Source organism: Fringilla coelebs (assembly GCF_963513975.1).
Source record: "Fringilla coelebs genome assembly, chromosome: 1".
Taxonomy (NCBI): Eukaryota; Metazoa; Chordata; class Aves; order Passeriformes; family Fringillidae; genus Fringilla; species Fringilla coelebs.
The window spans coordinates 49146048-49206995 of NC_140028.1; the positions used below are offsets into that span (position 1 = coordinate 49146048).

The following is a 60948-nucleotide window of genomic DNA, read 5'->3' on the forward strand; positions in this document are numbered from 1 at the left end:
TACAATACTGTGGGGTGTGTGTGTTGGGAAAAAAATGCTGCTTTAACATTTCTTTGTAAGTCACTTTGATTCTCTTTTGTTATGCCAGAGATTTACTGTTTCTTTTGACATCACAGTGGCTGTTTTTGCAAGGACTGCTTGGGACAGCAGCAAAGCAATCCTTCTCACTTCCATCCCCATGTACAGAATAAAAAGCTGAGACACACCAAGTAGTTTTCACAATTGTTTGGTGAATAACAAGGAATTAGCAAAATCATACAAAATTCTCAGGAAGGTATTAAAAAAAAAAAAAAAAAAGAAGGAGCAAAGTTATCCAGGAAAAACACCACTTAGTTTGTGACCAAACCTAACAGCAGCATCTCAGATTTCTTTGGGAGACCAGTTCCTGGGATCAGGTACTCCTACAGGATGTACTCTGCAAGCCAAGTCTTCTCCCCAAGGCTTGTCAGTGGGACTGTTTGCTTTACTCGGTGGAAATACCACCCAAATCATCCAAAAACAGACTGAACTTACCACATCTGATTTTTCCTAGGATCCCTTAGTGGGCAGAAGTACTATCTCCCCTAGCAAAGCAGGTTATCTGTCAGCAGGTGAGCCATCACTCTGCAAACACCTGCCCTTTTACAGCAGGGCTACTTTTGTGCAATTCTATGGTTTCAGACAAATCCCACAGAAATCTCCATCAGGAGATGCCCCAGACTCTGAACTAATAACATTCATTGCTCAATATATTGAAATCCAAGCCTGAGCCTGGAGAATGGGTACTTTCCATCTCTAAATACTCCCTTTTGTACAACCAGGTACAAAGCACTAGGATTAAAGTCCCTGAGACTTCCCTAAGAGGTTGCTCTAGTTAATGAGATATATGCTGAAAAAATGGAAAAGCAGATCCTAGTTTTTCTAAAGCAGCCCAAAAGCTTTCAGAAAACATATATTAAACATATATTAAGCATGATCTAAATAGATGGAAAGAGAGCACATTCAGAAAACATGATGAGGAAAGCAGTGAAGCAGGTGGTCTTAGACTTGGAGTTATGGAAAACATAACAATGAGCAGAAATACCTTTATTTCTGGCATGTTAGGCAGTGTAAATTTTCCTGTCCTGACTAACTGGGAAGAAGTTAAAATTAAGTGTGAGCTGGGTGTACCAAGCAGTTGTTGCTGCATTAGAGCCAATATTCCAGGGAAAGCAGAGCAGGCCTCATCTCTGCAAATATTCTGGGTTACTTGAAGAAGAAACTAGAAAATGCAGTGAATGTCTCTGTTCTTCTCCAGTTCAGGCTTGCCATGTCATCAGATAGGAGGAGACATTTATTTAGAATAGGCACTTGCAGGTCAGGTAAATTCCTCTAGTCCTTTCTCAGATTTGTTCTGCTTCGTGTTTTGATGGTGTAGGATTAAATAAAATTAAAATGCAAGATAATGCACCATATACCAAGTGCTCTCAAGGAATAAAAAGCAGCTACCTTATTGTGATTGCATTGGCAATATGCAGACATTGACTGCAGTTTGCTATTATCAACACAAAAGAATTTAGAGACAGGATGGTGAACAAAACACACTGTTTTTGTGAAAGAAACCCAAAGAGCTAGGCAAGAGGGATAGATTTACCTCTGTAATGGCATGTGGGCAAAACTCTTTGCCCTGTGTGAAGACAGAGTGCTCCTTGAGGGGCCACCTTGACCCAAAGCATTCCAAAAGAGATAGAAAAGGTAGAAAATCCCATGAACATTTCTCCCAGCCCTAGGATTTCCCCAGGGAAGTCTTCCTCCCTGGGCAGTTCCATCTTTGCCATACAGACAGGGCCAACACAGCTTCCTTTGGCATGGAGGGGTCAGGGGTGAATCATCCTGCCAGTGAAACTGCAAGATGGTTTAGAGAAAACATTTGTGAAAAGCTTTTGACTAGAGGGGCTCTGGGGATATCTTGGAAAACTTGGAGTGAAAAAAGCAGCCACATAACTGGGTTCCTAATATAAATGCCCTCAGCTGCATATGCAAATAGGGTTTTCATATAATCACAAAATGGAAGCTGTCTGGCAATAATTCTCTTTCATTTTACTGTCAGTTTCTTGGCTACTTGGAACACAATGAATAAGAAATGGAAGAGCAAGACCTTGGAAGATCCAGTCACAAAGTAAGAAATAAAAAAATTATGTGCTAAGGATATAGACTTGGTATTTCTGACAAATGTCCTAATTTAAGTGGACTTTTCACATGATATGAATAAATGTTGTAAGTTGTTGACAAAAGTAATTTTTTCCTCTTTTAGCCCTGATATGAAAAATCCCTTTTCCATTTCTGCAGTAAGTCCAAACACAAAGGACAGCAGATGCTCTTTAACCACAAGGAAACAATACAAACATTGAGTAAAGTATACTGCTTTGTTTGTTTGGGGTTTCTTTGTGCAAAGAGCTACAACCTTAAGTGCACATGACAGAGTGAATACAACTCCTTGGTTGCTTCCATTTGGAAGACTTGCTATTTGTTTCTCTTTAATATTGACTAGTGTTGAAATAAGTAGATTGTAAGGCTTTATTCTCTAAACTGCTTCCTGCTCTGACAACAGGTGTAAGTCAAGATGTATGAAGGATAAGAGAGCACTTTCCATGGCTATTTCAGTCCTTGGTAATGTTTGCTGGATTGCCAGAAGAGGATGCTGCTGCTGAGGTTACACATGTGAAGATTCTTCTGGCAACCACTCATATTGGTTCCTCACAGCAGAAGTGAAAGCATTCCATTGAAGAAGTTTCAGTTGAATTGTATCTGTACTCACGTCTCTGAACAAAAAAAGGATTATCATGTATTAGCTCTGAAGCTAGAACAGGAAGGAAGCACTTCCTTGAGCTGAAAGGAATGGAAAGAGTACTTCCCCATGTGAAACTACAAGGAGGGAATAAAGACAGTAGCTATCAGCAAAATTAAGCACATATCGTTCATTTGCAAACCCACTTCCGTTCTTCAAGAAAACTGGAAGTGGGTTTTGGACACAATCTGACAATTAAAACAACCACTATTTTCTAATGCTGCTGTGTCACAGAACAGGACTTTTTATCACCATTTCTTTGGAAGCTGTTCCATTCTGAATTACATGGGAGTGTGTGCACTGGAAATATGCACACTGCTTGCATATGTGAGAACTGACACCTGACTTAGACACCACAATCCTTGTCATGTGTAGCAAGAACAGAGATTAGCTGTGATTGCAGCAGTGTAAGCCCTTTGTTAACACAACGACCTGTAAGAAAAGTAGGGAGCCCCTGCTACTTACATACATGAGACCATCTTATTCATCTGTTGTGCCCTTTTACATGCAGCTCTTTTAATACACACATTTCAGGCAGATGGGGAATTGCAGAGTATTATTTTTCTCATTAATGCCCCCATAAATTATGGGACAGATTTGATTTTCTCCAGGTCTCAAGTCATGGCTATTTACACCTGTAAGAAACCATTGCAGTAGAAGATTACACTTCTAATGAGAAAGTATGGATGCCATGAAATGGCAACAAAGGACTGTGGCAACTCTATTGAATTATTTTATTGAAACAGTGAGATCTGAGTGCTCTATAGCTCCACAGCATTATGACAATTGCGGAGGAAATAGGGATCATTTGTCCATTTGCTGCTTCCACATTCCTAACATGAGAAAAATGTTTCAGTGATATTGTTAATATTTTGGAGGTATGCAAGCTAAACCACGGGCTTTTCTCTTAGACCCTTGTACTCTGGGTGGCTCACACAGCTCTTATCTAAAATCCAGATACTTGGAACCTTGGGAATGCTTCTCTTAGTTGCTTATCTGTATGGTTCCAGCAGGATACAGATAGCAGCTTTCAGCTGCAGTTTGTTGCTTTGCCTGATGGCTAAAAGCAATGTCTGAAATAAATGTTAGGCCTTTCCTCTTAGGTAAAGATTTTGTTGCATATTTGTTTGGACTAAAGATTCAGAGATGGAAACAGGTTCTTAGGAGAGCTCAGAGATAGAAACTCCTGCTTGGGAAGTTTTCATGAATAAGTGACTGGATTTCTCAGTACTGCTGACTATCACCTGGAGAAAGTATATACAGAAATATTAAACTGACTCCCTCTTGGAGCCATTGATGCCTTGTGAAGGCTGACCTGGTACAGAGGATAGGCAGAGTTAAAGAATAAAGTAGGTATTTATTAAAAGGCCTCAATGGATACACCTTGGGCAGCACAAGAGCCCAGCCAGGGCTACACCCAAGATGAACCCAAAATGGTCACAGAATGGATGACTGGTCACAGGGTCCATCACTTTTACAAGTTCTGCTCCATTTGCATATTGGAGTTAATTGTCCAGTTATAGCTTTAGATTATGAAGTCCCATCCTTCTTGTTTTTCTCTCTTCAGTCCAATTGTTTATGTTCTTGGGGCTGAAATTTGGGTCAGTTGTCCTTGGTGTGAAGCTAGAAAAGTAATTTTTTTTAATACCTTCTCTGTGAGGAGAGCTCACTATCCCCTAATATGAAGCTCAGAACTACAAACTAAAGCAGTATAGAATTTGAAAAATATAAAAGCTAAAACTTAAGGCATCACCATAGACAAACATCCATTAGAACTACAGAGGAATCCATCACAAAAAAAGAAAATTATATTCAAATGCTGTCAGGGGATGCCTCAAGTGGATTTAGCTTCTTTACACAAGGCACTGTAAGATTAAGAGACTCACGTTATGGTTGTAGGAAATGGTGAATAATGGCAAAGTGTGAGTTCCCATCAATCATGGTTTGGATGAGGCTGATAAATTTGCATTTAGTTAACCTATGTTAATGTAACACCTGATTCTACCTCTTTTGCAATTTTATATCCTACCACAGGACTGACAGAAATCAAAAGTGCATCTGTGCTTCCCAGTAATCTTAATTGCATCAGATTGCATTTAATGTCTCCACTGGCAGATAGTTTAAGTACATTTGTGGCCATATTCCATGAGAATGGCCATATTCCACAAGAATGGCCATATTCCACCTAATCAATCCATAATGAAGTTTTCTGAAAAAGTCTCAATTTCATTGATCCTTACTTTTTTAAACCAGGCACAACACTCCTACCCAGACTGAAGAAATAGAGAGTAAATTACCATTTCTGTATTTTCATTATGGAAAAATTATTCTGATTTAATGTCTTCTGAATGGATATATGTACCTGCCCCAATATTCCAGACAAAATTTAATGGAATAATGATGCCACTTTGGCTATTAATAGAATGAGTTCAGCTGATTAGTCAAGCTTAATCTACTTATTTTGACAAGGTCTTTGAGTTTACTTCTGTTTAAACAAGCATAGAAAGCTTCTAACTGATGTTTATTAGGTATAAACCCATATCTTTTCTGTAATAGCAGTGAAAAGAAATAAATAGTTCAAAGGAGCAAAATAAACATTTTAAAGTATACTTTGCAAAGCAGGTGACCCCTGTTTGGTTTGTTTCCTCAGATGCTGTGAAAATATTCAACCCATTTAATAACAGAAGACAATCCAGCATCAAATTCCTTTGTTGCAAGTGAGCAAGAAATACTATTTTATATATTTATAGGTAAAAGGATGGGGGTTATTTAGTCTTAAAAATGCAATTTAATGGAAGGAGCTGCATTACTACTAGGAAACTATGAGTTGCAACTCTATATAGTAAATTAAATTCTAGATAGTAAATTCAATTAAATTGATCTTGAAGAAACTGAAAGTCTAAATGTTAGCCCAGGTCAGATGCACAGAAGGCATTTAAGAAATCCAATCTTACTGAATTTACCTACTGAATTTAATGTGCTGGCTTGTTTTCCACCAGTTTTCCTGGGACTGTTTCTCTGCTATATTCCCCTCCCTCGGACAGTGTCAGCCAAGGAGACAATTAAGCCCTAAGGAATGTCACTGAGGCAGGAGACTTCAGGAGCCCTTTTATTTGGTAGTGCATAACAGTGGCGGGCAGAACAACAGTTCCCCTGGAGCTATGGCTCTTAAAAAGCTGCAGATGAGTTCCTCTACAGCTCCTACAGCTGTTCTTCATCTCTCTTGGTCTCATCACCCACTTAGTGAAAGATACATCAAGTCATGCTTCCCCATGTGTGTTTGAGGCTGCCCCTGTGCCTGGATCCTCAGAGCCAGTACCTTGGCTGTGTAGGCTGAGTGGGTTGTGCAGGCATGTCAGGGTTGGGTGGACAGGGGAGATGGCTGGCTGATGCACATCTGTGCCTAACATCAGTCTGGAAAGAGAGCAGAGCCTGGACACAGAAACTGGAGGTGAAGACAGCTCTGATAACTTACACATTGCCTAAGCATCCTCATCTGCAAAGAAATCATTAGCTATGAGGCTGAAAGGCACACAGCTCCTTAATGATCCCATTCTCTTTCAGCCACAGTTCTGAACCGTCAGACTGAATCTTACCTGTCCTGGCTTGTAAAAACAACCAGCCCTGAGAGGTGGCTCAGAGGAGCAGGGGGTGGCACTGACCAGCTTTCAGGTCTGGGGGTACGGGGAGGAGGGCAGAGGAGGAGATGTCTGTGCAATCACCCACAGGCAGCTCAGCTCCTGGGAGAAGCTTGCTGGAGGCAGTTTCTAACATCTGGATCTAGAAACAGCTGTGATTTGCTGATCTACATAATTGAGATGCCTCCCTGGAACTAACTGTCTCCAGAGGAAACTCAGCATCCGAGCAAATAAGACAACCAGGAAGGATGTGGTATTGAGATGTATGGAAGTCAGGTCTCCCATCTCTCTGTCCATGTGCTAAACATCTTTCTCATCTTTCTTGCTCCTTTTTCTCATCTCATCTAGCTCCTTACCAGGGGATTTATAACAGGCAGTGTGAGTGCTGCAGCCTCGTGCTATCACCATGTGGAAGCTGCTAGCTCAAGACCAGTCCTGTGTCTCTGGTTGTGGTATTGGAGCTGATGGACATGCATCCATTTCTCTGTCACTGCAGTGTTCTTGCCCAGGAAGCATTTCAGATTCTGTGTCCAATCTCTGTCTTCAAACACCATACTTGCCCTTTGGACTCTGTTCCAGTACAACAGTGTGAGGATATTATATTTAGGCTAATTTTTTGTTATTTTGACCTCTTTTTGGTACCCCACACTGTTCTGTTCTCTCCTGGGTTGCCAGCCCCTAAGGCAATGGTCCAGAATTTCTCTCCACACTCCTGTATCAAATGCTCAATATCCCCTCCTAAGCCTGTTCTTGAAAAAGCCTGTTCCCCCCTCCTCTAATCAATATCTATTTTCTGTGAAACTCCATGGGAATGCTTGCAAATTCCTGATAAATGTCTCTCCCCTCCCAAATGTTACTTTGAGTGGTGAAGGGGAAAGGAGACACAGAGGAGGCAGGGATAAGGAGAAAAACAAGAAATGATAATGGAAATATTTTACATTCCTCCAAATGCATGAAACTGTGCATATCATTTCACAATTAAAAATGAGATTCAGCTGTTTTTCCCCAGAGTGTTGTGAAATGACAGGCAACATTTTTGTCGTTTAGAGAATTCTAAGACATTTCTAAAAAATACCATATAACAAAGGCAGCCTTCACTGGATTTTTTTTTTTTTGCCAAGATAATTTTCATCTGTATGTGCCAAAGTTATAACTTTTCAGGAAAATGCAACAATTACAAATAATAGAATTGAAAACAAATGCAAATAAAGCATAACTCACAAACAAGCAGAGGAAAAAAATTGCTGTCTAAAAATCGCTCCAGGTTGTTTTATCAGCCACAAATAAATTTTCCAGGTTAGTCACCTCTCTCAAACACACACAGTCCTGACCTGCTACCACATTTTTTTCTCATATGTACATAATTAGTGCTTCATGTTTTCTAATGCTTCTCTATCCCACCCAGTGTCCAGAAATGCTGTCTCCTCTGCTTGACAGTGCTTGAGGCTGAGCCAGATCTTGGGCTCTCACCTGTGCTCTGCAAGGGGTCTTTGTTATCACACCTGGCTAACCATCTACCTCCCTAATTTAATATACCCACTTTGAGAAAACACACCCTAATCTTTATACTCTTTGAAAAATTTTTGGTCTCATGTGGGAATTTTGAATTGCCAAGTAGAACAGGGTTATGTCTCAAATTACCTTTGCCTCATAAAGTCCTGAGCTTTTATATTCCACAGATGGAAGGTGTAGAAGGCAAATCTACCCACAAAGACACAAATTCACCACATGCAAATCTCCCTTACTGTGACTATACATAAAGATAATAATAATGCCAAGCTGAAGAGGTGTGTTATTGCAACTTGTACAAAGTAAAATATTCCTTATTACCCAACTAACATTCCTAAATATCTTATTATATAAGTGAGCTTATTTCAATGGCACACAAATAACTGCTTTATAAACACCTCTCCTAAGACAATTATGACTTCCATTTATCTGCAAAGATGCATCTATCTCTCAGCGGTTCGCTATCACTGCATGAAGAAGAACAGGAAAATCACAGCTCAGTATTTAACAAAAAGCCCAACATTTAAACTGGGATCACCTCTCTGCCATGAGAGACGTAGGCATATTTAACTTTGGTATTTAGGGTAAAAGTGCACAGTTAATTGCTCCCAGCACTCTGCCATGTCTTAGGTCTAAAGCTAAGAGCTTTCATAGTGAAACCTGCAGAAGCTCTGGCTTAAAGCGGCAGAAAAATATTACTGCTATGAAGTAGATCCTTAGGGCTATACCAGATGTGCTTCTGGCCCAAAACATGAGTCTTCTCTCATTTAGAACCCTTTAAATTATGTGGGCTGATGTCGGTTTCATTTTGGGAAATGGACAAACAGTGGTGAAACAGCTTTTTCCCAGTGGCTGAATCCTGTAGGGTCCTATAGTCCATCCTAAATTTTTGCCCCATAAGTAACTATAAATACTTTTAACTTCAGCAGGCCTTTTATACAGAAAGCTGAGAAGACTATCTCCTGCTGATATCTATAGCTAATTGAGCTTTCACCCATGAAATTTCTTTGAGGATGCTGTTACTAGTCCTTTCTGAATAGTTCTGCTTGTGGTCATTTAGGTGTATGTATTTACTGCAAGCTGAGCCACATTCTTTTCGGACCCCTGTTGACTCGGGGATAGTCTGTACATTGAGTTGAAGTCTTGTTCATGCAGAGTGAAGTCAATACAAGTATTACCAGGGGCTCAGATGGGCTTTGATGGGCCCTCGCCCAGGACAAGAGTTTACAGCATTTGGAGCCAGAAAAAACTGAGTGAGGTCATCTGGTCTGGTCTCTACTAACCACAGGATATGCAAGTTTAATCCAGATATGACAGTATTGAAATAACATTTTTTTTCCTTAGGAGATTAGAAAGCCTGTGCCATGGAGAGGAGAAATGGAGGTGCCTCTGTCCCAGTGTGGCACCCTGGCTGCTGGGACTTGCTCAGGAGAGAAGCTCCCAGATGACTCCAGCTCCACTGACGGCCACCGAGTCACAGATGGCTGTGCAGCACAGCACTCACTTCCTTCCCAAATCCTGAAGGAAGCTCAGGATTGTCAAACGGTGCCAGGAAATTTAATCAATGCTGTTTCCTATCAAACTCATGAACAAAGGGGGTAAGCACAAGTCAGGCTGACTTACTATAGGGCCAGAAAAGACTGCAAATACCAGCCAGCTTAATCCTCTCATGATGTGTGTGTATGAATAGTACAGTATTGAAAAGAAATGTGGTTGTACTAGGTTAAATCAGAAATATGTCCAGCCAAGTAGTACTTCCAAAAGCAGCAGATGCTTACAAGAGATACAAAAAGCAGAGCAATATAAAATCATCTGTCTCATAATCAGTGGTTTAGGAATCTTTTGGGCTGGAGGTTGGATGTGGACCAGTATGCTGCAATAAACTGGTGGAGGTGTCTCTTCTCCAGGAACTGCGCAGTTTAATTTTTTTTTTTAACTCGCTGAGTTTACTCTCAGAATCTGGATTAATCCCCTTTTTCTTTTAATATGTTTAACCCCATCATAAAAACTCTGTGTGAGGGTAAATCCACTCCCTTCTCGTAAGCTGTCTCAATATTTTCCTCACAGCTACGAGGAAATGTCTTATTTCAAGGCTGGATTTTTCCAACTCTAACTTCCTAGATCTTATCATGCCTTTGTCAGTACACTTGAAACTGAGGATGGAAAAGAGATTTTTCTCCTTCCCTTCCTCTGTTGTACTGTAATTTTTAAGTAACAGCCATGCAGATTTTTAAAATCCCGATTCACTGAACCACTTAATCACATGATTTACTTAAGCACAGAAGTAATCCCATTGACTTCCATGGGACTGCTCTCAGGTTAAAAGTTAAATGCATGGTTAAGTGCTTTGCTTGAATAGTACTTAAGTTCTTTCTAATTTCTCCTTTACTTTCTTTCCTTGCTCATGCTACTTGATCTGCACAGTGTTGGAAGCACAGTGTTTCCAGTAAATTGTTCAGTATGGGATCACATAGGTTACAACACAGCAATTTCCATTGCAGCTTTTGTCTAGCACTGAAGGAATTCTGACTGATGGATACCAAGGGCTTCTCTTGATGTTATTTTCTCTGAGGATCTAATGCTCTTCATTCCTGCTAATTCCCTCTGCTGCCTAGTTTATTTGTTCAGCAGTGCCCTAAACAAGAAAGGTTTCCTTCAAACAATAGGCTGCTTTGCACTCTGCGTGTGTGTGGTTTACTGAATCCAGACCTAGTGAAAATGTACTGGTCTTCAGCTGGTATGAATCAGAGCTGTCTGCAGAGACAAGGGAGCTTTGCTTATTTACATCAGCTAACTATCTGACCTGTTGTCTACTGTTTAAAATGTATAAATGTGTCTATGTGTGCAGTTAAATATGCCCAGGCAGAAGAACAGGACTTCAAACATCTGCTCCTGGAATATGAGATATAATATTGGAGGCATAAGGGCAAAGGCTGAAATGAAAGTTTGTTTCTTCCTAAGATCAGGTATGGAAATGCATAATGTGGTATTGTCCCCCAGTACCAATAGCAAAATACTTCTTAATAATATTTGCAACATAATTATGCCAGTACCATGGGCATTTGAAAGTTTTCTAGCACCCTAAGGTGTTTCAAATGCAACTGCATTATTGATGAATTTTTAGTAATAGTCACTGACCATTCCTGTGCCCTACATGCATGTGACCAGGGGTTCTGTCTGCTTTTGCAAACATTGTGAAGCAGCTATTTCAGATCAGTCAGGCTTGGAAGTTAAGTATTACCCAGCTCATGGTTACAATTACTTTCAGAAGATTTCTATATCTGGTCTGTTGACAAGATTCAGGGCCAAACCCCTGCCTAAGGTGGTGAGAATACACAGTGAGATTACTCCTTAAAATACAGTACTACCCCAATACTCCAGATTTGCATACCCCAAATATCCTTCCAGCAGGTGAAATTTCATGGATTTCATCATTTGGAGAGAATATTTTGTCCATTGTGCTAAATATTCACAATGCACCTATCTTCTAGGATTTTTTAAAACATACTTTGTCTGCAGGAACAAAATAAAAACATAAGGAATAAGGAACCAGGAATCCCTACAAACCACTGTCCACAAAGTAGGATGTGTGATACTGTGCTGGACACTGTAATCTAGCTGACCCAAAACCTAAGTGAAAATCTAGCATGACTTTGAAGTGTTAAGAGCCTAATGCTAAGTATATTATTGTGCTCTGTAGGAGTTTGCTTTCATCTTTTATGAGTTTAACACTTTGATTTAAGTTTTCAGAAAGATGATGATTTAAACGTGGTAGCTGCCATCTCAGCTGACTGCAAGTTGTGCTGGAAAATTGCAGACTGGGTTTTTTGCGACTTGAAATAATTTCTATATCTGTTGTGCTGTAAGTCTGAAGGATCAGACCCTGCCAGCTTCCATGCATGAGAGATGTTGCACAAATCCATATTCAGCAGGATATCCAAGTCTCCCATTTTGGCCTGTATCATACATGTCACAGAATCATAGAATCACAGAACGGTTTGGGCTGGAAGGGACCCTACAAAATCAGCTAATCGAACCTCCCTGTCACAGGTAGGGGATATCTTCCTAAAGATCAGGTTGCTTCCTGCTAGCTGAGGGGCACACACTCCCCGTGCACACAAATCTGGACTGGTGAATTCCACAATTCTTGTCTTGGTGTTTAGCACCATACCTGAAAATGTGTTGAAGCGTGGGCAAGTCCCCCCATCTTTCCCAGAATGGCTTCATACCAGCACCAAGGGAAATATGAGGAGCAATAAAAGATCTCAAGAGTTATCCTGTTCTGCCACATGTGTGTCTTCATGGGATTCCTACATTATTTTTGCGTGCAATAACGATTTGGCTGTTGGTAGAGGACATGGATATGAATTCATCTACTTCCAATTGGAAACATTATTCTTGTCTGTGTCTCCCCTGACATTTTGTACTTTGTGGTCTTTCCTATTTCACCTTCCTTTTCCTTTCTGCTTTTTTACTTCATTCATAATTGTCATTTGCTCTGAACTCAATTTTTCTTTTTTTTTTTTTTTTTTAATTCCTCTCCCATTTGTCAGGTCTCTGTAACTACTGGGGTTTTTTTTCACAGTTCTTTAAAAAGCTTTGAGTATTGAGGCAGATGCACAGGGCAGGGTACCAGTTATATAAAAGGACAGCTGTAAAAACATGTGCAACAGCAATTAAGCAAGAACTCTTAGAAGCATGAGGTCATTAATCGTAATTGCAATAAGGGTCTTCTTAGAAATTGTCCTTAATATTTGAAATGGAGAAAATGTCAGCTTCAGGCAGCATTCCAGCTTTGCTGGAGTCCACTTCTGTGCTACTGCAAGCAAGGAGACTGTGTGTGTCTGATTATCAACTACATGAGGAAGCTTTACATTCAGACTTCCTTCCTTGGGCTTGCTGTCCCATAGGCACTGGAGCACGGTCCCCTTTAAATGCAGCAGAAAAAAGAGGCCAAGCTACCAGGCAGAGGGTTATTTCCCAACAAAGCAATTTCCAGTTTCTTCATTGAACATTACCAAGGCCTGTCCTGAGTGCCTTCAATCCCTTTCCTGCAGGTTAGGGCAGCTACCATCTTCAGGAGTTGTTCTGCACCTCACAAACTGGTAACTCAGTCCTCTCAATTTCAATAAATTCTGGAGTTGTTTTCAATAATCAGTCATTCTTTTAACTAGGTGATACAAGCTGAATGACAAAAATATGCTTAAACAAACCAGATGAATACACAGAAGGAACCCTGTTCCTTTCAGTTGCAGGCTGAAAGCTGATATATTACATGTCTGCATGCAATAAAACGTTTTTGTTTTAATGTTCCTAGGGAAGCTTGAAACTAAACCCTTGCAAAACATCTGGTTCAAAACTTCAGAATTTTAATATTAAATGCTTCCTGCAATCTGTTTGTGTAACTGTGCTGTGCAGGTTTGCTTCATACCTTTCTAATAAATTTTTTTCTAGCTTATTTTGTTATCCTTGCACTGACTTTGATATCTCCTGCTGATAATATAACATCAGTAATAGTGCTTCTCCAAGTTTAATAGTTAGCTGATATCCTCAGCACAGATTCTGAAGATAACTGCAAAGTTTTTAGCTTTCAGCTTCATATTGTCTTTCATTCAACCCTAAGGTTTTAACTTTTTGCTTGGTAAAGCGAATTAAATTTTTGTTGCAGTTTTGTCTTCCCACACATGGTCTTCAGTATCACAAGATACTGCCTCTGGATAAGGTGGGGAAAAACTTTGCATGGCCCTGTGAAACAACAGTTGTCATGTTACTGCTGGGATTGGTATTCAGAACTTTGTGTCAAAGCCCTGAAGGACTTGGAAAACAAAAACTTTCAGCAGTGAACTGGAAGATTTTTTTTCCACACCGAATTACCATCCTTATCACCCAGGGATAGACGAGCAAAAGGAAATCAGAAAAGGCTCATGCATTTTAAAGCACACTAAGCCTTGGTAAGTTGGTCTTGCCGACCCCAAAAGCTGGAGCTTAATAATTCCAGCTAAAGCCACATTAACTCTCAGTGTGATGCCAAAGTTTCACAGGCTGATTTCTGCCTTTTGCTGGTTTCGTGTTTGTGCTGAGCACAGCGCAGCATCCTGCCCTGGCATTGCCTGACCCTCCTCCAGACAGGGCAATTGTGTCAGCCTGACTGAGCTTCAGGGCTTGTGAACTCTGGGATCCTGTCATGCTAACACAGCTGCGCTACGCTGGGGGGCTGAGCCCGTATTTTTGCAAGATGTGTAGCTTAGACTGACTGTAGCTGTTCAGCTTAATGCAGCCTCAGCTCCTCTGCCTGACCGAGAGCTCCTCGGGAGCATGCTTCTCCCTCGGGGCTAAAGAGGGAGCCTTGGTTCCTAACTTCAGGTAACAAGGTAGAGATCAAAGATTGAACACAGAACTTTAGGAGGCCTTTGAGAGCCTTTGAAACACAGGAGAAAGCAGAAGCCACTCAGGGGCTTCTGAAGCACTGGGAAGAACCAAACCAAACCAAACTTTTATAGCACAAAAGTTCAATTCTGTACCGTTAAAACCTGTACCAACTTTTAGCAAAGCTTTGTGCATGCTTTAGATTAGCCATGTAATTACACCAAAAATCTCCACAAGGATTTAATTTCAATTGAAAGCAGTAGAACTAATAGTGTGCTTACAAATAAAGCTAATTAAGATTTCATAGAACTAGGGACTATTTCATACAAGTACCAAGAGATTTAATGTCAGTATATAGCACTTTCCATGACTCATATAGTCTTTAAATATGTGCAGGTATTTTCAGCCTGACCGTTATATGCCTGGCTGGCCTTGCTCAGAAAGAAATGCTTAGGAAATGTGTAGCATAGTAGGAAACAACTCTCACAAACAGAAAATAATTGTGTTAGTACCTAACTGAAACAATATCCTATAGCTGATGTACAACACAGGAAATTCCATTGCAACATATTTCTTGATGCTTAATCCTGCCAGGTGGAATGGATCAACAAAAAGGGAGAAGTCACAGTACATGGTGAAAAAATGTTACACATTTGTGGAGGTCATCCAACGGGACCTAAGAAAAATCCAGAAAGCAGCTACAACTCTCATTGCTCAAGTTCAGCTTGGTTCAAGCTCAATGTCTATATATCTTGTTACAATTATTTACTTTTCAATTTATCAGTATCTTACAAAAAAACATCTATTTTAACTGAAACTCCTTTTCAAGCTATTTTCCATTTTTTTTTCAATAGATAAATATTATTTCAATTAAAATAGAGTCATAATGGAATAACAGGGGTAGGAAGCTGGGGCAGGAAAGAAGACACTTTCTACAATTAGCTCCCAACAGCTCCTTCAGACTGTCTCTAATATGATTCAATATTAGAAGAGTACCTTATTAATTTCAGCAGCATTGAATCATCTGCTTGTATAAGAGTGGGAAAAATTGAAAATGTCATGACATGACATGCTATACTATAGCTGATCAAAGCACTCAAATTCAGAGGAAAAGAAAATATTACGAGGAAACTGTTGAACATGGCAGCTGAGATGAAAAATGGTCACTGCAAATCAGATTCAGAATGCTAAAAGAAAAGAGAGTGGATATTTCACATGAAACCTGAAGGTATTATTGATGAGATTTTTGTTTAATTAAATTCAAAACAGAAATGAGAGAGGAAAAACTTTTCAAAGTAAGCACGATTAAGAGCTGCCCTTCAGGAAGAGGTTGTTGGTTTCTTAAGTGCACTTCTAGGGTTAAGTTTAAGCCCAATATTAAATTTAACAGACATACTAGCTCTATCACTTGGGTTCCTTACACCTCCTCTTATATAGCCATTAGCTATATATGAAATATCATGAGAGCAAAGAACTAGGATTTTGTGGTTTTGTAAAAAGAAATAGATAGATACAGTAGTGCCTATTTCCATGTGCTTACATAATGGTTACAATAAAGTATGAGTAGCACCAAAGATGATGCAAGACACTTTGCAATGTTCAAAATCAACTGAAGTGAGAACAGGAACTCAACACACACGAGGACTCTCTGTCTCAGCATCAGCTTAAGGACTGACTTTGCAAGGTGCAAGTGTGTTCTTGACCAGAGACTCCCCAGGAGACCTTCAGAAAGCAGACAATTCTGGGAGTAAGTGGTGGGATCTGTGCCAGAGGCATTCTCCAGCCTCTTTCCCTGGGGCAGGAGTGCAGCTCTCCCTCCCCACAGGGCTGGGGCTGCCTGCTTTCTCACAAACTCCTGTGAACTATGAGTGATGAGTTGAAACCACCCTTTTTAATCTAGGTTGAGTGCAGCTTTCTCTATACAGAGTCAGATTCAGAAAGACCAGAAAATGAATGCTGCTAGCAAATGAATATTAGCAAAGAGAAATGTCAAAAATGACTGGACAAACCCTTGCAGTGAAAGATTGAAGTCTTTATTAGGATTCATTATATGTGTAGGATAGTAGCACACATTTCCCAAGTGTCTGTAATAGATTGTCTTCCTTTGCAAATGTATTTTCCAGTTTCACTCTCTCCTGAATTGAGTGTGAGGTTCAGAGGGGGGGAGAGAGAGGGGGAGAGCCCCTTCTGCTTCAGCCCAAGACCCAGGGATCCTTAACAAACAATCATGAGGGCGTTGCTAGGTCTGCAAGGGTGCCTGCTTGGTTTTTCCACAGAAAAGAACTTGAAATGTTTTGGGTAGTGATGAGTCTTGGTCAAGGAGTAAGCAGAAATTCAATGAGACAGCCATTCATATAGATTACAACAAAATACACATTCCATCCATAATTTTCAGAAAAAAGTGGAGTTATCCTAATTTTTCATGCAAACTGGGACTTGCAGTTCCCATTAGAGCCAATAGAGTCTCCACTTTTTCTGATAATGTGTTTAAAACTTAATCCCTGAAATCTCTTGCCAAAGCAGCATTAATCATGCTAGATCTTAGCCATCAATCATCAATTGGCTTTTATGAATGATTAGGTAAACAAAACAGAACAGAATGTCTTAAAGTTGCTGTTACATACCGTGGGCTAAAACCACCCACTCTCCCCATCTCTTCTTTGACTACAAGGGAGAAATATTGCAGAATATCACAAGGTGGGATATGATTTGCTAACAGTACCTGTCCATATTTTATATTAAGCACCTGCTAGTATTTAAATATCTCATTTCAAAGTATCCAAAACTTTGTACAAGTCAGGTCTCTGACATATTTCACGGACATGGAGAAACTGAAGGAAACAGCATTAAGTGGGCAACCCCCCAAAACATTGGCAAGTACAATGATGTACAAAATGCCAAAAAATTGCTTATCTCGTTCCAGAATCTGCTCATATGCCAGCCTCCATCTGGGTTCCTGATATTTTTTCAACTCCCATACCTTCAGAAGGTGTACAAAGAAGGCCTTTACATAATGAAGTGGTTTTTATAGCAAGCTAAAACCATGCTGAGGAGATTAAATGTTGAAAGCTATTTTTAGCCAAACTAATGGTATCAATTTCACTAATAACATAAGCTGCAGGTGTCTCCTAAAGTAAGAAGTAAGACGATGGAAGGCCGAACATGACAAAAGGCTACCGACTGCAGAAAAGTAGCAGTTCCAAATTACATTAAATCAGGCAATTCTGCCCAACGCTCCCCCTGGTGGTTTTGCCCACAGAGATGAGCGTGAAGTCGCACACATGCAAAATCCTCCAGCCTAGTGACTAAACGTCCCGTTAATAGGATTAAGTACCCTCTCATCAGATAAGTAGAACATGGCAAAATCCCTGACACTCCCAGAAATAAGTTCAGAACACAGCCCAGGCCATTCCTGACGCAGGGAGCAATTTTGCAGAAGAGGTGCAAAATATTAATGGTAAATATACTTGTTTTATTTTACTTTTCTTTGGTTGTGTGTTTGTATTTCTCTGCAGTTAATTGGTCTTTTGCTGTAAACGTAAGGGTACAATATGCAAATAACTGTAGAAGTAAATCCAGGCTATAGACAAATCCAGGCTTTTAAGTTACATATGCTCTTGGGGCTGATAATTGCGTCTCCAAAAAGGCTACATTGGCAAACTACAAGACATCTGAACACTGTGTTCACTTAATCAGATGAGAACCATGAAGTGCAGTTGCATGGTTTCTGAAAAATAAATCTTTTGCCTCTGGTCTTAAGAGGGAAATAAAGCAAATGGCTTTTCTTTCCCTTATTTTGTAGGGATTTCTTTCATTTGCTGATCTGTTTGTTTGCAAAATTGATCTGATTGCTGATTTTTTGGCATACCTATTGCTGAGTCTCATATTAAATCTTATTCTGAAGGACACTGAGAGAATTGCATGTTTACAAGAAAGTGAACAACATTCCAGAAACTTCCCTCTTCAAAACTGGCAATAATGTTCAGCATGGATGTATTTATAATATGAACTAAGGCCACGATATGAGATCAGCAATTGGCGTGTTTCACAAAGTAGAAAAGGGACAGACTGAACAGCATAAGCTTTTGATTTTAGAGATACATGTCCCGATTCTGTTAACCACGATGCAAACTCAGTGGAACTCATCTAATTAATCTAAATAGGTAATTACAAAGGAGGTCAAGCTTCTTACTCATGTATTTTCACCAAGAGTAGCACCTAGACGCATGCTATACATACCAGAAACCATAGTTAGAGACAAAATTACCGGGACCTTTAAGATACTTCGTATTACAGTCAGTATTTATATTTACTTCATATACCTAGACATCTGAGCTTCCTGACAATGTTTACATGTAACTGCACCGAACTTCTCCTTGAACAGAAAGAACATGAGGTCTTCCTGGATATTTATGATACATGTGCTGTGTCTGAGCGGCCACCAGTGCGCACCGACCAAGCAGGAGGAGATGAACCTCCGGGACAACCTCAAGCGTACGTACGCTTTTCCTGCCAGGGTGTGTGGAAGCCCCCGGGCCCAGCTGGGTAGGGCATCTTGACTTCCACACTCCCTGGTATCAACAAGTTCCACTTGCATGTGTGGAGCTTAGAAACCATAATAAAGTTCATTTCATGGCTACACACACCCAACAGGAAGAAAAGAACAAGCTGGACGAGAAAGTAAAGGGATTAACAGATAAGCATCACCTGCCAAAAGAAAAAAGTATTTACAGGATTTTTCTGGGTTGTTTGGTTCCTCGTAGATCATCAGAATAGAAACCAAACCCAAAATTCAGTTCAACAGATTTTGAACTATTTTGTTTTTTCAAATAATCTTTGAAAATATTTCCTCTACACTTACATGCTTCACTGAAAAAGGCGGCTTTTACAAACAACTGAAAAAAAGTTACTTAATTTAGAAAATAGCAACTATTCTACACACACACACACACACACACACACACACACACACACGCACACTCACTTCTAAGCATGGCTTTGTTTTGTGGAGAGAAAGAGGATCAGCTATTTTAAAAATCCTGTGCTTCAGTCTATGTTGACAGGATTTCTCTAATAAACAAATAAAAAGTTAGGGGTGAGGAAGAAAGATATAAAGGAAGAAGTGATTGATGTGCTTTTGGCAGTCTCAAAGTGAGATGGTTTTACTGTTTTCTATAGTTTCAGTGATATTCAGGGTATTTCCACAAAGAAAACAAATGCAGATAAAGGACAGGCAGTCACGCAGAGCTTCAAGGTGCAATGCATGGGCCAGCCCAGGTTTTCACTCTACACTCATTACTTCACAGGAAGTCTAGACATTGTATTTTTATGAAAACAGGTTGAAGGCATTTGTATTCTAAGTTTTCAAAATGTAGAGGGAAGCTGTCACAGGCTTCTACAAGAGGAAAGATAAATATAAAGGTTATGTCATTAGAAAACTGATGAGTGATCCTTGGAGATATTCAAAACCCAGGATGATGTCCTGTGCAACCTGAAAGGGGAGGGGGGGCAGACTCAATGATCTCCAAAGGTAGCAGCCTCAGTTGTTCTGGGATTCAGTATTCAGCAGTGGGACAGTTGAAGATATCTTTTGAGCTGATCCTTGCAAAAGCTCTGGGCCAAATTCTTCTCTGATGGAAATTGTCTTGGCTCAGCGTCACCCAGCATTCGCTATCTCGGATTTGGCTCTGCCACTGTAGGGAAACATAGAGCTATTTCATTCTCCCTCATCAGTGCATGACAATTTGCAATAGTGTTAAAATCTGATTAAGTCACTGTATAATTTGGCTTTTTTTAGAATTATCTGAAGTTGGAGAGAAGTATGTAGATGAAGAGGTAAAGAAAGCTTTGATTGGTATTAAGCAGATGAAAATTATGATGGAAAGAAATGAAGATAAGCACATAGATCTGATGAAAACCTTGAAGAAGAGCAGTGAAGAAAAACAGGTAACATAAATGCATCTGTAGGGGTTTTATATTTATTCTGGGAAGAATGTAAACCAAACCAAAGCAGTGTACATATTGTCATGCAGTTATGGGATTGAGAGAAAATCTGCTTCTGGTCCTTTGCTTCACTAGCAGAGGAAAAATGCACATAGTGCTTGTTTCTAAAAACCCCTGCTTCACTGAATTCACACCAAGGCAACTGCAGGCCACTGTAGAACAGTGTTCTGTGCAGAAGGTCCAGCAGTTCTGCCCTCCATGTCTCTATACTCCTGGGGCCACAAGATGTTTTCCAGCTTGCTTTGCAAACTTCAGACCTGCAGGAGAGTATGAAAGCCACAAATGATAATGTGCTCTAAAGAAAGTACAGTGAATCAGGGAGATTTCCAATGTCTTAGTGCAATGCCTAGGCTCAAAACCATGTGCCCAGATGATCTGAAGAAACAGAGGTTTACTATATATTTAAAAATCACAAATATCCTAACTTTATTTCAACAAAGTTCAAGGAAAATTCCCTCCTGGCCCAACACCTGGTAGTTAGTTTAAACTAAAAAAGTACCTGATAGCTTTCTAACATCTTAAGGAACACCAGTGCACTCCCACAGTCAACACTCTTGTTAGATCTTACTGGATGATTTAATTTACATCCACAGTGAGAATTCATAAAACACTGAATAAATGTATTAGAAAGATCAGAAAATAACTAAACACAGATTATGAAAACTGCAGTTATTTTCTCCATCAAGCATATTCTGACGGAAGTTTTCTTTTATGTGAGTCTCTTCCCTATTGCAATTCTGACAAAAAGAAATAAGCCCCATCAATTAAAAGGTTTCTGTCATACTTAGAGATAACTTGGAACATTGTTTGGAAAGCAAAACTATTGAAATGTGTCACAATTGGAGAAAATGATGATGTGTAATCCACTTTATTAATTTTTAATAGGAAGAAATTTTCTTTCCATTGTCAAGTCTATTCCAAAAAATGCTGCTTCTGATCTGTTAAGCTTTGTGCCCTAACTGATGAAGCAAATAGAAACAGCATTGTGAAATGTATCTTGTTGCCCTTCAGTACGGAAGGAGTGCCTCACAATTCCACAAGAGCAGGAAAAAAATCCACTTACTACAGCCTTTTGATAAGTACCCTCACAAACAGCAGAGATGCTATATTTTATATTTTTCTGCATTAGACAGACTTTATGGCAAGGACCTACCCTCATGAAATATCAATCCCTTAAAGGTAGAGAAAGGCAACAGAAAATAACTATTTGTGGGTCAGATGAATACTGTTCAGATGATATGGAGCAAAAATAACACAAGTTGAACACATGACCATGGGGGAGGCTGAATTCTTACACAGAATGATGTGTGAATTTTTTTATCAACATTAAAAATCCTGGTAGACTGTAGAGATCAATTTGTTTCTGTAGGCTGTGTCCCCTGAGAGAACAACATCAGAAAAATCCGACGAGGAAAAGGTTTTCAATTTTCAGTTCCCTACATATGTGACTGCAGCTGAGAAGGCAACCTAGCCTAGTGGTTAGGGATTAGCAAAAAAAGGAGTCAAAAATAGCCAAAATGAGGGACAAACACTGGGGTAAGTACTTGGAATACAAATCTGAAAATTGCCCTCAAAATTGCCAATCTTTTTCCCTACTTAGCAAGCCTTGCGACTTATGGATGAAGTAAAGGCAAGACTGGAAGAAGAGGAAAGACAATGTCAAGTATCCTTGAAAACTCTATGGGATGAATGTGAATCTTGTTTAGAAAGTACCTGCATGAGATATTATACAACTTGCAAACATGGTGTGTCAACCTTTAAGAGAAAGGTAGGAAGAAAGTTTGCCTCTGGAGAATTCTCTTGAGTTCACCCAGAGACAGCACATCTTATTTTCTCAATACCTAGGTCTGCCAGTTATATCAGCTTACTGAAATTAATTTCATTTGGAGAGTCTGGAAATATGAAGTTATATGGTAGAGATTACATGTGATTGTGGGTCATGGAATGCTGAGCCAAAATGAGTTCAATTGCACCCTGGCAAGATTCCATGGAAACTGATGACTCCCCTAACTCCAACAGACTCATTCCAGATATAAAATGTTTTCTCTCACTTGCATCAAGATGCTCGATAACTGTTTGTCAAAAATATCACATGGATTCTTTATGGTCTGCCTGAAAATCAGCAAAGTTAAAAGTGTAGATGTAGTTAGCAAAATTACATGGGGGGGGGAAATCACCTCATTATTACACCATTCTTTCCTATATTTATCTTAAATAAACTCTTTAAGTAACAACAAAACTTTAAAATGCTTGACCTCTTATAATAAAGGAATCTGTCAGTACAGGAAATTCCCCTAATTCTACCAGAAAGAAAATATGGTTTCCTGACTGGCCCATTATTACTACAAAATTTAACAATTGTAATCACATTTTTTGTTTGAGCATATGCTTTAAGTGCAACAAACTTCTGAAGCAAAACTGTAATTGCTGTTCCTAAAATGTTAGCCAGATTCTCTAGCTTTCACCCCTCCCATGTACTAAAAAATACAATAACTTAAACTTTAAATGTGGTATTTCAGGCAGGGTTTAGAGCACAGGTGTTTAATATTTGTGCATATTCTTAAAATAATTCAGGTTAAAATGTCAGAGATAATAAATTTAAAACTATTTGTGATACTTTTAGCTTTCTAGGTATCACTCATGGGTAGCTCATATAAATGTTTTGGATTTTCAAGAGTCTAGATGCTGCAATTACTGCAGTAAAAGTTATCAAACTGCATTGTCCCTGTCTTTGACCCTCTTGGTAATGTCCCCCATCACTTATTAGGTTTACTTGAAGCATCCAGAGTAAGAGCTGTGTTATCACCCAAGTTATTAAAAAAAAAAAACAAAGAAAGAAAGAAAAGAAAAGATGATAGCTGTAGCTGAGGACACACAGACAGCTGGAGTAATACTTGCTTAAGCTGTTCCTGCAGTGCTGTTTCACACTTCATCTACCCTCTAAGCTGCACTTGTGGTCAGATCAAGCTGATGATTTGTTTTTTGGTTTTTTAAATTAATATATTTAACTCTCTTTATCTATATGTATATCTGTCTATAGATATCTATCTATCTATATCTATATATCTGTGTTTTAGCAAGGTGCTTCTTAACCCTTACCCATTTTCTAATGCCATGGAGTGTGGCTCAAAAAGCCCCTCCATTGGCTCAGGCCAAAGTGGTGCCTTAGAGTGGGGAGCAGGGAAGCAGTGGCTGAGACCCAGGAACTGGAACCCTGTGACAGCAGAATTGACACTTGGCCTCTCACATGCTAAAACCATGGACTCAGAGCCACTGCTTTATTGATTTTGCTGGTTTTCATTCACACAAGGATGTGAGGATTTGCCCAATGGTGAGAGAGGGCAGGCTTTTTACAAATCAAGGTGAGAACAATCACCTTCTGCTTGCTACGCCGCACATAAGCAGACAGAAATGCATCTCACACCTTTACAACATAAAGTCCAAGCCGTCTGTTGGAAGAAACTCAAATGCTGACATTAACTTTGAGCCCCCAGAGATTAAAGGGCAACTGGCAGGGTTTTTACTCCAGATCTGATTTGGAACTAATGATTTAGATTGAATGCACTTCTCCTCTTTGGGGTCTAGTGTTTTAAATCATTTCAGAGAATACGCTGTGTTGGCAGTTATTAAGAGGGCATTGCTTCTTTGAGTATTTGAAAAAGAAAAATTAGAGACACTTACCTGAGAGATGAGAAATTGATAACTTGTCTGCCTCCTGATCTGTCTCCTTCTTATACACAGGTTGAAGATTTTTTGAGGAAAATACCTCCACTCATATTTACTTTTCATGAGGAGCAAGGAAGAGACATCCAGTCTAATGAAAAGCCTGAGAAAGAGGATACCCAGCTAGTAAAGATGGAAGATTTATTTAGCCAGCTATTATCAGATGTGGGCTCAATATTTGACAGAAGTTTCATTTTTTTCAAGCACATGCAAAAAGAGTTTGACCAGTCTTTTCAGACTTACTTCATGTCTGACCTGGAGTTGAGTGAGTCCCCCAGCATGCCAGCTCTACCTGAGGTCACCACCAGAATTGAAGGCTCCCAGAGAGGCTGGGGCGTGCCCGGCTTCTTGCAGACAGTTTTTGATTTCAGTAGGACGGTGTTCGAAGGTGTCAGCGAGGTGATCACCGACGTGTTTGATGAATACAGAGATTACAGAAGAGATGTGCCAGAGCAAACCAAAGGCAAGTGTTAGAAGATGAAAATTGACTGCACTGTCAATGACATCAACCCCCTTGGGATGGCTAAACTACAGCAAATTACTCAGTTTCCAGTATGTGAGTGTGAGATACGTAAGGAAGCTCTGGAGGCTGTGGGTCAAGGATAGCTATGAGTTAAATGAACAAATAGAAGTCACCTAGAAATCTCAGAGAAATGTTGCAGGGGGACTTAGGGGTCCTACACAGCCTGATTTTCTTGCTAATTCGCAAAGCATTTGCAGGAGCTTCTCAGGAGCACTTACATTCAGGGTGGATGCAGGTTTTCATAAGGCTGAGTGACAGATTTAATCTCAGCATTTGTCAGGATACGATTTGTATCATCTTTTATTGACATGGTCATCAATTCTAAAAAATTAAGGTAATTCTGTGAGATGTCAAGGCATATCCCTGCCCTTGCCAAATGAGGCTAAGTTCAGCTTGACAGCTGCAAGTCCTGTTTCAGGCTACATCAGCAATGTAATCTGACAATCAAACACCAGCTAATCAAAGACCAGCCATCAGGCTTTCCAGTGACCAGAAAATTCTGGGCATACCATTGGCGATGACACTCAGTGAAGGAAAAGGACTGTGGCTGACTTTTAGAATACAAATAAGCCTCATATTTGACTATTGCAAACAGGACAAATACATGCTGGTCCTTGTCTGCAGGGAAATCACAGTGAGCACATGCTATAACTCTGAGTGGCAGGTGACATAAACATTACGTGATCATCAGGAAATACAAAGTTAAGTGACCCTTCAACAGTGTTTTTTAATTTTTCTCTATATCATAAGCCATGCTAACTCAGAAATAAACTTTGGTATTGTGTTCACATGTAACTGTATATGATTATGAAACATCTTGAATTCTGAGGGTCAAAAAGATCTTACCAGAACTCACATGTTGTAGAAATAGTGGGTAATAATATTAGCAATTTTTTGGTTATGTCTGGAGAATACACTCCTAAGTCTTTATAAAAGAATATACTGCAGCATGAATTCCTTGAAAGAAAATATTATTTGAATCTTCTCTTGACTTCTACTTTTTAATAATTTATTCCTTTTACTTTTTTTGGGGGGAGAGGAAGTGGAGGGGTAGGGAAGGAGATTTATGCAAAATACTTTAGATTAAGGACAAGAAATTATATTCTAGCACTCAGGCTCGGTAATGAATGCATATCTATAAAGACTCTAAGTTTAACAGCAGTCTAAAAATACTATGACTTCATTCTAGATCCTGACAGAAGTGGCATGTTTTCAAAAATTGTGTCAGGGCGCCAGAGACTTCAGTGCAGGGAGCTCCGGGAGAACTCCTCTGGATGCCCACAGTTTCATGAGAGATGCCAGAAATGTCAAGACAATCTTTTGCATGGTAAATAACTATTTTCCTTTTTTTTTTTCTTTTTCTTTCTGTAACACATTGATTACTGGTTTATAGATTTTGAGGTTTTAATTTTCTACTGGAATTAACATTTTACATAGTCACTGAGTTTTTACTGTAACCAGGGCTACAGTAACCATTCCTCCTTCCAGATGATTTCAATTAGCCTTCCCCACTGTCTCCACGGAGTGTCAGTATAGCTCAGTTCTTAACATACCGCTGGTGCTCCAAAGAGACGTCCCACAGCCCGTAACAAAACATATAGGTATTTTGTTAGAGCGGCAATCCTGCAGAGAAGCAAGATGTGGGGCAGCAGTTGGTCCTGCCTGGGTGCAGCCGTGCTGAGCAGAAAGTGAGGAGAAGCTCGAACTCCTGGCAGTCGCTTCTCCTGCTGACAAGCAGGTGTAACCTCAGGTATCATTCAGCTCCTCGCAATGAAAGCAAGTGCTGAAGAGCCTGTAATTACTTTTTGTTGAACCCTGTCTGCAGACAGAACTGACATGAAGGACAAAGTCCTCTTTTTGTCCTTCATGTCAGTATATAAAGAGATGGCAGAGCTCTGTCAGCACCGTCCATGGGCACCTGAAAAACCTTCAGACTGATCACCTAGAACTGCCAGTCAGGACTCCCACTGCAGCACAACATACCTGTCTTTCCAGAATTATTTAGATCTTAAAATCTAAGAGCATTTAAGCATTCAACCTAATGCTTAAACCTAAATGTCTTCAGAATATCTCCAGTGGAGCAAACATAAATGAACAATGAAACACTTTTAAAAGAAAATCTGACCATTTAATCTTTTTATCTACACCCACGTATTAAAGATAACAGTTTGTTACTGTACCATCAGCTTGAAGGTGCCCCTTGATAATCCAATTTGACAGAACAGAAACTGAATTTTTACAGAGAAATTATTGCATAGAAATTTTTCTTATTTAAATCCATATTTAGTAAAGAAAATACCAGCAATCTTCAGTTCTGAATTTGTGGCAGATGGTGCTAGTCTACTGTCTAGCTATTGTAAGATAAATATTAGGTCTTAACACTCAACAAGAATACAGGCTTTCTTGTTATAAACTCTATCACAGAATCATATAATAATTTGGGGTTAAAGGGACCTTGGTCTAGATGACCAACCCCCCCAGAAATAAGCAGGGACATCTTCATCTAGATCATGTTGCTCAGAGCCCCACACAACCTGACCTTGAATGTTTCCAGACATCTGGGCAACTTGCTTAACTGTTTCACCACCATTATTGTAAAAACTTCCTGCTTACACGTAATCTAAATCCACTCTCTTGCCATTCAAAATCATTTCCTCTTGTCCCCATCTTTCTTACAGGCACCTTTCAGTAGCTGATGGTCACAGATTATATTCAAAGGCCACAATAAGTGTCCCCAGAGTCTTCTCTTCTCCAGGCTGAATAACCCCAACTCTCTCAACCTGTCCTAATAAACAGGAGAGGTGCTCCCAGCCTCTAACAGTTTTTGTGGCTCTCCTCTGGACTTGCTCCAACAGGTCCATGCCATTCAGTGCTGAGGAGCTGTCGTGGTTTGACACTGGCCCAATGCCAGGCATCCACGAGAGTCGCTCGCTGACCTTCCTCTACCACGGCTAGGCAAAGGAAGAAGAAGAAAAAATTAATGAAGGCTTCATGAGTGAGATAAGGACTGGGTGAAAAAACTTCAAGGGCAAAAAAGGCTCAAATTTTGTTGCAAAGTGAATTTATTTTAAATGGAATTAGAGGAGGGTAATGAGAAGTAAAATAAGCCCCTAAAACACCTTCTCGTCCCAGCCCCTCCCTCCTTCCCACCAACAGCGCAGGGCATGGGGGTTTGGTCTGTTCATTACTGAGATTTTCCTTCTGCTCTGGGAAAGGAGTTCTTTCCCTGTGACACCACTGACTCCCTCCCATGGCAGACAGTTTTCCGTGAACTTCTCCAGTGTGGGTCTACTCTCATGAGAAGCAGCCATACTGCACCTGCTGCAATGTGAATTCCCCCCACGGGCAGACAGTCCTCCCAAAATTGCTGTGACATGGCTCTCTTCCCACGGGGTGCAGCCCTCCAGGGACAGGCTGCTCCAGCCTGGAACCAGGGGCCTTCTCTCTCCATCAGGTCTCCCACTGGATCACAGCCTCCTCCAGGCATCCACCTGCTCTGGCCTGGGCACCTCCATGGGCTGAGGGTGGATCTCTGCATCCCCATGGATCCCCATGGGCTGTGGGTGGATCTCTGCATCCCCATGGATCCCCACAGGCTGAGGGTGGATCTCTGCATCCCCCATGGATGGATCCCCACAGGCTGAGGGTGGATCTCTGCATCCCCCATGGATGGATCCCCACAGGCTGAGGGTGGATCTCTGCATCCCCTGTGGATCCCCATGGGCTGTGGATGGATCTCTGCATCCCCTGTGGATCCCCACGGGCTGAGGGTGGATCTCTGCATCCCCCATGGATCCCCACAGGCTGTGGCTGGATCTCTGCATCCCCCATGGATCCCCATGGCATGTAGATGGATCTCTGCATCCCCCATGGATCCCCATAGGCTGTGGGTGGATCTCTGCATCCCCCATGGATCCCCATGGCATGTGGGTGGATCTCTGCAATCTCTGCATCCCCTGTGGATCCCCATGCCTGCAGAGGCACAGCTGCTTCGCCATGGTCTCACCACAGCCTGCAGAGGAAATCTCAGTTCTGGTGCCTGGAGCACCTCCTGCCCCTCCTTCTCCACTGACCTTGGTGTCTCCATGTTTTTTCCCTCACATGTTCTCACCTCCCCCTCTGACTAGAAGGAAAACCCTGTGACTTTGTTTTTATTTTCTTCTTAAATATGTTATGACAGAGGCATTAACAACCTCTCTCACTGGCCTGGTTTTGGCCATCTTCAGAGCCATCAGCTTGGGATCTGCCAGTCATGGTGGGAAGCTTCCAGCAGCTTCTCACAGGAGCCATCTTTGTGGCCCCCCTGCTACCTAAAACCAGGCTGTGCCAAACCAATACAGGAATCCAGACCTACATGAAGTCCTTTAGGGGTCTTATGAGAGAAGAGTAGGAGGGCAAAATCACCTCCCTCAACCTGCTGGCCATGATTCTTTTGATGCAGCCCAGGATGTGTTTGGCTTTCTGGGCTGTGAGCACACATGGCCAGTTCATGTCCAGCTTTTCATCCACCAGCACCCCCTAGTCCTTCTTGGCAGGGCTGCTCTCACTCTGTTCATCTTCCAGCCTGTGTTGATAGCAGGAGTTGCCACAAGCCAGGTGCAGCACCTTGCACTTGGCCTTGCTGAACCTCATGAGGTTCACCTGGGCCCACTTCATGAGTTTGTCCAGGTCCCTCTGCATGGCATCCCACCCCCTGGGTGTGTCAACCACACACTCAGCTTGGTGTCACCTGTGAACCGGCCAAGGGTGCACTCAATCCCCCCGTCGATGTCATTGATGAAGACATTAAACAGTGCTGGTCCCAGTACAGACCAGTACATTAAACAGTGCTGGTCCCAGTACAGACCAGTACATTAAACTGTACTGGTCCCAAGACACTTGTCCATGATGTCTATCTGGGCACGAAGCCATTGACCACTGCCCTCTGGGTATGACCATCCATACAATTCCTCATCCACCAAACATTCCACCCATCAAATCCTCATCCCTCCACTTTAGAAAGAAGGATGTTGTGGGGGACCGCGTCAATGGCCTTACAGAAGTACAGATAAATGACTTTTCCAACCCTTTCCTTCTCCAGTGATGGAATCACTCCATCATAGGAAGCCACTGACTGGTCAGGCAGGACTTGCTCTTGGTGAAGCTCTGCTGGCTGTCCCGAATCACCTCCCTATTTTCCATGTGCCTGAGCAGAGCTTCTTGAGGATCTGTTCCATGATCTTTCCAGACACAGAGGTGAGGCTGATGGAGTGATAGTCCTCAGGGTCCTTCTTACAACCCTCTTTCAAAAAATCAGAGAAATATTTCCATTTTCCTAGTCACCAGAGACTTTACCTCTCTTCCATGACTTTTCAAATATCATGGAGAGTGGCTATATCATGGAGAGAATCAGCCAATTCCCTCTGGACTCATCAGGTTCCACAGACTTAGATATGTTCAGGTTCCTCACGTGGACTTAAAACTTCTCCTACAGTGGAAGGAACTTTGCTCCCTCAGCCCCTGCCTTGCAGTCTATATACCTGGGATAGATTCATAATGGAATATGAGCCAATAAAAGAACCCATAAAGTATAAAAAGACTATGAAGTTGCTCTATGTAAAATTTACCAGATCTTATTTAGCATTAACAAAAAACCTATTGCCGTTAAATATTATATAAACCTTATATTATATGATATAAACTTGCTAAATGACTTTAGTGCAACAAATGGGATAATGCATTCATTGAGTCTAAACTAAATCTACCATAATCAGTAAGCAAAAATTATTCTCCTGTTTTCAGCATTATTTAAAGACCCATCCAGGCCATGCCCTCTCACAAGGCCGTTTTACAGTTTTCATTTCTTCAGACAGAAAAGACGAAGAGCAAGACATAACACTGTCTTTCCTAACAGATTGCCCAAACGTTCCTGAGCTGCACATAAAGTTTGATGAAGCCTTTAAGCTGGTTAATCTCTCAGGGGAGCAGTACGAGCAGATCCTCCAGGTGGTTCGGCATCACACGGAGGACACTTCCTACATGCTGAACAAAATGAAAGAAAGGTTTGGGTGGGTGTCTGAGTTATCCAACATGACCATTGGACCAGAAAACATTTTCAACGTAGTTAAGGTAAGGGCTGTCTTCTGAACGGAGCTATTGCTGCCTTTAAACTGCATTTTGCTCATGTTTACGTTCCTGGGGGCTGTGGATGTTGATACATGTGTAATGTTTGGCTTTACAACATGACTTTCCTACTCATCTTGAATTTGTGTGTGCTTGGTAATCCCTCAATGAGCTGAAACTCCTGAGATTAGAAACTATTTTCCTCTAAATCCTTTTAGTCTGATGGATGGCTGACAGGCTAACCTGAATCACTGTCTGATAAGAGTAAATTGACACTAGCAGCTTTGACTGGCCTCAGATTACCCTCACAGATAAATTGCACTGCACCAGTCACTGACACATCCACATTAGATCGATGAATGTCTAGCTGTCTGTGTATGTACTTACGTATTCCAAAGTTCAAAGAAGGCAAATGTTATACAGATTTTTGCAGTGGAAGCCGTACATGCTTGACAATGTTGGCCAATATTTCAGTAAATACATAATGATTAATTGTGTCTCACACACAAAGATACATCCGAGGTAAATTCAATCCATTTTCCTGGGCAAGGGACAAATCTTTTTCTCTCTCCTAACTCAGAAACCCACTCATATATAGTGAATTACTACTATTACTACCAGAACTTTATACAAAATAATGGTACAATCCACCAAAAATAAGCACAAAATAGGAACAGGAGCCAGGCACATTTTCCCGAGTCTGAGATATCTGTTCCAGAAAAATAAAGCTACAGAACTAAGTCTGATTTAGAAAAACATACAGGAATGAATAAATTCAATCACACAAATGTTGTATTGAACTTAGTGGGACAGCTCAGAAGTTTTCATTAGGAGAACAGAAGCTCTTTATAGATGTAGTTCATGATATAAATATTAACATGCAGCTCTTTAATATGGTCTTGGCAGTGCCATGTCAGCTCTTTCCACCACCTACATAAATTCAGACACCCACTGTCTTTTCAGAAGAAAGCAATTTAAAGAAAGTAGACAAGTCTAAAGTATTCCCCTATTTAATTTTCCCCTGTTAAAGAGAGTGGGCACAGCAGGTATAAACAAAACTGAAAGCAGACAGCAGTTTGTGGTGTCTAAAGTACTGATCTCTTCTAGGTGGTACCTGGGGATCCCTCCAGTAAAGACGAAACTGTGGTAGATGTGAACGTTCTGACTTCACCTACTTTCACCATTAAAGTTCCTCCCAACTTAGATCCCAAGAGTCCTGAGTTCATTGAGTACATAGCTGGGAAAGCACTCCAATTGTATAAGCAGAATTTTTAAGTGGTAAGTTCATTCTTTCTGCTTTCACAGAGAACGCACTTCTTCATAAGAGGTGTTTACATTGCAATAAACTTTAGTTGGAACAAGATTCATTCATGGTGTACACAAGACTGCCTTCTCAGAAAGGACACATTGAGAAAAACACAAGCATTATGGAAAACACGAACAAACAATCAATGTTCTAGCCTGCAGAACACAGACATGATGATATTAAATGACTTGACTTATATATCTGTGAAACCCCCAATCTTTAAGTTACAGCTGGGATGAGGTAATGTGATAATAAATATTTCTTCACAAAAGAATTGCCTCACAACCACAGTCCAGTGTCTTGGCATCAAAAACCACGTCTTTGTGTTCATTCATCATGAATGGACTGGAATTACCACTGTCCATTAGGGGTTATTGTTTTGTTGTTTTTTTTTTTAATTTTCAGTAGTGTTTGAGAGCATGCTCATATTATTTTTTGATCATAAAGGAGGGCAAAGTGAGAATCACCACCAGGACTTCGAAGAGCTGTCTTGCCATAACATTTCTGCAATAGCAGCACACTGCTCAGATTAACAGTGTTTATTAATAGAGGCTGCAGTTCAACTTGCAGGATCATGCACAGAAGGATCCTGTTCATGGGCTTCAACCATTTTTGTAAAAAGGACACACAAGAAGGCTCTCTCCTTGTTTAAGACATTTCAGGAAGAGGAAGGAAGAACCAGGCAGAGAGGCAGGGAGGACAAATGCTTCATATTCTCTAATCCCACAGGGAATTTCCAGGAAAGATGGAATGGTTTTAGGTGGCATCACAGTACTGTGAAGCTTGAAAACCACCCTTCCCTGTGTTTCCCTTCCAAGGGGACTCTGAGATGCACAGTGGCCTCTGACTCTCAGAGTTGTCTCTTCCAGGGGAACAGAGCCACAAGACACATGAGACTTTCAGGCAAATCACTGCAGTGTCCCCAAATCTTCTGAGAAGGACCAGATTTGGACATAGTTTCTCTTTAGGTCATAGCTGATTTCCTCAACTGAGCAACTGAAGCATGACCTGCACACAAAGAGAAGTCTCAGGAGGCAGGGGAAGAGCATTCAATGTTAACAAAGTAGATGAAGAAGATTTTGTATTAAATCTGCTTATTCTTTTGAGGTCAGAGGCACACTTTTTGAGCAGATGAAAGAAATCACTCCCACCAGAGAGGCTGAGGTGGGCTGCAGAATTTAGACAGAATAAACCATGTACTTTGCTTAGGTAAATGTTGGTGAAATTACATGTTGATATTTATAAGCACATGAAATAAAATGCTCCAACACTTTCTCTACAATTTTTCTTCAAAATTCTCTGTAATTTATAAGCAGTTATAAATGATAAATACTCTTTCAGATTATGGAATACTAATCTTCAGGGTCTAATGATGGCAATAATTATTTCTGTAGTTTGATGATGATTTTTAGCCTGAATCTTAGTCTGATTTTCCTGTGTAGCCAGTTAATACCTGGGAAAAGTAAGCAGTGTTGATTTCAAAATCACACCACCATTCAGTTTGCACAAGGCTTTGAGTACATGCAAATGTAATGGATAAAAAAAGAGTTAAAACTCTACAAGAAAACCGGACAGATCTGTGAGAACAGAAAGGGAGAGAAAAAGAAAAGTTTCTGTCTGGTTTTTATGTTATGCATATTTCTATATCAGGACACTGATACATTCCACATAAATTTACTTTTCTAACATATTTTTCTCCAATCAAAACCAAAATGTATAATCTGTCTTTTTTTTTTTTTGTTTCCTCCTAGGAAAGAAGTGTGAATTCTTTCTTCCTGAAATAAAGTATATGCTCCTTAGTTGAACTACCCCTATGCTCAACATAGCTGTTAAATTTCTATGGCTAAAATAGTTGCATATAAATAAAATGTTGCTTAGTAAATACTGTGACATATAAGCTATCAACCAAAGACTGTAGAAATCTTTAAACTCAAACCCGAAACCAAATCCATTTCAATATTAGTTTATTTAAATAAAATGTTATTTATGTTGTCAATAAGGTAATCTTTGATAACAAGCTATGGCTCTGGTTATGCAAAGATTTAAGGACATAATCAACTGTAAGCATTAAAGTAATTTCTATTTGCATACTTACATTCAAGCACATTCTCAAGCCTTTTCAAGACTGATTCCTACAGATGTTGCACATTCAGCTAAGTCTGAATCAACCAGATTTCCATCTGCATGTAGCATATTATTTTGCAATGAAAATATTCAATTTTTCTTCCAGTTGCTTTTGATGTTTATTGTGCACATTAAATGACTTATCTGAATATGCACTAATGAGTAAGTCTTCTGCCTTTGGCATTTCTTACAAACAGTAGTCTGCCTCTGGAGTTTATTTCTTAATTAATTAAAAGCCTTTATCAGTAAAGAAGCTTGTTTCTCCCTAAATTATACACATTAGCTTTCAATGGTATTTGTAAATTTTAATAAAGGTTAAGAACTGATGTATCTCTCAGCTGGAAGCAGAGCTCTAGATGATTTGGTATCATTTGCCATGCAAAGCTTTCGTAAGCATTTTCTGCACACAGGTATATGCACCATTTCCAACTGTAGCTCTGCTAAATGAAGTATGCTAATTTCAAAGTGTACAAAAACATCTATATCAGAAATGAGCAGAGAAAAATATCCACACCCTACTTACACTTTAAGTTTTTCTTTATTTCTATACATACACATTAAGTATACAAATTTATATGAGAAAAAAAGCTATTCTACTCTTTTAATTAGGGTAAAAGATTATTTTCTGCCCGCTGCAAAGAAAGGTGGCATTTTCTAAACCACAGTCCTCTGTGCTCCTTAGCTTCCATCATATATACCTGTATTTCAGGCTCCTAATCATGAGAGATTATCAGTCATAACATGACATAACATAACATAACATAACATAACATAACATAACATAACATAACATAACATAACATAATCATGTCACTTGTCAGAAAGCTGGGCTTTATCTCAGAGATAAGAGACTCTTAAAAAATTCCTGACTTTCAAAAGATATTAATGAAGAAATATTCAGAGAAGAATCAGTTTCTTCTTACTAGCAGAGATTATACCTAGAAAATGTTCAGAGGACACCATGGTGGGGACAGCTGCACTCAGACACGGGTCGGGATGCAAAATGACACTGGGGCATGGGAGAAGCTGAGATCAACACGATGAGACCCAATAAACCCAAGTGATGAGAACTACCCTCAGTGAGCAGCAAATGTGCCAATAAAATATGAAGCAGGAAGCTGATGACATGGCATGGCATGAAAGGAACCCGGCTCTGGAAGCTCAGGTCAGGGTGACACTGCTGGATGTGGAAGGTGAGCTGTGTATGGGGCATGGCACTGCAGGGCCACCAACAGCAGGGAGGACAAGGGAGGCTGGCACAGGGGCTTTGGCCGCTTGGGATATCCCGGCTGGGGGGATCCAGTGCCAGGTGTGTGCGGGCTGCCAGGCCCAGCTGAAGGCTGTGGTCTTGTTCAGCTCCGAAATGGGGTGCCTGAGGCTGCAGAGAGGAGAAAGATGACAAATGTCAACAGCACTTTCCAGCACGGGATGAGCCTGGAGAGTGCTTATGGTGCCACTAGGGCAGAATAAAGTCACTGAATCACACAAGCAATCAAGCAGGAAAAGACTTGAGCTCCTCTGAGCTCATTGGGTGCAATCTTTGACGGAACACCATCATGTCTGCTAGAACATGGCACTACATGCCACCACGTCTTTCCTCAAGCACCTTCAGGGACGGTGGCTCCACCACCTCCCGGGGCAGCCCATTCTGATATGTGATCAACCTTTCTGTGAAGAAACTCTTCCTAATATCCAAACTGAAGCAGCCGGTACGGCTCGGGGCACTGGCTCGGACCAGCCCTTCCTCAGGAGGAACAAGCTCCGCGCAGGACCACAGCGGGCGGCTGCGGTGGCGGCCCCGAGGACCCGCGGCCACTGGAAGAGGAAAGGGAGGGGGACAGGGAAGGCGCCGGGCGGGGGAGGAGGTGGCCGTGGTGCCGCTCCGCCCCGCCCGCCCCTCGGCGCCGTTTGGCGGGAACCCCGGGCTTTGGCGGGAACCCGGGCTTTGGCGGGAACCCGGGCTTTGGCGGGCTCGGGAGAAGCGCGCAGCCGGAGCCCAGCGCGGCCGCAGGAGCCGCTCGCCCGCCATGCCCGCCGACGGGGAGCTGCTGAGCGGCCCCGCCGCCTGCCCGGAGCCCGGCGAGCAGCAGTACCTGCAGCAGGTGCGGCACATCCTGCAGCACGGCCACCGGCGGGAGGATCGCACCGGCACCGGCACCATCTCCGTGTTCGGCATGCAGGCGCGGTACAGCCTCAGAGGTGGGCACCGCCGGGACCCCCGGCCCCTGAGCTTGCTCCCTCCCCGTGCTCCTGCCCCTGCTCCCTGTCCCTGCTCCTGCCCCCGCCCTGAGCCGGGCTGAGTGTGGGGGTCTCACACGCCGGGCCTGTCCCGCTCCCTCCCACCCGAGGGCTCTGACCGTGGGAGCTACACATCCTCTCGCAACTTATTTCATATCCCAGGCTCACAATGTCAGGTTGCGTTGCCCTCTCCCTCGGGAGAAGCTGAAGTCTGCTCACCCTGGCAAATGTCTGGTCTCGCTGACACTGTGGAACTCTTTTCCAGATCAGTTTCCACTGCTCACAACGAAGAGGGTGTTCTGGAAGGGAGTGCTGGAGGAGCTGCTGTGGTTCATCAAGGTTCGGTGTTTGGGTGTCTCTGTGGGTGGTGGGCCCGAGAGTGGCATAGAGAGAACCGACTGCTGGGCAGTGGATTAAGGCATTTGGGTAACTGCAGATGCTTCTGTTCCTATTACAGAAGAAATGCAACCCCTAACACTGTGACCACACACAGAAGGGCATTATCTTCAAGACATTCTGAGTTTTAGTGCAGACTATTGCTACCAGTGCAATCAGAACAGTTTCCCTTCTATTTCTTTTTAAGGGAGAAAATTTGGAATTGTGAGGGCTTGGACTAATTTGAATATACTCCACAGTTCCAAAGCCTAATGCAGTCTCTTTTCTTTAAATCAGAAATAATAATATGAGACAGATAGTAGGAAATTTAATGATCTGCTTTTTAATATTGAGGTAGCTTGATTTGAACAGAAACAAGCAGTGTGGAACCATGGGTGAGGTAAGACTGATGTAAATGTTAGACTTTTTAATAGCAAAAAAAATGAGATCTAATAGAGCTAATAGCTGTACCTAGTATAATAAAATTCAGCTATAGTTGGTTCATTACAATGTAAGTGTTCCTTTCTATGTTGTGATATTGTGCAAGTAGGGGAGAATCTATATAAGCATTTGCAAGATAGCAGGACTCAAATACAAATTGATTTTTTAAAAGCCTTTTGTTTTGTTTTGGGCTTTGTTTTGTTTTTGTTTGTTTTGGATTTTTTGTTTGTTTGTTTTGTTTTTTTTAACGTAAAAGACTAGACACTCCCCAAACCAGCATAATTTCTGTGTTGGATTTTTGAGTGTGCTGATTTGGACATCTTACAGGATTCAGTGACATTTTCCTGGGTTATTTTCTCATTTTTGTCATTTTAACAAAAGGATTTTTAAGACCTTAAGCTTATTATAGGTAGCTTGGAAAAGACCGTGCCTAGACCATACATTTTTTGTTAGTCTATTTTCATCAGTCTGTAAAGTAACATCTTGTTCTCTGCAAACATGAAATGACATTCCACAGCTGACCTTGAGGCTGTTTGTGTACTCACAAAGTGTGAGAATCCTGAATTAAACAAGAGCAGTGTGGCACTTCAGACTCCATCCCAGTGCGTTGCTCACAAATTTTGTTTTGTCTGTGTTCAAGAACCTCATGCAGTACATTAATTACACTGTTCATCCTTTATGAGTGGGGAAATACTGTGGACTAGCAAACTTAATACAACTGTTCTGAATCCTGCCCTCTGTGTTGGAATTAGGAAGCAGACTTCTCACTGTGTTTTGTAGGGTTCTACAAATGCCAAAGAGCTCTCTGCAAAAGGTGTGAAGATTTGGGATGCTAATGGGTCGCGTGAGTTCCTGGATAAGCAGGGTTTCAGCACCAGAGAGGAGGGTGATTTGGGACCAGTGTATGGTTTCCAGTGGAGGCATTTTGGAGCAGAATACAAAGATATGCACACAGGTAATCGCATCCAAATACAGTCTTGAGTGCTCAGTGAGACATCTGTGACACATCACTTCCAGAAGCCTGTGTGGAATGGAATGTTCTTAACCATTCACAGCAAACTGATAGCCAGAATAAGGAGTGTTTGAGAGAGTTAATTTAACTTTTCTTCCTTACTCAATCTTAATTATTCTGAAAGATGTAGCTTTGTATACTATAGTTTGGTATTTGTGGAACAGATGAGTCACAAGGCACACACTTTACTCTATTACCTAGAGCAGATGTGGTTGCTGATAGCTGGAAGGATGTGTGTGCTGCAGTCCAGAAACCCGAGCTAGCTCCATTTGATAACAGAACACAGGCTGCCATCTCTGTATATCAGTGCAGGGTACATGAAATTGTTGTGCTGGAAAAAACTGGCATCAGTACACTACATTCACTGGAGGCAGTGAAGAGAAAGATTTTTCCGTTCTGCATCTGGAACAAAGTAGGGTGTTTCCACAGCTGATGATGCTGTGGACACAACAGCTGTGACAAGTTGTGATGTGATGCAGTACCTGTTGGTATTTTCAGTGGAACTGGTTTATTAAACTGACTCTCAAATGTATTGATTCCTCTTTTCCAAGTCTCTGAAGGAGAGATTATAGAAAATGCTTAGAGGACTGCCATTAAGAAAAAGGTGTCAAAAACCAGATTGTCACTATCTGATGTGATTTTTTTTTTTTAACTTGGATTAACAACACGGTTAGTTATCTAGGTAAGGTTTCTTGGTTTTTTGTTTTGTTTTCAGTACAGCCTCAAATTGCAGTTCACAAATTGAGTTGCTGATATTACACTTAGTATTGGCATGTTGGCCACTAGCAGAATACATTTTTATGGTAACACAAATGATGCAAATTGTGAACTGGCGCATCTGAAAACTTAAGTTTCTCATCTTAAAAAGTCTAAGGCACAACAGAGCATGGAAAAAAAAAGAACAAGATAAATTCCCAATTTTCCTTACAAAATAACCATTTGACAAGGCTTCTGGCATGGTACTGCTGGCAGAAGAGTTCCCTGAGATGCTAATTGTGTATTGGTAACTTGTTTGCCAGTTTGGGTCTCCCTGTAACCATAATTTGGTGTAGCTGCAAAAAGAGTTATTAGAAAAAAGTGGTCACCAGCCATGCTGATTGACTGACATGAGTCAGAACAATGATTAACAACTAATGACTTTTTTATTCTGAAATCCATTCTAATGGTCAGTTGATTTCAGAAAATTTCTTACACAACTGGTATTGAGCCTAAAATTCAGCCTGTGTCATTGGGTGAAACGTAATATCCTGTGCTACACATGATTAAAGTTCCTTTCTGGAGCTAAATGTTATGTAAATTTAGGTTTCATACATGACCTTGAGAGTGCTAGATGGATGCATTTATTCATCTGTGAAAAACTCTACTTTTGAGTGTGTAAAGATTGCTGGCACCTAGCACACTGGTGTGGGAATAATTTTTCTTTTTATATATAAGAAGGAGCACCGTAGCATGTAAATTGAATGTCTAGAAAGGCATTTTAATCCAGAAATGCAATAAGCAAATCATTCTAAATATTGTGACTTAACTAGGTCATAATAATCTTGTCCATTCCAGTACAGCTCTTGTCCTATTTAGGTAACAAGTCATCATGAGTGATAAAATATTTGTCCTGCTAGGTTTTTGTATTGCAACTTCTGTTTCTTGGGGTTTAGTGATTATACAGAATTTTTAATTGGTCTTAAAATTAATCAAGTGGTTTAAAATGGAATAAATAGGAATGGTCCTATTTCAGTGGGTGCTAAAGGTACTCAAAGCGCACAAAAGAATTGGGGGGGGACATACAGAAATATCATCATGAGAATTTTACAAGCGCTGGAGCATCCTAAGAAAGACCAATAACAGCCTATGTTTGGATGGTGCCAACTTATTAATCAGTTTCAAAGTTGCAATAAAATCTTCAGAGGTTGTCATTTGGGTATCACTTTTCAGTGGGACATGGGCTGGGTGATAAAAAAATACCATGGCTTGAATCTGTCCAATTTAGATCTTTTTTATTCTATTTCTTCAGATTACTCCAACCAAGGAGTTGATCAGTTGCAAAAAGTGATTGAAACAATCAAAACCAATCCAGATGACAGAAGAATCATTATGTGTGCTTGGAATCCCAAAGGTATTGAACAGCTGGCATAGAGTGAATGGCATTGAACATTATATTGCTGTGTGCTAAATTATGTTCTGTTCCTGTGTCAACAGCAGTTCCGTTCGGTGTCCTTGTTCATTCTTTATAAAACTACCAGGAGTGCAGTAAAAATGGTCAGGAGTTATAATCTTGATTCTCTTTCTACTTTATCCTCATGTTCAGACCTCAAAAATGATGAACCATTTCTTCAAAGTTTTTCTCTCCAGGTTAAAATGAGGGATACACCAGTGTCTTTGACATACAGTCTATTCAAAGACAGTAACTCTTATTTTAAAAAGGTAGAAAACCCAAACCATAAAAACTATATTAAAGCAATGTGTCTGGCCTTTAGCCATGTAATCTCTTGTAAACTTAACCGTTAAAACTAGAGAACAAAAATATTATTTGTTTTGTAATCTTCTCCTTGAACATGGGCTCAGATGATGAACCTGTATCATACAAATGATAGGGTCTGTTTATACATAGATAACCATTCGCTCTGTAGGGACTCCTAAACAAGAGCTACTGCAAGAGAATGTTTAACTTTCCCCACTGATAGACTTGTACTCCAAACAACCAAAAAAATCACACAGCATTTTCCACTGTTGTCTGAAAGGGTATGACACATGCTATTGTTGTTATTTTCAAGGGTAAACATTCTCAGAAAATATCTGGTGAAAGTTTTCTTTGCCAAGCTGTAATTTTACTCTCCGCAATTTTTAAGCGTAGAAAAACACTCAAAAAATCTTCTGATTTTTTTTTTTAATGATCATTACTTTTATATCTCAGCAAGCACATTGCAATGGGAAGAGAGTAAGATGAAGCAGTTGGAATTTGCTCTAGGGTATATGCTTAATTTTACTCTTAATGTCTTCCTTTAGGGAATTCAGCTGTCTCACCAAGGTGAGTAGAAATAAACTGCTGTGCAACATTATGGCATAAGTCTGTTCTGTGGAGTATCTGTTCATGACTTTCTGGTCATACAGCCCGGGAGACAGCTTGTCATGACCTGGACTTAATTGCTTGGGCAGCATGTGCTTATAAACAAGAGGAAAACCAACAGAATGACAGTGCAGTTGGCTCTCTACCGTATCTCATTACATGCTTGTTTAAGTTTTGAATCTTCTACATTTGTAACACACTAATGCTGTTAATGTTTTCTCCCGCCCTCTACCTTCTGTACCTCAATTCCTAGATATTTCCCTGATGGCTCTGCCTCCGTGCCATGCCCTTTGCCAGTTCTATGTTCTAAATGGTGAATTGTCTTGCCAACTCTATCAGAGGTCTGGAGACATGGGACTAGGAGTGCCTTTTAATATTGCCAGCTATTCACTGCTCACGTACATGATTGCCCATGTCACAGGGCTGAAGGTAGGCTATTTAATAATTTTATTTATTCTTGTCTGAGAAATGAGGGACTAAAAGATAAGGCTCTTCATGTCATGTCCAAGAAAAACAGGAATGAACATACTGTTTGAAATCTTGCTGAAATATGTGTAAAAAAGGGCCCTGTGAAATGATGGGAATTGCCTCTGGTTTGTATGGGCAGTTAGAATCAGCAAGGTAAGAATTTTAAAATTCAGGTTAAGCAGAAGATTCTTTCATGCCTTGAATCTGTCAAGACTGACCTGTTCACTAGTCTTAGAAATCTGAACTGAGTGCTTGTCCTCATGGAGTAATAATATACTAGTGATTAGATTTTGTGGTGTGTGCTTATTGGAAGTGAGCAGTAGCTCAGCAGTTGCTGTCAAGGTTCTAATTTGGATAATCTGTCCATCTAACTTCCAGGTATAATTTCAGCTGTGCTTTTCTTTGATTTCTAACTGTAGATGGTTATGTAGAGTATGTGCTCAAGTAGCTCCTGCCCTGACTTCAGAGTTGTATTTTGTAATTTGGCAGAGAAACTTTGATGCACAACAGTCTTGTACAAGGAAAAACCCCTTTTCTTTAGGGCATCTAAAAAATTATACTAGAAAGGCCTTCAGTGCCTAATCCTCCTGCCACCAGCAACATGAAGTGGAACTTCTTAAAACAGGGCAATAGGGAAGAATCAAACTTCACAGCAACCACAGAAATTAGTCCAAGCTACTAAAAAAAGTGAAGTTTAACATTATGTCCAGCTGTTGCCTCTCAGCCACTTCCTCTCATGGCTTTGGTGGTTTTCAGTGTAACACATCTGAGGGCTGATCAACATTGGTCAGAGGCCAGTAAAAAAGCTGATGAAACTTCCCCATGTGAAATTCCATTGTTCAGGGGTTGCTAAGTTGCAGAACCTGCAAGCTCTGGGTGCCTGCCTCTGCCTGACACCTCCACTGGTGTTTAGTAGTGGCTGAAGCAGCTGCTCTGAAGCCAGCTTTGGTGAGTTGTACTTACTAGAAGTGGAGTGGAAAAGCTGGATGTCACTGCTGCACCTGTTTCTGTGTCAGTGAGCAGATCATTTGGCTCCATTCATTTACCAAAGCTACTGTCATAGCAGGATTTGAAAGATAAATTTTTTGGCTAGCTAGTGGAAATTTCATTATATTTCCATTAATTATGCATTAGTCAGAGAAGCTTGTGCCCTTCACAGCTTTCAAGGACACAATCCTGTACAGAAGCAGCAATTGCCCACTAGCCAGGTGCTGAGAATCAATGCTGTAAGCATTGTAATGTTTTGCTTTCTTGGAACCTGACTGTTTGAAAACCACATGTATGCTGCATTCTTTTCAGCCTGGAGAGTTCATACACACCTTAGGAGATGCTCACATATATCTGAACCATGTGGAACCTCTAAAAGTCCAAGTAAGTACTTATTCTGTACGCTATCCTTTTACCTTCCACAGTGCTTATTCAATGCAAAATTACCTTGATATTTTAAATATCCTTTTGCAGATATTAATTTTTGTGGCTTTTTTCCTCAGTTCTATCCTAATAACTGTGATATCTTAACATCAGTTTGCAAACAGAAATACAATACAAGCATGATTTAAATGTACGTCTGTGTACTGCTCTAAAACCAAGTTAGAGAGCCACAATCTGCACTTTTAACTTCGAAAATAATTCCACGTAGTCCCAGTAAGACAAAATAAAATGCCTTTGTAATAAATCAGAAGAGGATCACTTAAAATTCACAGAGTTAATCAGTAATACTATTTGGCTGAGAAAGGCTACATTTTCTTCAGGAAGTAATTTGTTGCAGTAGGATAAAATCAGTGTTTGATTTGATTAGACTAAGCTTGGACTGAATGTCCTCATTATTAGTATGGTTCAAAACCATCCAGAGAAGTAGTTATTGATTCAGACACTAACGATGAGAAGTGAGAAGCTGTAGAATATTTGATGCATGTTTGGGTCAGATTTTCCAATTTAATTTCCCCATATTTCCCCAGGACTATAATCTGTAACCACCAGAACTGATTTGCCATCTGAAAATACTTGCAGTGCATTTAGATGATCAGGGAATTCACCTGAAAATTATGCTACTGCTCCCTATGAAAATACTAAGGTAGATTCTACCTAACTGTCTTCGGATTTGCTTCAATTTTTTTTTTCTTAGTGTAAGTCTTCTTTGTGGGAAGGGAAAGCCTACATAGTGTAGTCTGATTGGAGATTGAGAACAGAGTCTCTGCTTTCAAGTATTAGCTTTATACAGTAAGCTTGCTTTTATTTCAGCTTCAGAGGGAGCCAAGACCTTTCCCCAAACTCAGAATTCTTAGTGAGATTAAAGACATCAGCGACTTCAAGGCAGAAGACTTTCAGATTGAAGATTATAATCCTCATCCACCTATTAAAATGGAGATGGCTGTCTAGTGCTTTAAACCAGCATTAAATATTAATGTGGAAATGTACCTAAGCTACTTAGGTTCTCTAAAGTGGTGGGGCTTTTGTATACTTGAAAAGGTATTTGCTTTATTGTTAAGTAGTCACAGACCAGATTTGCCTTCAGTGCTGCTACCCTGTAGTTGTACAGGACAGGTGGTTATTCCTGATATGCCATGCAGATGTTAGCCCAGTTTTAAATTGTTAGGGAGCTGCTTTTCTGCGTGTTGTTTCAGTTACCAGTGGCCATTTCTGTTACCATTCAGTTACTGTGTGTGAGTAGCACAGGCATACATGCTTGATTTGGTACTGAAAATAAGAACTTACATGTGTGATAGAGGACTCCTTCAGGGTGGGAGAAATTGTTAAATATATTCTAAAGAGTGTATGTTTAATAAAGCTTTTTTTAAAAAATCTTCTGGAAGGCATGATGCATATTTAATTCTGGTGTGACTTTTATAGTTAGTAGTAAAAAAGGCTTGGAAAGCAAAATGTCTTTGAGGGTAACATCTGGCAAGGAAAAACAAACTTCCCATAGTCTTCACAGATGAACTGTCAGGAAGGTAAAAGATTTTAATGGAACCTTGCTGGAACTGCAATCTCTGTAGCAGCAATTTTTTTTTTTATTCCTCAACCCTACATAAATTACTAATTTGATATAAATCAAAAAGAGTTGCAGTTAAACAGAGATTACCAGATAATATTAGTAATCAGCTGTCTGTGTCATCGTTTAAAACCAGATCCCACAAACATATGGACTAATTTTGCAGCCTGGAGCAGTAAAACCTAGAGATCATAGTATTTTTAGGAATGGAGTTCATGAATTAAATTCTAGCAGAATTCAGCTTTCAAGTCTCCTTATCCTTGTACCTTCTGCAGTAACACATTAAATTCCTCTCCAGCAATTTAGTTGTGAGTAGATATGTAGTTAATATTCATAGGATAGGCAATACATACTGGAACATGTAGAAAAATGCACAGTAATTTTTTGAATTAAATTTTGATGTCAATAAACTGGTAAATATTGGAAAAGTGTACAATTTTGGGTAATTCTAAGAATTTAATAATAATCTGTGTGCTTTCATTCAGGGGCCTGCACGAGAGGACCATTGAATTTTTCTTAAACTAAACTCATGATAACTTTGAAAATCATACTTTGTATAAAAATTATTTGCATATGCCATTTTGCTCATTTTCCTTCTACTGATCACTGATATTGAGACTAAATTTTTTGTAGCACAAACAGTTATTCTCCTTTCCTGACATTTAGCCCAACACAAAAAGATTGCACAAAAAAAATCTCTTCCTGTTGTAAGCACACCAAATGTAAAGAGACCACTGCTTATTAGAAAGGTTCTTAATATACATTGTAGTGTATCATTTGTGAAGAGAGATGATCAGACTAAGCTCTTTCAGCTTAAATCCTGTGAGTAACTTGGAATGGTCAAACCTCATCCTTTTCTGAGGCTGCATTAAATGGATGCTCAGTAGCCACCTGCAGTAGAAGACACACTTGGGTCTTGTCTCAAATTACTGAACTCACAGGTAGTAGCAGGGTTCTTGTTACCACACCTGAGAGCTTTGCCACATGCTCCTCCTAATAAACTTCATCTCAGCTCTACTAGTCTGATAGTCAGACTAGTCTATTCTACTTCAGATGGCCCAGGTGTTACCTTTTCATTAACGGTATGTCCCAGCTGCAGGTTGTCAGCCACTTCTTACCATGTGCATCCTTTTATAAATTAAAGGTTCTTGTGTGTGCCTACAGCCCTCTAAAGTACAAGGAAACAGATTAAGCTGCACATTCACTTAACAGTTCTGCCTACACTTAGCAAGTAAAGTTCCTTTTGCTGGAATCCACTTTATGTAACACTGCAGATAAGGTGGATTCTGCAGGACATTTTAGTAAGTGTAGCCAGAGAGGATGTGAAATAAAGCTGGCCTCAGGGCTTTACTAGTGGGAATTAGCAGTCTCAGTGGTTATCCAGGACAGGAATACCTAGCCAAGAGAAGAATTCAGAATGGGAATCATTTACTTCTCTTCATAAATTGCAGAGGAGCTAGGCGTATGGACATCCATAGCATACATAAGTTTGTATAGCTCTGGAAGAGCCCCAGTTTTTAGTATAGGAATTAATTACAACTTCACTGTTTATCAGCACAGTTTGCTACCAATAGCAGTTGGAGTGAAGTTTGTACCTTGAAGAGCAAGGAGGTTTATGGTGCTCAAAAGATCATTAAGATGTAAAAAGCATTTCAACAGCACACTCTAATGTGAGTAAAAATAAAAATAAATTTTAAAATATGCAGGTATGAGAATTCTAGGAGCTTTCATGAAAAAATCTGAATATTCAAAGAATTTTAATATATAGAGCTAAACAGAAGGTACTCAAGGATTTTGATTTGCAGAATATGAACATTGCCCATGCTTCAAAGCGAACTACTATGACCACAGGCCATATTCAGTATTTTAGACAAAACATGGGACATTGCTTGATACTTTCAAGAGATGTATCCTTGAATCATTTCTCCACTTTACAAGGGCCATTCAGCAGCTCAGAGATAACAATGCAATTTCTTACCACTTTGGTCAACTATCTACTACATTCCACCTTCTTAGATGAATTTTCTAACCCATTCTATTTCTGACAGGTTATGGTATGTTGCAAAATATGCCTTACTGCAGTACCACCAAGAGTATTAGTTATCTGATTATGGTAGATGAGGAATCAGAAAAGAAAGAACTGCTGAATTTTTGGGACAAACATCCATCTGATCAGCCATCAAAATCAAGTCTTCTAATGAGCCTGACTTGGTGAGTTTGTCACCATAGTGACTGGCACCTGTGAAGTGTCTGAATGTGGAATGCAGCCCAGGTTTCAAGTGCCTTTATTAAAACCACAAACAGTTCACATCCACCTGCTAGAAGTTTAACCCACCCTTCTAACTAACTTCCCTTTGCAACCCACAGGAAGGTGAGTTGTGGGGTAACAACACCAATACCTGCTGTGACCACCATGTAACAACATGTTTTTTAAGGAAAAAAAAAAAAAGAGCAATCACCACAGCCAGTTGTTACCAGATTTTTTTTTATATAACTAACCTGTTTTCAAGCCCTTCAGATAGTTGGATATGATCAAATGTGATCAAGTGCTGGACTAATTGACAGAGGCCCCCAAATCCAAACTAGAGATGACTGCCACGCTGAGAAATGCAAAGCCTTTCGGTGCATAACATGAAACAACAAAAATTACAGCAGTGCTCAGAAATCACAGTCATGACAGCTGAGGAAACTAATCAGACTGCTTTCAAGGGTGGGAAGAGAAAGATTTTCTCATTGCTGCTGCATTTTGCAGAGCCTTTCTCTGGAACTTTTTGGCCATCAGCAGCACAGACAAGCTTTCATTCACACTTCCCAGCCTGCAGCTGTCAATTTGGAGACAACTCAAGGCCCTGGCTTGTAGAAGATGTTTAAATATCACTACTGTGGCAGTGGAAGGGAGAAAATGGAAAGTTAGGACCTAGAGACTCCCAAATTAACATATTATAAGAGCTGCTGGCAACTCATACAAAAGCATTTGTACAGTGTCCCTCCTGTGTGTGTCTCTATAAATCCAAATAATTTAAATTTAAATGAGAGATCACATGATCATTTGAATGGACTTCAAGGATGTTGTCAGTATTAAAAATCAGCTTATATTGGTAATGTCAACACTACTTTTGACACAATGAACTGAGGTACACTGAATAAAAATCATTGTGTGCCAAAGGGCATAGCTGTACTGGACTGAGTTTGGAAATTACTGCCACTTAACTGGATGCTGAATCCCATAAGTGAAAGTGAAGTGAAAATGCCAAGCGCAAATGTCTGCTCCATTCCAGGCCACAGACATGGCACAAAGGCACACCGAGCTTGTAGTGAGACAAATATAGTGTCTCAAATATAATGTAATGCTCACACAAACTGATTGGGCAGCTCTCCCAGATAATTGCTTCACACACTCCCTCAAAATCTTTTTAGCATGTGGACTCCCTTGGGAGCCAGCTCACACCCCTCTGTCACCTAACTGTGTGCACAGGCAGGAACTAGGGGCACTCTGGGGACAGGATTCAGCATGCCTGGGGCTGCACAGCTTTGGGGTGTGCCTGCCTATGTGAATGAGCAGCTCTTCCCATTCTGAGGCAGCTAAAGTGAAAATAGCAGTGATTCTGCTGTAGGAAATCATTCTTCCTCCTGGAGACCAGTCCAGCCAGATGAGACATGGCCTTGTGGCTGAGATACACTTGGATAAGAGTCAGGATTCAATTTCTAGCTGTGCTACAGATTTCCTGTCTGCAGCTGGACTAAGTTGTTCTGTCATCTCAGACCTCATATTAATTTCCCGGGTTTCTAGTACAGATAATTGTATTTCCCCATTTCACATGGGAATTCTATGGATAAGTACATTAAATGCTTATGTGGTTCTCAGATGCTATGGTGAAAAGAAGAGAAAGGTTATATAAAACATCCAGAAAAGTCAAAATTCAGGACAGGCCTTTAATTTGTATAGCAAGGCTATACTAATGGGTAATTCAAACCCATCCTACTAGATATTCATTATAAAACACCCCCCTCTGCAAATAAAATGTCCTGTCTACTGGTAGACAACAGCTGAGAGTGAGAAGTAAGATTAAATATTTTTATAGCAGGGCTTGGCAAGAGTAACTGGCAGCAGAGAAATTATGCTAATGTCATCACTGTTGTTTCCAGTTGCTGCAGAGAACCAAGAATTTGTTAATTCACATTGTTTGGCTCTGTAGATTTGGTGTCAATACTTGGCAAAAAATGGGTGCAATAAAATCCAATTTACTTTAATCTGGAGACTGGTATTCTGAAAGGTATCAGCCTGTCTGCTGACACTTTGCTATTTATGATATATCTGAGAGTTAGTCCTGGTCTTTGGACTCATTAAAAATATTTCATGCAAAAAGTATTTAAATATAGCTGATGGCAATGACTTACTACTAATGTTAGCAATGAGTTTCCTTGGGGGAAAGGACAGGTTTCACCCTTTTAGAATAGCTGCAAATGTACCAGACAAATTCCTCTTAAGGCCAGACAGGGCACTGACAGACCTCACCGTGACCAGTCTCACCTGGGGCTCACACCTTCTGCCCATGGGCCTTAGCTTCTACCTGGGTTGCATGGCAGGTGTAGCTGTCTCCAGCTGTGCTACAGCTGTGGACGTGTCTGGCCATAGAACTACACCCCATCCTGGCTGGACACACCCTGGGCCACATCCAACCATGGCTCTCCTCACTCCTGGCCTCTGCTCATCCCCATCCACAGGGAAATGAGGCCACTCATTGTCCCCTGCCACCCCTGGAGGTGGGACAAGCTTGGCTGGGAGGACTCTGCCCTGCTGCCCCATGGGGCTCCCCGACAGCTCCCCGTCCTTGGGAGCAGCTGGTCCCCGTGGCATTCTGCCTGCCAGGCATCTCAGGCTGCCTTAAGCTCCAAGCCAGCAGTGCAGAGCCCGGCCTGCAGCTGCACAAGACCTGGCCCTACAAACCTGGCCCGACTCTGTTGTGGTTTAACCCCAGGCAACAACCCAGCCCCGAGCAGCCAATCGCCCATTCCCCACCATCAGGGCCGGGGGTGGGATTGGAAGGGAAAAAGCTGGAAAAGTCATGGTTTGAGATATAGACAATTTAATGGGGAAAGCAAAAGCTGTGTACACAAACAAAGCAAAATAAGGAATGAATGAATTCACTGCTTCCCATGGGCAGGCAGGTGTTCAGCCATCTCCAGGAGAGCAAGGCCCCATTACACACAATGATTACTTGGAAAGACAATCATCACCACTCCAAAAATCCCCCTCCTCCTTCTTCCCCCGCTTTATACACTGGGCATGACACCACATGGTCTGGAATATCCCTTTGGCCAGTTTGGGTCACCTATCCCAGCCGTGTCTCCTCCCAGGCTTGCCCAACTTCCTTGCCAGCATGGCAGTATGAAAAGCAGAAAAGGCCTTGGCCTTGCGCAAGCCCTGCTCAGCAGTAACAAAAGCATTTCTATATTATCATCCCTCTGTTCAACACAAATCCAAAACATATCCCTTCCCTAGCCACTCTGAAAAAATGAACTCTAGCCCGGCCAAAACCAGCACACCCTCCCACAGCATGGGCTTTTCCCAAATGCTGGGTCTGACTGAGGGGGGGACGTGATGATCTCCAGAGGCCATCAGACAATCCCACTTTGACCCCACCCTAAGCCTGCCAAGGCTCTGGGCTAGGCGGGTCTGCCTGAGCCCTCTGCCTGGCTCCAACAATCCTCGTCCCTTTCCCATTTTCATGTCCCTGCCCTGCCTCTGTGTCCCCTGAAATGCCCCCTACAGCCCACAGCAACTAAATTCCCCTTCAGAGGAATCCTACCAGAGCCCACTTATTTCTCTGTTGGGTGAGAGGATACATCCCTCTTGGAGGGAGTTCCAAGCAGGAGCGGCCCTGCTGGCCCTGCCCAGCCTCACTAAAAGCCCTCCCTTATCAGCCCTGCGCTCGGGCCCGCCCCAGCTCAGGACACGGCCCCGGCCCCGGCCCCTGCCTGAGCTGCCCCAGCTGTGATGGCGGCCGTGCAGCGCCATGGACCTCACTGCTCCGGACCCTGAGCCAGAGGCTGAGCCCTGATTGACCAGGGCCTGACTTCATCACCATGGGCAGGCTGGCAGTCCCTGGCCTCTGTCTGACCCTGGTCCCTGTCGCTGGGACAGAGACTGCCCTCAGAGCTGTCTTGGCAGCCTAACCTCGTCTGGTAACCTTCCCAGTTGTGGCTGTTCCCTCCGACCTGCCCTGCCAGCCATGCTCCTGGCTCCCCAGCCCTTCTGCACCCCTGGCAGTGCCGCTGGTACCCCTGAGAGGATGACTTGCAGCTCACTAACAGCATGATTTCCTGGAATGCTGCTATTTACAGCTGAGTTAGGGCAGCACAAATAGAGCTGGTGCAATTAGAGGAGCCTGGAACCTCTCCCCCCTAAACCCCGCTCTTTCATATAGAGCCACTGCAGAGTCATGTCTACACAGGCACTGCTTGCAGTGTTTTGCTTCAGCCAAACACTGGCTGAAGCACCAAAGTCACAGAGCAAAATGAAAATGGGAGCTGGGTAATCATCCTTGGGCTACAGGGGATATCAGCTCCATCAGCCCTTCAGTGCCCTGCAGACAGCCTGCAGTGTCCTGCACAGGCGTTATCCAGGCTGTCTCACGGACCTGCAGTGTGCTCCACGGGGCACCACGGACTTCATCTTTGTACCTTACTTCTCTACCCTTCGTATGGGCAATCACAATCACAGGATGCGTTCTTTCATTCATTCACTGATGCAGGAATATGAAATTTTAGCAATTACTTTCATAATAACAGTGAAAAAAAACCCCCAGATATTTCCAGGCTGTTCGCAGAAATTGCATGTGGAAAGAATGAACCAGGGAGATAAGGTGAAGGCAGCCTTGGTAGGGAATAGCTGAAATAGAGACCAAGTAATTTTCAGCTTTAGTGTTTAACTTCACACAAAGGAGATTTGGCACATGCTCCAAATCTTGTTGTGCAGTAGATTCATTAAGCAAACAGTAATTAGGAAAAAGCCCAAAGCACTTACACATATACTCACATGTTCTCTGGTTGCTGCACCAATTCCTAGCTCTGTGAAGGCCTGCAAGGAAATAAACATTCAAGACTTGCTTCTGGTTTTCTAAATTCCCAGTGGAGTTACTCAGTAGCACAAAGGATGGAATAACAGCACACTGTTTTCTATGTGTTTTGTAAAAAATGTAACACATGTTATACAACTTTTTATTGGTTTTTTTTCTGCTTTCTCTTGTCCACAAGCAATGTAAAGAATTATATTACAGGGTGTGTGCAGCAGTAAAGAAATATACATACAGTAGATCTGGGGTTTTAACAGTGCTGCTAAGTATAGCATGTTGGGAACACAAATTCTGAACCAAACTTTCAATTTCACTGGAAACCACACATTTAAAAAAAAAAGTCCATTCCCATTTCATACTAAATGTTGGCTGCCTTCCTTATGCAAGCATTGCAGTCCTTTTACATATTTGTTTAGAAATGAGCTTTTTATTTAAACTTAAGGGAATACAGGTGCAGAATATGCATTAAGATCCTGTAGCAAACACATTTAATAGTATTCTGAATCACTAGTTCAAACTGAACTCTGAATATGTGAAGGAACTGTATCAACATTACATCAGTACTGGAGTCACTATAGTATTATTGAAATAAAGTATTAAACCTCCAAGCTTTGAAACAGTTGCATGTCCCATCTGGATATGTTTATCTTCATCTGGAAAAGTTGGCTCCTTAATACATGAGGGTTTAAACCCAGCTGGTTCAGTGACCCAGTGTATTGCTTCCTTTATTTCCCATTTTTGCTTTGCATTCAGCATCTGGGATAAGAAAAATAAGAATCAAATATACAGTGAAGATTTCTAGAGAGTTATTTGTCCTGACAAACTGCAAAATTTTTATGAAGTGGTAGAAATTCAGGAAATAGAAAGCAAATGAAAAGTTGGAATTGCTGTTCTGTCTGTATGGTACTTTTGGCTATACTTATGCAGTGTTGCAATGACTATGTCAATATCCAGACTAGGTTCAAACTAAGCAGATCAGGACCTGTAGGAAGTAGAGCAGTCTTCTGTGGGAATGAGGATATCTTTGGCAGCATATATTTAAGTAAAGCACCCTAAAACATAGACATGGCTGCCTGAAATTTTCAGCAGAAAAGCTTCCTGACAAAAAAAAAAAAAGTGCAATATTTTAAATGAGTTTTTGAAGCAGCATTTCTCTCCCACACAAGGGAAATTTTTTTCTATAAAAATGAATCATCTGAAAATTACATCATAATTCCTCTGCAGGCTCTTCAGGTCCTTGCCATTCTATATTGACAGAGTTCCTGGTTCAGCATTCCATGATTTATGGCATCCCATGAAAGCTTTGTGCTGCACTGCAGCACCCAGAGTAGGTCAGCAGCTGTACTGTGTCAGTGAACATATGGGGCAAAGAATCTGACCCATAGCAGTCAGCAAAGTAACCTTTCAAAGTAAAAATGAGTGACTTCCGTCTACTTTTTCATTTTCACTCAAATATTTTAGTTTGAATAACTTCTTTTCCAGCTTATTTTTGGCCAAATATCCATTTAAAATTATTAACAGGCTTTACTCTGGAAGCCTCTCTGGATATAAAAGCCACTTTAAATCTTTTAGAAGACAATCCTGGTAGTGGGGCTCCCCCGCAGACTCTAATTTCTGGCACAGAAATATGGGTTCAAATTCTTAGTAATAAATCTACTTCAGCCATATCCAATACTGCTATTTGTTGAAATATATCAACATTTGTTGATATCACTATTCAGGATTTGAAGAAGGAAAAACCCAATATTTGTCAATAAATCCATATAAGAGATATTTAATCTAAAGGTTTTAAATAGAAAATACCATTGTATAGTAGCAAAAAGTGATATTCACAGTTATTTTGTCTGGCCAGTCATTTCTGGTATAGATCTCAGTCTGTAAATATCCTCCTGTAATAATCACCCACTTTTACTTTGAACATATATCCATACTTGGAAGGTGAAATAGATCACTTCTGAATGACTAATGGGGCCATAAACTGGAATCCATAAAGTAGATTTTACAATTATAGCATGAGTGTCTTCAGAAAGAACTTCCTGGTCACTTCTCCTCCCTTGTGAGTAAGCTTCATCCTGCTCTGAGCATAAAGCGGCGATGGCGTTCTGTAAGTCAGCGGGAGCGCGGTAATCTCCGCTGGTGATCAGCCCTCAGCTTTCCCAAAAGCACCACTCCTGTTTTCCTGCAATGCAGCATTATGCAGTAGTGGAAGGGGGGAGTGTCTGGGAGAGATGCAGAAGCAAAGTCATCACTGCCCGTGTCACAGACCTGCAAGAGTTAGACTGAGCCCAGCTTGTCCTTTCAAAGCATAAAACACAAAAGTAGAACACCCAATTCAAGCGTTTACTGTACATTATCCAACCTTCTCTCAAGGCCTGTGTGTGCAACTGCAAGCAAAGTTAGATCAATTAATTATACAACTCCAAATAACTCCACCACACTGCATCTAGAATAATATTAATTTACATGTAATTAGAATAAGCTTTTTATTTCTTCCTCACAAGTAGCTAGAAGAAGCCATCAGAAAATGAGATCAGATATGTCAGTAACATTCAGCTGAACCAAACGTCTCATCCCAACTAACTGTAGCAAATAATACATTTTTCTAATCCAGGTATGAACATCCCATAACTTTGCAACAGTATTTCTAGGTATACCAAGGTGTATATTTTATGAAGGAAGAATACCAGCTATGTTAAGTTGATCTGACACCAATGAACTGAGACAGTGAGTCAAGCACATGCAGCTCTCTCTGGCAATAGGGATGCTGTTTATGAAGGAAGCCGAGGGCCCTCTGCTGCTGGCAGCTCCAGAGTATCCCTCAAAGTGATGGCAACCAGAATTTCTAGATTAAACCAACATTTATCAGATTTTGAGGTTCATGTTGACTCTGAAGAAGATATCTTCATATCTCATCCATGAAGTTACCACAGGATAAGGGTACTGTGCTTCTCAATGTATCCATCCAAGCACAGATTTTATGTACTTTCATTAACACTCCTAATGAGCATACTTTTGGTTAATTTGTAGCACTCCCCTGAGAATCCCTATGTGCATAAGCCCCTTGTATAAACCAACAACAGCTGTAGTCATGCAAACTCACTGTTAGACACAATATACCAATAAAGAAATTTCCATTTCTATGTTAGTTCCGTGGATATATCTTCATTCATAAACGCTCTGCCTAACTGGGAAAATCACTGAAATGCTATTAAGCCCACTTTTTTACCTCCCCAAATGGTAATGATAGATTTTCAGTCAGTCCAGCAAGACTTGTAAGTGTTTAGGAGCAAGCAGTGAGACTTGATCGTCATCTGTTAGCATTTCCCACTTCACATACTATTTAAAATCTTATGGCTGTAAAATTGAACGTTCAAGCCTGTTTTAACTGCTGGTCTGGTTCTAGCCAGGAATAGGATCCTGAATAAGCCAGATATCCATACCTTAACATTTTCTGTTCTGAAGCAGATAAGAATAATTGCAAGTCAGGCTGTATTATTTTGTATTACAGTGTATTATTTGGTTAAATAATGCATCAAAGACCGTTATTTGGGAAAACTGAAGGATTGGAGATGTTTTTACTTCTTTATTTTTTCCCAAAACCTGGCATTTTAATCAAATAGATCAATTTGGCCAAAGAAGCCCTTCCCTCTTCTCCTTAGGTATTGTATTGCAAAAGAACTGCAAAGCAGATAAATCCTTGGAAGAAGCTGAGATCAGCACAAGCTCCTTGCTAACCCAATGCAAAGAGTTACATGGCAAAATATCACCACTGTGGCACAAACCTGATGTTTGCCATTGCACTCCTGGGACACACAAGAAGATGCCAGCAAAACAACAGGCTTCATCTCACACAGTCCCCTTCCCACTCTCTAAGAGACACAAAGAAACTGTTTTCATCAGGCACAGATGTATTTAAGATCACGCCTTTCTTTTTTCCCAAGCAGACTATTTTGGAGTATTTCTGTAGGGGAACAAGAATGAGTATCAAATTACACTGAACTGGATCAAATTCTCCTCACACTCCAGGTTTCATCATTACCATAGTTCCTCCAGCCTGTCAGTCTCACAGGCTGATGGTGTGTTCCTGACAGAGTTACTCCCATCAAACCTGATTAGACAAGTCCAGGAATGGGAAAATGGAGGGTACCAAAACTCCAGCTTTGAAGGAAAGATGACTTACCACAAGCTTCATCCTCTGGTAGCACGCCAGTAATCTATCTGTATTCCATGCAGAATAGCAAATGCTGGCTGCCTCCTTAAGTGTGACATATAAAATAAAAAAAAACCCCATAGCATGATAAAACAGTATGATGAAGAAAAGATTAAGTAATGCTAATCAGTTGAGGATTGGCTGTCAATCTTTTCCCCATTTTTCTGAAGCAAGCAGAGAGCTGAAACAGCAGATATTCTAAACCTTCACACCCCCCTCCCTCATCAGCTTGTGTTGCACTGCCAAATGTGTGTTTGCCTAATTTCATGGCTGTGAGTAGTTGATAATAAGCCCTTTTCAGCTTCTTTTTAAACTCTATCCAAGCAGGAGTAAAAGATTAAACAGGAAAGCCAAGTCACACTCTTTTAGCTGTCAAATTAAAACAGAGAAGCACCCCTATTCTCATACCTCCTGCTCTCAGAAAAGGAAATACCTAGTTATTTTGGAACAGGATCTTTTAGATCTTAATACTGAAGGGAGTTCCTCTCCAGAATGACTGATCACTTCAGCAAACAGATCAACACATGAAGGCCAAGCATTTACTGGCAGACCATGGTAGCACAGGCAATTAAATTACCAAGTTTGTAGTTTTCAGTGAGGAGTTGTTTTTGTGAAAAAGCCCCCAGCCATTAAAAAAACGAAAACAAACTCCCAATTACCCAGACTTAAAGAAAAGCAGCTTCTTGTCCAAACCCTAAACAAGGACCTACAGATTAAAGCACATTCTTTAAGTACTCAGCTTCCTGTAGCTGCATCAGTCCCCACTGGCTGTGCCACGAGGTGTAGCTATGATATTTTATGAAAAATCCTTGCTTTAGGATTTTTCCTCCTGAGAAACTGAGAAGCCTCAGGAACAAAATGTAAACAATGATTGTTTGCCGTTTTGGAATACAACAGGTGGATCTGTGATTGGTCTCATGTAGTTGTTTTTAATTAATGGCCAATCACAGTCCAGCTGTCCAGACTGTCTCAGTCAGAGACAAACTTTTGTTATTCATTCTTTTTCTATTCTTAGCTAAGCTTTCTGATGAAATCTTCCTTCTATTCTTTTAGTATAGTTTTTAATATAATATATATCATAAAATAATAAATCAGCCTTCTGAACATAGAGTCAACTTTCTCATCTCTTCCCCCATCCTGCGACCCCAGCAATCCCAGTCACAGCGAGGGAGGGCAAAGACGAGCTGTAGAGCCTCCCCAGGAGAGGGGCTAGTTTGCATCTCTGCTCCAGAGCAGACACTGGAAAAGGGCATGTTGGGGGGGAAGGACTTCTCTGTGCAGAAAGCAGCGCTCCCTGCCAGTGACACAGCTTCTGTCTGAAATGAGCTGTAAGACCATTTTAGTTTGGATGCCAGGTAAAACATGTACTCTTCTAATAGGGCCCAGTTCCTTTAGACCTTCTGACCATGTCGACCTCTAACTTTCGTGTAAAGAAAACAAAACAAATTAAATAACTGGAGCCACAGTGGTGCCATAACACACAGATGCTTTTTTCTTCATGATGAAATGTCACAAAATGCAAGTTGCGTTTACATTTGGCCTGCAAAGTTAATTCCTGACACCAAAGCAAAATGGTTCTCAACACTGAGCAAGAACATTTGACACTTTCTCCGGAAAATCATTAATGATTGAGTATCCTTCTTAACCTGGTTTCACTATGGAAGCAGTATTGGAAGAGTGATTATTAAAAAAGGTGTGGAGAGATAATGACTGTGGGTTTGTGACAGTCTGTAATTCATGAGGACATGAAAGCTTTGCCCACTAAATTTCTTTCCTTTATTACAGATTACCACAAATACAACAAAAAATTGCCACTGGAAAACATATCTATGGTTAATAAAATGAATATGAATGAATGTATATCAAGTTATTACAAATTACTATCTGCCATCAATAATATATATTATCAAACAAGAGCATGGTATCAATCAATAATGACATGAATCAGTACTGTGGTAAAACCCGTGACAGCAGCAGTCAAGCAGTTATATACTGTTTTAGATTACTGTTTATCACGAATGAGGCAAATTTATCAATGATACAACAGCAGATATTTTTATGATTACTTATATTAATATTTATGCTATTGATATGAAGTGAGTGAGCGAGATTTCAAAAGCAGCAAAACCATCTCAAAAGGTGGGAACAGCCTGGGGGACCAACCCTTCCTGAAAGAGAGGAGGAGACAGTAAGAGAACCAGTAGAGTCCCATTTCCAAAATGATCCATATTGCAGACTCTTCTTTGGCCAGGTGTCCCTGGGGAGAGCCCAAATGCTTACAGAAAGGTTGTGTGGGATTCAACCAAGAAGTTCTCAGGGTCATTTTTGGATAACATAAGGTGTTTTAATAGCACATAGTCATAAGAGGGAGTGGGACAATGAGCAGCCAATAGATCCTGTTTAATTTCCATGTTTCACAGACAGTTGGGGATCCTGTTATCTGTTCCTTCAGAGCTATTATTTTTTTTCAGACTGTTTTCCACCTTCACGTGACAAATTGTTGTTGCAGTCTCCTTGTTTGGTGCTTATCAGTGGTATCTGTGGATGTTTCTGGTTTCTAGGTACCTCAGCTGCACTTCAAAGAGGCCAGCTGCCCTTGTCAAGGATGTTTTTCACTAGTTCACAGGGCTGGTCCCCAGGCTCACAATTCCAGGCAGCTCTTTCTATGTCAGTCTTTTTTTGAGCAGACATATCTTCTTTTCACTAATTTTCCTTTCTAACCAGGATGTCTTTATGGCACATCACTGCCTAAAAAGGCTGGTTTTAATAAATAGTTACATGTTAAGTATACAAGATTTGGCTCCCAGATGAACAGCATATTCAGTAGGGAACTGGCTAAAAGGTGAAAAGCTCAGATTGAAATATGTGAGTTAGAAAGACGAAAACAAGAGAAGGATATACAAAGAAACAGGACTCAGCAAAAATATTTTCTTTCAGAAACGCCAGAGCTCCACAAGATTACTCTGTAGTGTTCTGACCAATTCCACCACTAAGCACTGTGCAGTGGCTACAGTTTTCCGTCCTGCAAAAATTAAGCACGGGCAGAGTCTCCAAGAACTCAGCAATGACTGTATTTTATTTGACATTTTAAAGCCAATCGTATGTATAGAATACTTCAAAATCAAGACCATATCCCTCTGAGTTGATGACCATTCTTACATTGAGGGCCCATGTGCATCACCTTTCCCTCTTGTTTGGCCCACAGAGCTTTCAGGACAGCAGCCACAGACAAGTGGACAGTGCCCTTCTCTGGTCCAATCTACTGAGCAAAATGATGTGGAGCCCTCAGTGTCGTACACAGGAGCTTGATACTCACAGCTTCTGTTAAATGATATTTTGTTCCCCATGGTTTAAAAGAATGCACTGTTGATAACACAGCAAGGGGGGAAAAAACCCAAAAAAACCCAGTTCATATTGGTAAAAAATTACAAAAAAAGAGAAGGTGCAGAAATGTGCAACTTGTATAAAATACCTCCCTGGAATTCGGACTGGTCACTTTCACACTGGCTTGTCTGAGAACCACATGTATTCCCAATTTCTAAGAATGCAAATGGAACTATTTTGTGAAAATTCACAACTTACACGAGTGTTGCTGGTAAGCTCTCTGGAGAAGCCTTCAAAGTTGTTGACAATTTCTCCCATGTCTCTATTGACCACATGAATAGAGAGAGCCTTGACAGCACATATGACTGCCAAGCATAGCTGAATTTACTGCCTCATTACATCCAAATGCCTATAACAGAAGGACTGTGGGCCCTTTCCTCAGCTGATACTTTGAGAATAAACCTTTTCAGGCAGTCTCTGAATCTGAAGTACCAGCATGGAACCATTCATTTTGTGCCCAGACCTGGGTGGCCACTGTCAGTTTAGCTGAGTGGCCATGTTTCATCTTATACTTCCTGTTTCCAGATGCTTACCCCTTCCTCAAAAAAAAAAAAAAAAAACCCAAAAAAAAAAAAAAAAACCCAAAAAAAAAAAAACCACAAAGGGCTTTCAAGATGAAAGTTATTTCGTATCACCTCCCAATCCACAGAGGAAGAAAACAGCCACCCTGGACTGGCAGTCCAAAACACTGTTAAAGGGGACAGAGGCCACCAGATCCCCTTATCCTGTTAGGAAAGCAGTTTTTCTTCAAATAATGCAGCCTTTACATACCATCTCTTTCCAGCCACTGCTGCATCTCCCTGAGTTGTTTTGCAGTCACGTTCAAGTTCTCATTTCCTCATAAGGCATTCTGTTTCTGGCAGTGAGGGAATGGCAGTTGTGCTCCAGCTGTTCCAAGTCCCCACGACTCAGGGCTATATCAGAATTGTTTCTTTCCAGTCCCACATGCCACCACTTAATGGTGGTCAGCATTTATTCTGAGCAAAGGGTTTTGCCAGGGTAAACCACGTGCCAATCTTCTTCAGCAAACTGCAGAGTGTCAGAGAAAGGACCGACAGAGCATAAGCCTTGTGCCAGCCATCATTTTCTTCAGCAGCATGGAATAAACAGTCTTGAGAGTTAAGGGACAGTGATTCCAGGATATTTGTTTGAGGTACGCGTAACCAATGTCTGAAACAGTTTTGTGAGAATTCCTTTGCGTGATTCTGGCTAAGACATTTCCCTTGCCTGCGTCTCAGTTCCTCTGCTGTTCCCACCTGCATTGTGGGAACAACATCCCATCCCACTTCTCTTGGATGTGATGAATCATGTACTACAGTGTCTGAGGTCATTTATGTATCTAGGCAGGTTGTACTAGGCACATTTCACCCATGACAACGGGGAGGGTTTTCAGCATCTTATAACAAGCCAGGTGATACACAGGCTCCAGTCTTAGGCTGACTAAAGATAATGGTTTGTTCCTAAAGAAGCTTAAAATAACTGAGTACGAACTTGCTAGATCCTAAGTGAATTTAAAAAAAACAAAAAAACCCAACAAATGAGATGTTTCTGGGAGAAACAATTACAAAGGCAGGTTGGAGGAGGAAAAGGC

At 40.9% G+C, this 60948-nt stretch overlaps 3 protein-coding genes across 3 annotated transcripts; 2 read left to right on the forward strand and 1 right to left on the reverse strand.

Annotated features, from left to right (window-relative positions):
- Window positions 1-18710: 18710 nt before the first annotated feature.
- Window positions 18711-31945, forward strand: CLUL1 (clusterin like 1; the record flags this gene model as incomplete). Its single annotated transcript, XM_084202498.1, has 7 exons — window positions 18711-18813; window positions 20117-20265; window positions 21923-22090; window positions 24064-24508; window positions 25758-25895; window positions 30462-30676; window positions 31778-31945. The coding sequence occupies 7 exons, from the start codon at window positions 18711-18713 to the stop codon at window positions 31943-31945; spliced, it is 1386 nt and encodes a 461-aa protein (XP_084058624.1).
- A 4182-nt stretch (window positions 31946-36127) lies between these two features.
- On the forward strand, window positions 36128-44074 carry TYMS (thymidylate synthetase; the record flags this gene model as incomplete). Its single annotated transcript, XM_084216742.1, has 7 exons — window positions 36128-36299; window positions 36604-36677; window positions 37935-38109; window positions 40175-40276; window positions 41481-41656; window positions 42995-43066; window positions 43937-44074. 7 exons carry the CDS (start codon window positions 36128-36130, stop codon window positions 44072-44074), a joined length of 909 nt encoding a protein of 302 aa, XP_084072868.1.
- Window positions 44075-47391: 3317 nt separating this feature from the next.
- Window positions 47392-60153, reverse strand: ENOSF1 (enolase superfamily member 1; the record flags this gene model as incomplete). The annotated part of the gene is made up of 4 exons (XM_084204197.1): window positions 47392-47567; window positions 59133-59232; window positions 59556-59662; window positions 60129-60153. 4 exons carry the CDS (start codon window positions 60151-60153, stop codon window positions 47392-47394), a joined length of 408 nt encoding a protein of 135 aa, XP_084060323.1.
- Between the last annotated feature and the right edge of the window lie 795 nt (window positions 60154-60948).